This window comes from Meleagris gallopavo, chromosome 1 (assembly GCF_905368555.1).
Source record: "Meleagris gallopavo chromosome 1, MGAL_WU_HG_1.1, whole genome shotgun sequence".
Lineage (NCBI taxonomy): Eukaryota > Metazoa > Chordata > Aves > Galliformes > Phasianidae > Meleagris > Meleagris gallopavo.
In genome coordinates, this window is record NC_139404.1 from 152,107,611 (window position 1) to 152,178,807 (window position 71,197).

General features: G+C 41.4%; 4 protein-coding genes across 6 annotated transcripts; 3 read left to right on the top strand and 1 right to left on the bottom strand.

Annotated features, from left to right (window-relative positions):
- The first annotated feature begins 2,917 nt into the window (after positions 1–2,917).
- LOC100547098 (glutamine amidotransferase-like class 1 domain-containing protein 3, mitochondrial) lies at positions 2,918–7,680 on the top strand. 2 transcript variants are annotated; one of them, XM_003203265.4, is made up of 4 exons: positions 2,918–3,132; positions 4,111–4,282; positions 5,943–6,147; positions 7,387–7,680. In XM_003203265.4, exons 1-4 carry the CDS (start codon positions 3,025–3,027, stop codon positions 7,577–7,579), a joined length of 678 nt encoding a protein of 225 aa, XP_003203313.1. In that variant the 5' UTR covers positions 2,918–3,024; the 3' UTR covers positions 7,580–7,680. The 2 variants fall into 2 exon arrangements, with proteins under 2 accessions (XP_003203313.1, XP_085071842.1); XM_085215716.1 differs by lacking the exon at positions 2,918–3,132 and adding an exon at positions 3,178–3,651.
- Positions 7,681–8,148: 468 nt separating this feature from the next.
- On the bottom strand, positions 8,149–35,647 carry ACOD1 (aconitate decarboxylase 1). Of its 2 annotated transcripts, none has more exons than XM_085215713.1 (5): positions 33,916–35,647; positions 13,190–13,351; positions 12,074–12,163; positions 11,075–11,280; positions 8,149–10,261 (listed from the first exon to the last, which is right to left on the bottom strand). In XM_085215713.1, exons 1-5 carry the CDS (start codon positions 34,192–34,194, stop codon positions 9,295–9,297), a joined length of 1,704 nt encoding a protein of 567 aa, XP_085071839.1. In that variant the 5' UTR covers positions 34,195–35,647; the 3' UTR covers positions 8,149–9,294. The 2 variants fall into 2 exon arrangements, with proteins under 2 accessions (XP_085071839.1, XP_003203323.1); XM_003203275.5 differs by lacking the exon at positions 33,916–35,647 and adding an exon at positions 14,523–14,868.
- LOC109364069 (feather keratin 1) lies at positions 34,248–34,547 on the top strand. Its single transcript, XM_085215717.1, has one exon. The coding sequence runs from the start codon at positions 34,248–34,250 to the stop codon at positions 34,542–34,544; it is 297 nt and encodes a 98-aa protein (XP_085071843.1). The 3' UTR covers positions 34,545–34,547.
- Positions 35,648–41,273: 5,626 nt separating the features above from the next.
- On the top strand, positions 41,274–45,728 carry KCTD12 (potassium channel tetramerization domain containing 12). Its single transcript, XM_085215715.1, has one exon. The coding sequence runs from the start codon at positions 41,570–41,572 to the stop codon at positions 42,542–42,544; it is 975 nt and encodes a 324-aa protein (XP_085071841.1). The 5' UTR covers positions 41,274–41,569; the 3' UTR covers positions 42,545–45,728.
- The last annotated feature ends 25,469 nt before the right edge of the window (positions 45,729–71,197 follow it).

Here is a 71,197-nt window from a genome sequence, read left to right on the forward strand (position 1 = left end):
TCAATTTGGGTAATGCTGAAATTACTGAAAGTGTTCAGAAAATTGTAAGGCAGCAGGGCTACTAACATCTTTAGTTATCTGTATGTCTGCATCCTGCTTCATTTCTACCTGATTCTATATGGCTCGTCTTTTAAATATATGTAGTAAAGCACTCTGTATTAATTTAATACATACATACAAATTAACTGTACACACATGGATTTCTATATTTCATTTTCATCTCATGTATTTTGTCTGCCTTATAATGATGCTCTTTCTGTTGTTTATAAAATAAAATATGCAACTACTTGTTTTCTAGCTTCAGTGTCATTCAAGGTGCTAGTCCTGTTCAAAAACATGCATTAGTGTACAATAGAACAGTAGGTCATAGTTGTAGAGATTTTGATGCGCAACTCTTGCAGTGCTTCATGAAATAAGGGGAGCATGATTTATCCCTTCTGTAAAATCAGAATGCAGAGAAGCCAAGTGCCATAATGAAGGCGCCAGAACTGCTCATTAGCCAAACAAGAAATACAGTGAACCAGTTCTTAATTGTGAGCTCCACATGTTTGCTGTTCAGACTGGTAAGTATGCATTCAGGCACTGCAGTGGTTGCTGGAAGTTTTGGGTCAGATGACTAAGATGGCAAAGCCTACTGAATGTTGTGGTTTTTTTGTTTTTTTTTTTTTTTTTTTTTTTTTGTTTTTGTTTTTTTTTTCCCCATGTTTTAGCATTTTTGTATTTCACTTCATTGCATCCAACAGGAAACTTTCACATTACAGTACTGTTTTTTTCTTCTCATGTAAGCTAGGTTATGTTGTGAACCATGCTTTAAAACAGAAAGTAAATTATTAATGAATTTCAGAATAAATACACTTGAGCTTAAAAAGCTTATATGCCAGCACTTTGAGTCAGCAGCTGCCTAGTTAAATATTTAAAACGTATCAACGTGCCCTTTGTCAACTGACAGAGCTGATCTCCATCTTGGTCCACTAGCAGGCTCAAGGGAAAAACTGAGATTAGTGACAAATATCATCATCTGGACTTGATCGGATTCCTATGTTTTTCTAATTTACTAGATTGTTTCTTTGAACTATTGAAAGATAAATATTTTCCTGAAACAAGAAGACTCTATTTTCCTATTATAAAACAGTATTTTATTGTCTCTGCCTTTGAGAATCATGGTGTGGAGCAGTGAGAAAGGGGTAAGCAAACCCTGTTGCAGTTTGGAACAACTAGTTTAGTTCTAAACATCAACACTTGCCAGGCCCTGGCACCCTAAATCTGAACCTAACTGATGGCAGCAGAGCTGTGAATCCTCTTTTCCACTCCAAATAAATGTGTTTACTTAAAATCAGGCACCAAATGTCATTGCTTGTTCTTCATCTCAAAGTGTCAGGGAGCAGCGAAAGCAGTGCTGATTTGAAAGGGAGGACACCATCAGGACATCAGGAGATCAGACTAGACACACACAAACACACCTGCATAGCTCAGTTCACCTCTGGATGTCCATGGGGTATATGGCCAAGACCCGGCTGAGCCTGGGCAGTCATTAGGGCCGACAACTGCAGGCAGGGCAATACTAGCAGCCTTTTCCCCTATCATAGTGTTTTCACACCTTGGAGAGGTCTGGTTTAAGAGGTGAACCTGTTGTCAAGTGCTTTAATTGCTGTTTGCTGTTGTTGATCTAGGCCAGAGAAAACTCATGAATGTTGGACAATGAAGCTATGAAGGCTCTGGAGTACTAGTTTCTTGAGGAGAAACTAAGGGAACTGGGATTGTTCGGTCTGGAGGAGGCTCAAGGGGAGACCTTACTATGCTGTATAACTACCTGAAAGGAGGTTGTGGTGAGGTGAGGGTCAATCTCTTCTCCCATATAACTAATGATAGGATAGAGGGAATGGCCTCAAGTTTCACTGGGGAAAGTTTAGGTTGGATATAAGAGAAGATTTCTTCTAGGAAAGAATGGTCAAGCAATGGAAAAGGCATAGGGAGGAGGTGAGGTCACTGTTCCTTGAGGTGTTCAAGAAATGTACAGCTGTGGCACTGACGGGCACAGTCAGTAGGCATGGTGGTGGCAGGCTGAGGTTAAATTTTGTGATCTCAGAGATCTTTTCCAACCTTAATGATTGTATGATGCAAAGCTAGGGCCTCACTAAGCCTTTTCCAGGTCCTCCAGGGAGCAGAATTACTTTCAGGCAACCAGGGGAAATGCATCTTTAGGAACAACAGCTACAAAAATCCACAGGATGCATGTTCTCTGCTTCAGCTGGGTGGCTGCTGCTCCTCTGTGTAAGAGAAATGAAGCCTGAGAGCAGACAAGCCCGCTCCTTTGAAAACCAAAGAACACATTGACTTCCCACATATCCTACTGATATGTAAACCCTACCCCAGCTACATCTTGCAGGCAAAGGGGGTAGAATCGTATCACAGAATCATAGAATGGCCTGAGTTGAAAAGGACCACAATGATCATCGAGTTTCAACCCCCCTGCTATGTGCAGGGTCACCAACCACTAGACCAGGCTGCCCAGAGCCACATCCAGCCTGGCCTTGAATGCCTCCGGGATGGGGCATCCACAGCCTCCTTGGGCAACCTGTTCCAGTGCGTCACCACCTTCTGTGTGGAAAACTTCCTCCTAATATCTAACCTAAACCTCCCCTATCTCAGTTTGAAACCATTCTCCCTTGTCCTACCACTATCCACCCATGTAAACAGCCGTTTCCCCCCACCTGTTTATACGCTCCCTTCAAGTACTGGAAGAGTGAGTGTAACACACGTACAAGACGCACGGACCAGACCTCGGCCGCTGAGGGAGAATTTAAGCGGTACCACAAAATGGCGGTCGGGGCAGCACAGGCGCACTGGCGACGCGCTGTGAGGGGAACCCCTCTACGCCTCCACCCTGCCTCGGGGGCGGTGCTGCCCCGCCCCAGTCCCGCAGTGCCGCAGCCCTTCCCCCTCTCCCCAACCTCCCTGTGGGCTGCGGCGTTGGGCGCTGCTGCCGCCTTGCGGCTGGTGCCATCCTCTGTCTCGGACGCCACCATGGGCAAGCGGGTGGCTGTGGTGCTGGCCGGCTGTGGCGTCTTCGATGGCAGCGAGATTCATGAGGCCTCGGCTGTGCTGGTGCACCTCAGCCGCGGCGGTGCTGAGGTAGGAGCGCGGCCGTCACCCGGCGCAGCCCTTTCCGCCTCAAGCGGCTGCGGGCGAGCGGTGCCCGAGGAGGGCCCTCCCTGGCGGGGAGACGTGGGCACGGAGCTGGAGGTGGTCCGTAGCCGTGTCCGGGTCGGGGTTCGGCTTTCGAATGGCTTTTGGTACTTTTTAGGTAGCTCAGACCTCTCTGAGAAGTTGGGAGCAGGATGTAGCGAGGAGCAGCGGACCTGTCTGTGGCTTCTCGTGACAGCAAGGGGTGGCTGCCTGTCTGTGCGAGGAGCCACAGCCACTGGTCTGCCGCTGCGAGCGCACAAAGCCCCATGTTCAGCACGACTTCATCTCCCTGAAATTGACTACATCAGCAGCACTGAGATGTCTGCAAAGCAAGTATGAAGACGCATGTGAGAACAGCCCAGTTCAGTCGGCCTTCCTCTGTGTTTTTAATGAGGTTTTTCGATTTGGTACCTAACCAACATGTGTGCTTCCATGTTTTGTTTTTTACTTCCTGCTACTAGGAAGGTGAGTCATGTCTGTGTTAGAAATGCTTGTAAAGTTTGTATCTTTCTCTACTACACTTTTTTTCTATTTACATCTGCTTTAGCACTCTGAACCCATAAGAGCTAGGAGCAGCCTTCCTGTAGGCTCTGCTGTGCATCCAGGCTTGCGGTGGTACCAATCACAGTGCTCTCTTTGTCCTTTAGGTTACCTGCAATCCCCACCAAAATGAGTAGTGCTGGCCAAAGAGTGCACTCCCTATCAGAAAGCTTTAGGAGTAGGATGGGGAGAATAGCTTGGTTTATCCACACTGATACATCATGTGAGCCTTCATTTACTTATGCAACAGATCCACCCTGTGAAATCCACTCATCACGATAAGGGGCTTTTGAAATAAAAGATTGTTTCATTAAGTGACGTTTGTTGTCTCAATGTTAAGAGTTCTGTTTACACACAAAGAATTGCTTCATTTCTTTGTTCCAGGTGAAGATATTTGCCCCCAATATCGAGCAAAGGGATGTTGTCAATCATCTAAAAGGAAGCCCAGCAGATGAGAAGAGAAATGTGTTAGTTGAAAGTGCCAGGCTGGCAAGGGGAAACATCCAGGATTTGGCTGAGCTGAAAGTAGGTGAATTTGATGCAGTTATTTTCCCCGGTAAGTGCATTTATAATAAAATAATTTGTGATTCTTCAGTTGCAAAGAACTTAGCAAAGAGTTAATTAAATTCATGATTTAATAAATTATACTCTTGAATTTGAGAGGTATGTGGGTTTTGTCTTTGTATTTTTGACAATGAGAAAGTATGTTAGCAAGCTCTCATGGGCTGATACGTCATCTTGAAGATGGACTCGAAGATTCTTATGGGTCTTTTCCAACTCAGGATATTCTATGATTCTGTGATACAGTTCATCAATTTAAAATGTCACAGTGTTCTTATACATCACACTGTTCCTTACTTCTGAAGATTGTCAAGCCTTTGGGTACCTACTTGCAGATGAGAACTTGAGCTGGGAAGTAAGGAATGAAGCATAAGGAGGAAACTGACTTGCTCAAAATCACTTTCCAGAATATCCATAATTTTGTTAAATGTTGTCTTCACAACTGTGCCTAAGTTCTGACTGAAATCGTTACACTGCCTTCTGTAGTGAAGCCGGCAGAGGGAGCACATGAATAGTGCTGGGAAGTCACTTCCCCAGCTATAATGGATCAGTGACATCAGGAGTAGAGAGCTGGGAGTAGAGGCTAGCAAATATTTTCCACATTAATTTCATGCTGTATTATAACCTAGGCTCGGGGGAGTTGGGGAGTTGCAGCAATAACTGTTATAGGCAGATAAGCGCTATTAAGTTTGAAAATTAAAACCTCACTTCAGAGATTCCAGATAACATTCAGAAGAGGACAAGGGGGTTGGAGGGAAAGCACAAATATTAAAAATGCAAAACTTCTTCCTGTTGTCCCTTGAAATTCTCCTGGAAAACTGTGTTTGTTTATTGTAGCAAAGATGTTGCTGTGCGTGTTATGCACAGCATAACATAAGGATAGCATAAGGAACCAAATATAATGGATGGTTTCCCTTTGTGTGATTATTCTGATAGTTTTAAATCTAGCAAATTGTGCTGCAGTCTAGCAAGTTTGGGCTGCAAAATATAGTCTCTACAGTTAAATGATGGCTAAATGCAAGGAATGGTTTGTTATAACTAACTTTCAGAAACATTATTTTTAATAGGAAATTATTGTTCACAAGTATCATCTTTCAGACTATCACACATTAAAAATACTTTTTTATGAATGATCTGTTTTGTTCTTATTGTGTTAACTTTCTTTTATTTTCTTCTGAGATAATTGTAGAGATGGGAAGGTCTCCTGTAACTGTCTAAGTATTGAGCTAAACCTTGTGACTTAAATTACTGTGGAAGGGCAAACCACTGTTTGCATTAATTCTGCATTCTATGCTCGCCAACAACAAACCACTGTTGATCTTTTCTCTGATACCTCTCTTGGTCATTGAGGGGTGTGCATTGGATGGTGCAGTTTTTCCAGTGTCTAGCAAACAAATCTGTGACATGTGGTTTCTCTGTTTCTCACTGCAGAAATATGAAGCTTTCTGGCCTGTGGAAAGTACATGGTGTAAAATCTGCAGATAAACTTTTAAAATTATAAACCCGTTACATTTCATATACCCAAGAGCTTTTAGTATGGGAACTTGAACGTCCTATGTATGCTTTGATAACACTGTAAAAAGGAGAAATCCTTCTGGTGTTGAATTTAATGGCTTTTAGCAGTGCCTTGCATTTCAGTGTTTGTTTGTTTTAAGGTGGATTTGGTGTGGCAAAGAACCTGTGTTCCTGGGCTGTAGATGGCAAGAACTGCACCATCAATGAACATGTGAACTCCACTCTCCGAGCTTTCCACAGTGCTAAAAAGCCCATTGGGTTGTGCTGTATATCACCTGTCCTGGCAGCTAAAGTCTTTCCTGGTTGTGAGGTCACAGTCGGCCAAGATAAAAACGTAGATGGAAGGTAAGAAGGAAACGGATGGAATTAATTTGTGTGGAAGTTAAGATTAGAAAGTGGCCAGTCTTCTGTGCAAAGGGCTGAGGCTTCTGGAGTCAGGAACTCTTCAATAATTATTTCTTAGTGGCATTTTGCTCGTTTTAAACTTCCACTTGTGTAGCAATTGTTGATGCACCTCTTACAGCAGGTGCACTTCTTATGCACTACAGAGTTGGGACAGTTCATCCCTGAATTGAGAAATACGTTGGTTTGTGATTTTTCCCTATAATAGGAACACCCACACTACAGTTAAAGAAAATATGAAAAATAGAACCCTATCTTTTGCTTAAACCATCTGTCCGCGAGCCACCGAAGGCTCAGGTTCCTGCACAGACTTCACTGTTCAGTGCGGGTGCTAATGAGTTGCTCCAAGTATTGTTTGTCAGTTCTGAAAGTGGCTGAACAGAGGGATCTTTTTTCTTCCTCCTCCACCTTTTGCTGCATTCATGGTAACTGAGTGACAGATTGTAGTTCATATTAAGAAAGTAAATTCTGTATCTCACTTGAATACCTCCAAAGACTGTGATTCACTTTACAAATGTGCAAGCGAAGGATAGATATCTGTCCAGGTGGCATTCAAAAACTTGATAATTGAAGTGGCCACTTAAACTGTGCCAGTGAGATTTTGTCTGCTTGGAGATTTTCAGCGAAGTTTTTCTGGTGGCAGTTTAGGAGAAACAAGTGAGAACCATGGCAGAAGTTGGTGCTGCTTTAAAGACTGTTAACTCCTGATAAGAAATTCCACTCAGAAATTTTATCAGCAGTGATAGTTGGGGATTGCCTTTATCTCCCCTTTCCTGCCTTGTCTCCGGAAAATCAAACTCACTGCAGAATCCCAGAAGAGGACGTTATATGGAGGTGCTGGAAAAGGTCTAATGTGTCTGCAAGTTCATCAGTATCTCAGAAAAATATTGTGGATCAGTTATTGCTGCATTTGATATCACATTAGAAACACATTGAAAGATTGTTAAACAGAATTGTACCTTGTGGCATGCCGTGACTGCATCTCAGCTGTTTTCAGAGATATTGGATCAGTTGCAGTGGGGAATGGAGATGATCTGACAGTGGAAGTCTGTTTTAGTCCCTTGTTATAGTCAGCTGTAAAACCACTTAAATATTCTTGTTGTTCTTTCATTCAAGTTATTGGCACAACTTTATGGCTGTATCATCTCTTTTTATGGTTATTGCAATCTTTTTTATTTACAGATTTCCTGATGCTGAAACTGCATCTGCTATAGCAGAGCTTGGATGTAAGCACATTTGCAAAGATGTCAGTGAATCCCACGTGGATAAAGCCAATAAAATAGTTACTACCTGTGCTTTCATGTGCAAGGCTCCTCTGCATGAGATCTTTGATGGAATTGGAACAATGGTAGAGGAAGTCCTGCAGCTTGCCTGATGGGGAGCATACAGACTTCTGTGAGAAAATCCATTTAGCAAAGCATAAACATTTAGCTACTTTTGATGGTATTAATAAAATAATGCAGCTATCAAACTTCATAGTTCTTGGTGTTTTTGGTGTTTTTTTTGTTTTTTTTTTTTTCTTAACCTGTAATTCATTAAATAGTTAGTGCCAAATTTATCCTATTTGTTTTACCTATAACATAGAAAACATGCATTGGAACTGTGTTTATTATTTTATTTTTATGAATCCAAATTTACTCAGTTGTGGTAGGGTAATATAGGCACTTTCCTCATTCAGTGGGGTTTAATCACAATACTACTCATTGTCAGTAACTTATATTTGACATTACCAAGGTATAATTACATGGCTGGAAATGTCTGTGTCTCAGTGTATATCTTCAGCATAGACCAGTAATTATGCTTTCTAATCAAAAGGGATAAAGAAAAGAAAAACGTTGTTTTTTGATAAACTAACTTTATAAACGAAGAGTCAGAGGCTTAAGTACAGATTAATACTTTACATGTGGAAAATAATAAAATAATAACAAATGAAATAACTTAGGGTTCATTTACTAAAATTAGTTTTATTTTGTGATTTTAGTTTTTGTACATACATTTTATACATTTTAAGACAAATGGCAAGACTTGAGGGAATGGTTTTGGTTGTCAAGTTAAGGTGACTGTTCCTAAGGACATTTGGTGGTCTCAGCATGTGAAGTGTTTTGATACATACAGTTCTCAGTCTATAGTAACTAATGTACTGTACCCTATGCTTTGCAATGTCTGCAGTAATCTGAACATGGCATCCTGATCAGTGCGGAATGGTTATGAAAGCAAGAAAGACAGCACTGCCATAAACAGCATAAACTCAGCATGGTAGAAACAGTTTTTGTTTAACTTTCAACCATTCTCACAAGAGTGTGGTATATCTTTTAACAGGACTACACTTGCATTTATGCAATCAGAAAATATAGGACTGTCATAACCTAGCTCATCTTAAAATGTTTCTTGCCTACTAAATATAAATACCCCACAGCCTAAACACATATCTCCTCAAAAGTGTCTGGTCATCTCTTTGGCTGCTGTTGCGGAAAATGGGGCTGAATTTCTGCTTAAGCCAGTGCCTTGTAATTGAAGTGGGAACACGGCAGTAATAAACCCATACAATGAAGCAGCAAGAAGATGGGGCTGGGAAATAATGCTTTTAGGTCTAGGACCATAGGGTTGTTCCTCTTGCTCTGCAAGCTGGTTCCAGAATGCCAGTCTCCACAGTGAAGCCTGATGTCTTCTGCAATGTTAAGTGCTGTTACTGTGTTTGCTGTATTTCTTTTAGCGCACACACCAAAGCTCTGGCATAGCAGGTGGCCTCTTCAAGAAGGCTGTATAACTAAATGTACAGCAATACATATGTAAAGAGTTCTATTTTCTGTCCTCATAGTGGTATTTCTCACAGTAGCATTTCCATGAATTTGTATTTCCTTCATGAAGTGATTAAGTAGAAGCAGAACATGCAGACTTTTTTTGTCAGAAGAGGAAGGAATTTTTTTTGTGCAGCATGCTGGCATTTACCTTTATACCTTTAGCGGTATAAACATATAAAAATAGCTGAAGTAATCTTCAAGCCTTCTGACTGAACTGTGCGTGCTATCTCTAAATCATTTACTTGGTCTTTGGTCATTAAATAAGAGCTTTTCCTGAATTTTGTTTGCTTTATGAGTTGGAATGTGTGAAGTGCAGCTTCTCTGGAAATACTCTAGCTGACTGTCCTGACAAAAACATGTTTAATACAGAACAGTCCTCTACTTTTTCCAGATTGTACACAGTCTCTATAATGCCTTCTATGGCTTCTGCAGGAAGGACTTCAGAAGCGTTGAACTGAAATTTTTTCTCCAGGTCTTGCTTTGTCAGAGGTTTCCTCCAGTGTCCGTAGAACGTGTTGCAGCGGTCACTAATTGCATTGCCATCCCAAAGCACAACAGTCACTTCGCAATAAAGACTCTCAAAGCTGGGTTTGTTATCAGAAGGGTGCACAAGCTGTGTTTTGCAAAGGAGCTCCTGTAAGGCTGGCCGGTGAATGCTCTCACTGGCAAAGGACTGGATGGACATGCTGCCATCCAGCAAAGCAGAGCAGGCAACAAACTGAAAGGAGTGTCGAGCTTCGTGTTCTGAATTAGGGCTGGGTCTGTTCACGTATTTGACCTCTGGGACTTTTACAATAACTTTCTCAATTTTATCAAGGATAAGTGATATGTCACTGTTTTCAACAAGCTTCCTCCTTACAGAAGATGCTGCATCAGCCACCCAGTGCGTTCCAAGATGAGCAGGAAAGCGTTTGATAGCCACATCTTGCTGGTCCAACAGCCAGGGATAGGACTGCAAGTTTGGCAGAGTCTGTGGGTTGTAATCTGTATAAAAGGCACCTATCCCTGACTCCATGTCCAAGATCTGATTGTTTCCTTGAAGACCCTGTGATGCTAAGCAAGCCGCTTCCAGGCCATGTTTGGCAGCATTGCCAATGTGCAGGGGCTTTGTTTGAGTTGCTGCGTTAGCTAGTGGGGCACCTGCATAGGAAGCAGCAATAGCCAAGGTGTTTTTACATTTCATCTGGTTAAGAGCTAACAGTTTTGCGCAAGCTGCTGCACTCCCCATTGTACCAACTACTGTTGGTGGGTGAAACCTGAAAAAACAAAATCTCTTCATTACTATAGTTTAGAAAGTTACTCAGATTCATTATACACTCAAGCTTCAATTTCCCTTTACTGCTGTGGATTGGACTGTAAGAAACATGCATTCAAATTTCACCCGTAGTCCTAATGGGAGAAATTTTTGCTTTTCTCTAGGAACAAGTTAAACAGGAATAACACCTGTTTTAATAGAGGCCTCCCCAGAAAGCAACTGAAAAGCTAGAATTGCTCATCATTCAGGGCATATAGAACACAGTAATGGCAAAAGTGTTACAGTTTTTAGTTTCTGAAAATGATACATACTGAGGATGCATGTTTTGTTATTCTGAAAACCAGTTTTGCAAAACCAGTAGAAGGAAAATGCACAAGACAGCAAGAAGACATCTAGTCCATCCTGTGCTTCCTGAGTATTTCCTAAACACACTCTGTCTCCTTTGGCTCTGCTCTGAACTCAGTACAGTTGACTCCATTATGCTGAGAACAAGCAAGGGAGGTGTGGTTGTCCTTGTCCTCAAGAGCTAGAGACCTGTGCTGTTCAGCGTTTCCCTTTTGCTGTTGATCTAGTTAATAGAGAGATCATCAACACTTTCTTGTAAGATGATAGATGCTCTTAAAAAGAAATTTATTCACCAAGCAGTGAGGATTCATGTAAACATATTTATATTTAAGATTCACTTGAAGTTTTCCTAAATTGCTGGACAAAGAACAGAAAATACAATTACCCATGCCATTTATATTTTAACTGGCATTTAATTAAAAATATTAACATCTCCACTCAACTTACAACTAGAAGTATTTTTACATACCTTTTGGGAATATTCCTGGCTTCACTGGAAAAGCGTAACAACCTGCCTTGCACCTCAATTCCTACATTGAAAGCTAAGAGCAGGTCAAGACCTGAGATTTTTTTCTTCTGAGGAAAGGCCTCAGAGAGAGCCATCACAGCAGGGAGCACGGCCCCAGATGGATGCGTGGCAGGATGCCATGTGTCATCAAAATCCATTGAGTGCACCTAACAAAAAGAGAAGCTATGAATTGTCATCAGAATTAAACTGGGCAAGATTGGTTCAGTCAAATGAAAATACTGTAATGAATGCTGGTGTAAAAAAGGCTGAAGAACTAGATTTTCCTTAAAATCGAAGAAAGCAAAACTTAAAAGGTCTTTCTTCTGAGTCCTTTGCTCCCCCTATCACTCAACATGACATGTAAATACAATATAAAGCTTGTCTCAATGGTGTGTAATTGTAACTCTACTTGCACTGGTCTAAAATCAGTTTGGCAATGATTCTTCTTTTCTACAATGTGCTTTTTGCTACTTTAATTACATGGTATAATAAAAGCAGCAGTTCTAGGTCCAGTGGTGAGTTTTCACTTCCCTCATAACAGTATATGAACATGATTAAATGACTTCCCATGCTCTACAACTGATGCTGGTATTAGGGCTTACACCTTAAAACTATAGCAGTCTAAGTCCAAGAAATCTGGTGAAATCCATGAGAGCTAGAGCATCTCTTTGTTATGCAGTTGCCATCGCCAGCCTGCAAGAAGCTATAGAGTTCTGACCTACAAAATCAGTCCCAAGTCTCAGATTAAAGCTAAGGGATGCAGATATTTATTATACCTTGAGCCTGGTCTAAATTAGGAAGAAAGTTGAAGTGCATCAGGAGAACAGAGTAATGAAGTTTTGTAGGAGGCTTCAGGAACAAGAAAAAAAGTAAACTGAGTTTTTAGGAGCATTCTGTTCTTTAGAGTGAAAATGCAATCAATTAGTGTGATTTAAGAGCAAGTAAAAGAGCATCCCTTACAGCCACTCCATTCACAAAAGCTGCATACAGAGGAGGCAGTCGGAAATCGAAGTGGCCCCAGATGGTGCTGGATATATCTGAGCTGTAGATCTGGAACAAATTGACATCAATTAATTCCAAATACTGAACCCAAGGATAAATGTGCGCTGAGATCAAATCCTACCCACTTGAGACTCAACTGTTTCCTTTCATAGGAAAAATATGATTCTATTGGAAAGTGTGAAAAGAAAGTCTGTTTCCTACTGACTCTTGTCAGGGGGCAGGCCAACACGATGAACCTAACCATTCAGTACCTTCACAAAACCTCTGGCCGTTAGTGTTCCTCCTCACCACTCATTGGCATTTTTCTCAGAGTTGTCATCATTTTGTTGGGGAAGATCTCCAGGTAAAGGTTATGGTTTTCAATGTCTTAGTACACTGTGAGTAAATGAAATATGGCCTCCTGATGCTAGTACCCCATGCTTTGAATGGCACTGTTCCTTTCTTTTTGATGTGCAGATCTTTTAGCTAACAAAGAGCTCTTTATGAAATTAAATAAAAGAGCTAACTAGCATAGATTGGGAATGGGGATATCTGTCCAAGGAACCTTACTGACACAGAGTGTTCTGTAGCCCGAGTCCAGCTAGCTAGGTATTACCAGTAAAATAGAAAGTTAAACTCCCCCTCGCTGATGTGAGCCTATGTTGGATAGGTTCTCCTTGAGGTCAAGTATTCCTTTAATTTAAGCAGAACAGGACTGTAGGAGAAACATGACCAATGTACCTCAGATAGCAGTTATGTTTCATGGATTGGAAATAACCTGATACCAATTTTTCATCCATGTAACCATTCTTCATGCTGAAAAGTCCAATGCTAAGTAATGTTTCCTATGCTGATGCTTTTAATGAAATATCATAGGCGAAAGGAAGGGATTCATAATTAACTGTGTTCTGCTTGTGTCTGGCAGTCTTAGCATATTGTCTGTTACACAGACCTTTGCCCATCCAGAATTAATGTCTCTATTTCTATCTCCAAATGAATTTCACTGCCATTGCAAAGTGTTCCCTTACAGCCTATATTTTCCATTGCTTCTCATAGGTAAACCTTAGTGTATGCTATGAATACTAAACCTCTTACCTTGCTGTACTGTTTGACTTTCTGGCAGACCTCGGTGCTGGTACCCAGAAGTCCTACTCCAAAGGTATCCAGAATCATTCGCTTGCTTCTATGAATGACCATATCTGTCAGGTGGTTTTTATTCAAACCATGAATCACGTTGGCAAAGTTTCCTGTAATCGTCTGAGAGAGGAAAAAAATATTAAATGTCCTTTCTTTTTTCTTTCAGTCTAGGGTTAGCTGGCCAGTTTTGTCATCCTGTCCCTGCTTACATGAATTGCATCAGCAAAATCTGAATTCTTCCCTTTTTTATTCCCAGAAATGCTCTGTTGTTATTTATATGTTGGTTTCACTTTCTTTGGTGTCTTCATCTGTTCTCTATTTCTGCTGCTTGCTCCATAAGTCCCTGAGGCTGAGTACTGCAGGTGACGTAACTTTGCAAGATGCATGTATATACATATATCTATGTGTGTATACACACAAACACACACATAGATGCATTACATATAAAGAAACAAAACAAAAGCCACCTGGCTTTCCATAGCACCTGTTCATTGCAACTGAAATCAGCAGGAATGTGGCAGTTCAGGCCAGCACAGTCACTAGCACTTAAGGCAGCAAGATTTAACTTCCACGAGAAGCAGAATCCCTATCCCAAGTTTTGCTGAGCTTGGGGTTCAAGAGGAGATGGGACTTGGCAGTCCTATCTTGCACTTGCCTGCTTCCAGTGAACTCCAGATAAGCCACAGTTCTAGCTTTTCTCCAAAGCAAGATCACAGAATCAAATAATTGTTTGAGTTGAAAGGGACTTTTAAAGGTCATCTAGTCCAACTCTCCTGCAATGAACAGAGACACTTACAGCTCCATCAGGTTGCTCAGAACCCCGTCCAGCCTGACCTTGAATTTCTCCAGGGACAGGGCATCCACCCCTCTCTGGGCAACCTGTTCCAGTGCCCTTATTGTAAAAAAACCTTCTTATCTCCAGTCAAAATATCCCCTCTTTTAGTTTGAAACCATTTCCCCTTGTCCTATTGCCACAGACCCTGCTGAAGAGTCTGTCCCCATGGGACAACAACCTGATGGAGCTGTAGATTCCCTGTTCACTTCAGGAGAGTTGGACTGGGTGACCTTTAAGGGTCTCCTCCAATTCAAATGATTCTCTGATTATTTCAGCTGGGTTCTCAGTGAGCTCTGCACGAAAGCATTAAGACCACCTCAAGAAGCGCAGGACACTTAAAGCAGGTGAGCCATGTATCCCACTGCACAATGCACAGTCACCGATACATGTACAAGTGAGGATACAAATACTTAAACAGAAAAATTCATCTTACATCACAAAGAAACAAGACAGTACCTTTGCCCACATCTTGGAGGGATGCTATGTGGTCCCCAGGGAAAAGCAGAGAATGAATGACAGCCAGGAAGCAAGGGAAATTTCTCCTTCACTACTTATATATGCATGTTTTCAGTGGGGGGAGGCAGACTAAGCCTGTTCTCTTGTTCATCTTGTCCCACCCATTTCCTCCTCTGCCTGGAAATGTTCCTTTTTCTTCATTTTCAACTTTTCTCTGACTAATTGTGCTATAAACTGCTGGCACATGTGCAACAGGACTTTACCAGTCACATTCACGTATCATCTCTAAACAGACAGATGTGATATTTCATTACCATATATTGATTCAAGCGCCTTACATTTGGGAGCATAGAGATGAGGAAAAATCTGGGGCACCTCCTGGATTAGGGAAAAAAGTAGCAAATCTTTTCAGAGTTGCAGTCTTGCACTTCAGTACCTAAAACTTGCTTAGAGGAGCCTCAGTCTTTTGAGTTCAATCTCAAATCCTTTTGTAAAGCTTTTTCCAACTCCTGAGTGCTCTCAGATAGAGAAAAGCGTGGATCTATGGATGAAGTTTAACACTGATTTGAGTGGAAAGGAATAGCCCTGTTCTGGGTTGCACCCCATCCCTCCTCCTGTCCCTAGGTATGTAGTTCTCCCTGTGTCAGCTGTGAAGCTCAACAGACTCATTTTGGAATCCAGTCTCTCACCTAAGCCAGTCCAGGGATTCTCAGTTGTCAGGCAAAACTGTTTAATTACCTCAGAAGTGCAAAATGAAATCTAGCAGCACAAGCAGAAGGAGAGAGGAGTAGGGCTAGAAATATTTCATGAGATCTGGGAAGGGCACAGGCATGTAAGAAGAGATGGGAAGAGGTTGGTTGTTAGCCAGCTCCAGCTGATATCTGCCTATTCTGCCTGAGCCTGACCCTGGATATCATCTTCAGGTGCCTTACTTGAGGTTGAAAATTGCAGTGGGTGACAAAGTGCCAGAAGTGATAGAAACACCATTGTGTGTTTTCATGGATCTATCCAAAGAGCTTGGGGCCCAAGGCTCCAAAAACTCAGCCCTACAGACATTACTGGCTAATGTACATAATGTGTGAAAATATATCTGGCCTTGATATTGGACCATAAAAATCTACTGAGCTGATGAGATTGCTCATGTTGACAAGATTGGCAACAATCAGAAAGGTTAACAGGAATTTATGCTATGGGACAAGAAAGGAAAGATTTTCTTACTCTTCCCTGTTGTTCTCCCAGCTTACTTTTCCTTCTTGGAAAATAGAGAGAGCAAAATGGCACAGAATCACTTGGCAGGGACCTCTGGAGGCCATCTGCTCTAACACTTTCCTCAGGGTCAAACAGAGCAGAGTGCCCAGGGCTTTGACCACCATAAAATAATATACTAAATAAAAGATATTTAAATCCATCCTCTTTCAGTAATCTTTTCTTTTACTTTTTAGATACAATTTATAGTCCCATTTTGTTTCTCATATTCCTTCTCCTCCTTTGAGAAAGAGTGAGACTGAAGTGAATTTTCCGTATCTCCTTGGTCCATTGATGCTACTAATTATATTTGGGAATTTTCCTAACAACTTGGAACCTTTTGCACTTCTGCTGACAACTCCAGCAGAGGGAACTGTGAACACAGCTGAACAGATGAAAAATATGAGAAAACTGTGCCACAACATAACTCCTGAGCACACTGATTTATTACTCTGATCACTAAAGCCCACAATCAGAGTGGAGCATAATAGGCTCATAACCATCTCAATCTCTAGAAGGACAGTGCAGTGCCAGCGTGTAGGACTGCATCCTCTATTAACTCTCTGAGTCTCAACGTAAGGCATATGCAACAGCTTCCAGCTTCCACTATTTTACTGCCCCCCAGCACTTAGAAACACCTTTTATGGGAAAGAAGTGTAGAGGCCCAGCTGGATTTTGTCCCATGCCAAGGCACAAAAGTGAATTCACAGGGGCCAGAACTTGTGGTATGCTTCGCAATGCAATTTGCTGACACAAGCTGCTGGCTGATCTAGACACAGAGCCACTTTCTACTCTGATGTATGAATTGTTCAATACACTGCAATAGTAACATCAGTATTTTTAGGGACTGAACTGAGGTATAATAAGAAAGTGACTGGTTGTTTTGTTGTTGTTGTTGTTAGTTTTTGTTTGTTTGTTTGTTTGTTTTAAAGAGGAAGCGAAGATGTGAATGCACAGAATTAAATTGCTTGGGAGACTAATTTTAAAAAATGGAACCTCTAAGTTGAAAGTAGTAGACCTCTCAATCAGTAGCCTCAAAGGGAAAGGAAGCAGCATGGTTATCACTGCAGGGGGAAAAGGCATCTATACAAAGTCCTGTACCTCCATAGGAGAATTTGCAGGGGTTTAAATGAAAGAAGGTTGAAAATGACTGACTGAGAGCTTTGCTCCCGACAAAGGGAATCTGCTGCTTGGCTCTTCCTTATCACAGTGCTCATGGTTCAGCAATTTGGGCAAAGAAATTGTTAACTAGCAAGCATGATGGAAAGACAAAATGCATTCATCAAAATGCCATTTGTGACATTGTACACAGGTACAGTAATGAGCTATATTAATTACAGAATTCGGCTTTAGAAAACCAATGCCCCAGAGGCACATTATCTCCTGCTGACATCACACTTCTAAGCCCTTTTTTTTGTCCTTTTGCCTCCAGTTATTTTAGGCTAAACTCTGCTCACACTGCAAGCTGTATACTTGCAAACGAACACAGAATCTGACGTCAGTAATATGCTCTTTTTGTCCTAAAAAACATACATTAAAAAAAAATGACATTATACACAGGCCAGGCTTCCTGTCCTTTAGGCCAATTTTTAAGATGTGTCTTCATTCATAAGCTGCACAAACACAAGAAAATGGGAGACAGGTGCCAATGTGTTTGCTTACAGAGTCTCTGCTGTTCTTAACGATCTGCAGACACCTTGTAATTCCAGGACCTGGGCCTGAGTAGTGCCCCCTCTATAGAAATATTGTAAGTGCAGCAAAGAAGTGAGAATTTTGTTAGAGGCAGAATTTCACCTGGTATACATGGCTTGATCTAGAACCTGTTAACAGCCATACAGCGATAATTTTTGGGATCCTGTAATTCTGCCCCTCTATCATTACGCTCTCTGGGCCTTCTTTTGCCCAGCCCTATTTCCTGCACTCACTGGAGCAACAGGCAGTGCTCCAGGCAGTCTGCCAGCACAGCAACAACACAAAGTACAAGCAATGAGAAATGACTGCACAGGAAACATATAATTCTGGAAATTTCCAGTCTACAGTAGTTCTCTTACTTGCATACTTGCACAACTAGTGACAACTGCAATTAATTTCAGGCAAGTTACAACATCCTTGTTTCTGCATTTTTTTTTTCCAATCCCCCACAGCAAATCTTGAAAGTTCCTGTCCATATTCTGGTAAAGGTTGCTAGAAGTCAGCACCAGATCCACAATACATCATTCTCTCCTTCCTAAATTAGTGGTGTTACTTCTAAAGACAAGTCCACACAGTCCATCTAAGCTTTTCCACATTTTTCCTCAACCGTGTTTATATACAGTTTAAAAGTATGCATTTTCCACCACTGGAAGATTTCAAAAATCTAAAAATATTGCAAAACAGCTTAAATTACACATTAAATGTGTTAGTCTGTGATTTACGGCACAATTATAAGATATGACATGGTGGTTATTAGTTGTGAGATTAAGTATTACATGTTTCAGACCATAAAACATACTGGGGAAGTTCTAACTGTGCTTGTGTATTCATCTCTAAAAAGAAAATTGGCATGATTACATCCACATTTCTAAAAGGGAGAAATAGCTGGGGGGGGGGGAGTTTATATTTGAAGACAAGAGCTGTAAATACATAAGGCATTTATTTCACTTTTTAATTGAACATTTAAACAGAAGCTAACTATTCGATTTTAATCAGTCCTTTTTTACGTAAACACATTTGAATAATCTTGCTTTTTAGAATTTATAACACTACTTTTCCCACACATAAGTCATCTTTGGCATAGGAGATTAAGACTGATGCAGGAAGCATTAAAAATCAAAGAAAATAACTATAACTGTTTTTCAATTGGGCTGAAGAAATCCCAGGCATTTATACAGACTGGGAGGAGCAATCCTTGAGAGCAGCCCTGCAGAAAAGGACCTGGGGGTCCTAGTGGACAAAAAACTGAACATGAGCCATCAATGTGCTCTTGCAGCTCGGAAAGTAAATGGTATCCTGGGCTCCATCAGAAGAGGGGTGGCCAGCAAGGACAGGGAAGTGATTGTCTCTCTCTACCCTGCCCTCGTGAGGCCCCATCTAGAATACTGCATTCAGGTCTGGGGCCCCAAATAGAAGAAAGACAGGGAGCTGTTGGAGAGGGTCTAGAGGAGTGCCCCAAAGATGATCAGAGGGCTGGAGCACTTCCCCTATGAAGACAGGCTGAGGGAGCTGGGCTTCTTTCACTTGGAGAAGGCTTTGTGGTGACCTAATTGCAGCCTACCAGTACCTAAAGAGAGCCTACAAACAGGAGGGGACTCAACTCTTTACAAAAGTAGAAAATGGCAGGACAAGGGGAAATGGTTTTAAGTTGGGGGAGGGAAGATTTAGGTTGGATATCAGAGGGAAGTTCTTTACAGGGAGAGTGGTGAGGTGCTGGAACAGGCTGCCCAGAGAGGTTGTGGATGCCCCATCCCTGGAGATGTTCAAGGCCAGGTTCGATGGGGCCCTCGGCAACCTGGTCTAGTATTAAATGTGGAGATTGGTGGTCCTGCCTGCAGCAGGGGAGTTGAAGCTTGATGACCCTCGAGGTCCCTTCCAACCCAAGCCATTCTATGATTCTATGATGATGATTCCATGATTCTTCTGCGATACTTTTTCCTTTGATTTGCTTGGTTTGGTATTTTACTAAACGCTGAGGAAAAAAAAAGAGAAACTTATCAACTGAGTCACAAATGAAGCAATACTGAAATGCTGTGGTCCATCCTAAGACACCAACACAACTGCAGCGGGGCATGAGTCATACCATCCAACTAATGGCACACAGGGCAATGCAAGTCTGTTTTAGTTTTACGGTGAAAGAAAAGCAGGCAGCTGCCTTGGGTGGTGACTCTGAATGGGCAGCTTGCTGCCTAAGTAGCCTGTGAATTAATAGAGGTTTTTTTAAGCCTGATCTACCCAGCCCTGCCTTCTGTTTCCATGTTCCTCCTTTGCTGCGGCTGCTGCTGCTGAGAAAGGAAGGGCTCATTAAGAGGAACAGGGTGGCTGATGCTGTGAAGTTGTCTGCCTTCCTGCTTCCTGGTGTCTCATCTTACTACCTTAAGCAATAGGACTCTCCACCTTCCAAGTACAACATAGCCATGTTAATGCACTGTTTCTTCCTATGCTAACAAGGGCCAGGCATATTTCCCCACAGTCCCTGAAAATTTGGGATGCATATCTGTAGTCAAACTCAGTTAGGGAAAGTGGATGCTTGTTTGGGGGAGGGTGAAGGAGCAGAGGAAAGAAAAGAGATTTGACTATATGTAAATAAAACATCCCATCTCTTAGGATGGTGGAAGATCACATGTTTGTGGAGTAGGGAAAGAAAACTTACAGAAGGGGAAGAAAGAGACCCCAAGCCCTTACACGTTTCCATCCTCCAAGCTCCACTGATTCCTCCAATGCCACTTTTTCCCAGACAGCGGAAATGTGCTTTACATCGACACTGACTTTGCTTGTCCTATTGAGAAGTTGAATAAACCACTGCTGTTTGGGAAGGATGAACTTGTGTGAGCTTCTAATATCTGGCTGAGATGGGAGATGCTCCTCTACCCAACAGACCCTCCCTAACCTAAAGGGCAACTGCTCCAGAATCCCAGTTTTTTATAAGGAGCTGGTGCACTGAAGTATGAGGTAACAGTCTCAGTTCTTTGATGGAGGTGCAACCAGTTTGCCCAGTGAGCATCTGCAGCAGAACCAAAATTAATACCCAGTCCATTGCTGTAATTGAAACATGGTGGGACCACTTCCATGACTAGAGTGCTATGATGCATGGTTACCAGCTCTTCAGAAAGGATAGTGGTGGTGCTGTGGCCCTTTATATTAAAGAGTGTTTTGATGTTGAAGAGCTTGGGATTTGGAATGATAAAGTTGAGTGTCTATGGATGAGGATCAGGGGGAAGGCCTGTAGGAGCAACATCTTGGTGGAGGTCTGTTATAGATCACCTAATCAGGATGAAGAGAAGAACGACGCATTCTATGAGCAGCTTGCGGAAGTTGCACAATCGCCAGCACTCAATCTCACAGGAGACTTTGACTTCCCTGATGTATGTTGAAAATATAATACAACACAGAGGAAGCAGTCCAAGACGTTTCTGGAGCGTGTGGAAAGTAGCTTCCTCACACAGTTGGTACGAGAGCCTACCAGGGGTGGTGCCCTGCTAGACCTGCTCTTCACTAACAGAGAACAACTGGTGGGAAATATGAAGGCTGGGGACTGTCCTGGGCAGAGCGACCATGAAATTGTAAAATTCTCTACTCTTGGAGATGTCAGAAGGGTGACTAGCAAAACTGCTATCTTGAACTTCCAGAGGGCAAACTATGACCTGCTCAGGATGCTTGTTGCAGTGGTCCCTTGGGAGTCGCTCCTGAAGGGTAAAGGGGTCCAGGAAGCCTGGACGCTCCTCAAGATGGAAATCTTAAAGGCACAAGAACAGGGTGTTCCTGAATGCCATACAGCAAGCCGTAGGGGAAGAAGACTAGTGTGTATGAACTGGGAACTACTATTGAGACTCTGGAAGAAAAAGTCTATGTCCTCTGGAAGAAGGGACAGGCTACTTGGGAAGATTACAAGGAGGCTGCTAAGGTATGCAGGGAGGAAGTTAGAAAGGCAAAAGCCCAACTTGAACTGAGATTGGCCAGTGCAATACAAGAGAATAAGAAATTCTTTTACAAATATATCAACGGTATGAGAAGAACCAAGGAGAATTTCCATCCTTTACTTGATGCAGCAGGGAATGTGACCACTGAGGATAAGGAGAAGGCTGAGATCCTCAATGCCTTCTCTACACCTGCCTTTAATAAGCAGATCAGTTATCCTCAGGGCACTTTATGCCCTGATCTGGAAGTCTGGGATGCTATGCAGAATACACCCCATGTGATTCAGGTGGAGACAGAGAGCTCCTACTCCATCTGGACTGTCACAGGACAGTGGGACCAGATGGGCTCCACCCTAGGATATTGAGGGAGCCAGTTCAGATGATTGCAAAGCTGCTCTCCACCATCTACCAGTGCTCCTGGTTGTCTGGAGAGTTCCTAGAGGATTGGAGGCTTGTCAGTGTGACTCCCATCTACAAGAAAGGCCATAAGGAGGATCCGGGGAACTACAGGCCTGTCAAGCCTTGTGATTCTATAATTCTATGGTTCTGAGATTCCAGAGCAAAGCCCACACCCCCCACTGCAGTTTGCATGAAGTTTGTGGTTACTGTGCACATGGGCGTGGCTGGGTGCCCTACATATCTCTCAGAGCCAAAGTTAAATGGTTTTTTTGTCTACTAATGCTGGTGGCATTTGTTTTGCTTCTTTCTGATCCTCTAGAGCAACTCAAAATACAGGGCTGGATCAGAAGTCTGGCACATCTGGAGAAGGAACTGCTTGGCAATGGTGGCAACAGATCCCTCTTGTTGGAGACAGATTTGGCTGGAGCTGCTTCTTGCTTTCTCAGATGTGTGTGCAGTGACGTAGGACAAATGAGCTTTGTGCTATTTGTCCTCTGTCCTCCTTCATTCTGTCAGTGACATCATTTCTCGTCAGAAATGCTATTTGTCTCTTTCGGAAGCAGGAAGAAGCTGTGAGAGCTTCTCCTCCTGGGGCTTGATGCAACATGGGAACTGACTGTGTTAGTGAATGATCTTGAGATGTGGCTGAGAAGAAAAACCCCAAGCCAAACAAAAAATCCCAAGCAAAATTCTTTCATGGAATCACAGAATTGTTTGAGAAGGAAGGGACTCTTAAAGGTCATCAAGTCCAACTCTCCTGCAATGAACAGGGCCACCTACAGCTTCATCAGGTTGCTCAGAGCTCCGTCCAGCCTGACCTTGAATGTCTTCAGAGACGGGGTATCCACCACCTCTCTGGGCAACCTGTTTCAATGCCTCACCAGCCTTATTGTAAAAAACTTCCTCATTATATCCAGTCTAAGTCTCTCCTCTTTTAGTTTGAAACCATTTTTCCTTGTCTAACACCGCAAACCCTGCCAAAGAGTCTGTCCCTTTCTCTCTTGTTGTCCCCCTTTAGATACTGAAAGACTGCTCTCAGTTCTTCCTGGAGCCTTCCCTTCCCCAGGCTGAACAGCCCCAGCTCACTCAGTCTGTCCTTGCAGGGACAGAAGTTTTCCATCCCTGGGATCATTTTTGTGGCCCTCATCTAGATCTACTCTAACAGGTCTATGTCTCTCTTATACTGAGAATTCCACATCTGGATACAGTCCTCCAAGGGAGGCCTCAACAGCACAGAGTAGAGGGGCAGGATCACCTCCCCACCTGGGCTTTGGATGCACCATTGTGTGTACCGTTTGCTTCTGGGTCATGAGGGCACATTGCTGGTGCGTGTCCATCTTCTCTCAACTCCTTCTCTCACAGGACAGATGAGGAGTGGAGTTTCTGGGACATTTGGGGGAAAAAAATGGTGTAGGAATGAAGGTGGAAATGGAGTTGGAAAACTTGCTTCTGGACTGCGCCAAAGATATGTCCAGATCTCAAGAAATCTCTGTAAGGACTTGGAAAGATGGGCTTCAAAAATTTGCTGTATTCTCACAAGCAGGTTGACAGTATATAAAGGTAAGCGTGGTTCCTTCCTTGGTGTCAGGACATTACCAAGTAGCTTGCTGTGAAAGACCAGCATGAAGAACCCATTATCCACATAATCTCTGAGCCTGATGGGCAGTGAATCCAGATTCTGCCCACAAGTCTCTGCTGCTCTTGTACTCTGAGAGGCCTCTCATAACAGACTGCACAGGAAGGACAGGAAAGCCCAGCAGCTCTTTCCTTCAGAACAGGCACTTTTGACCTTCTTTACCAGCTGGCTGCTCTGGTAGTGCTGACTTCATCTGGGTAGCACAAGGTTTTTACCCAGTATGACTTGTTGAAACAGCTGACCTCCCTGCAGCAAACTGCTTCATCATGCTCATTAGAGCAGATCTGTGGGCTGCAGGTTGTCCCCCCCTTAAGTTGCCAGAAAAGGATCCCACAGAGATGAAAAGACTGCTTTGCAGCCTGCTCTATTAGCACTGCAACAGCAAGGCACCAGTGTTCTGCCACGGAAAAGTACAAAAATGTGTCAGGGCTGTGGGCTGAAGTACACTGGGTTTCTCTTGGAGGACTGGAACAAGCTGGCACATCCCAGACAGAATCCTGAACAGGACAGAGTAACTCACAGGTTAAGGAGTCTGCACATGAGATCAGCTACACCATCAGGAAGGAATCACTAGGGGTGCAGCCTTCTTTGCTGTGGGTTTCATCCACAGCAGACACCCTAGCACAGACTCCAACCTCAAAACTGTTTAAAGCAGCAGTGAGATTAAAAAAAAAAAACTTGGAACCCTTATTGTTTTAACTTTATTGTTTCTGTATCCTCAGGCTTCACATTTGCTTCCTTTTTACAATGATAATATAAACAATTATAGTAAAGCCTTCTCAATTGACTATATGACTTAAGATGGTGACAACTTTAAAAGTAAAAAAAATTCTTCAAGACTCTGGATAGTATTGAGATAACTATATGAATATAAATCAAGAGTGAACTCATCCTGGGAAGTCTAAATTATTTACAATTATCTAAAAGACATAATACTGCAAATCTTAACATCTCACTCCTACAGATTGCTAAAGGAATGTGTGCATGAAGCCTTTAACTCTCAGAGTTTATGTTATATTGAAGACTGAAATGTGAATCTGTCACTTATCTGTTCTCAGTTTAGCTCTGTGTCTGCACATGGCAAGGGCTCCTACAGGAAATGATGCTCTCTAGCTAGAGAAATACTTGATTGAGCTTCCGCTGGAATGCCCTAAATTAAAATTAAACATGATGAAAAGGCCACACGAGCAGTGACTAAACAGAGGAGGGTGGAGATCAGAAGGACCTTCCTTAAACTGAAAAAGCATGGCACAGGATGACACATTTGTTTTTATCCATTTGTCTTGTAAACTCAATTATTATACATGTAGGCAAAGTCACAGTAATGACACTCACAAATTAGGCACAGAAAACCAAGAAGAGGAACATATGAGTAACCACAAGTCTTCCTAACCTTCTTGATGAATTCTTGTTTGTTGTGGGGGAAAAAAAAGAAAGAAAAAAAAGTTTTAGAACAGGAAGCATATCAGGTACTCAAACATTAAAATAGCAAACACAAGAATAGTGTTGAATTCCCCTCATTGTAATCAACTATGCTGATGTCTGCCAGAATTAGTCCAAAGTTTCTTGTCTTGCCTTTGTGAAGAGGTGGGTTGGAAGTTAACCTCTTGAGATTCATTCTGTCCTTTCATTTTTCTGACTTCAAGATTTATAGAGTTCACCCATCTTCTACTGCTGGTATTTGACTAATATTTTCTTGAAGACTAGAGGAACATCTGTGAGCATAATTTCTACAGACACTACTCATGATCTGCTTTGTATTCTGAAAATCCTCCTGGATTAGCATAGCTAGTCTCTAAGTACTCCATGAAAATAAGGCCATGAGAGTAAGTCATACTTTAGAGATGATTCTCAAGCTAATGACTGTGACTGCAAAGGGATTGCAACACTCACAAGTAGTTGCTCAAGCATGATGGAAATTCAGCTGCTAATACTGAAAATAGAGTCATGACCTGAGAAAGTCGTACACCGAGATAAACAAATTCATTAATATATCAAAAGAAAAGTGTTATGAATAGATATTTTGTTGAATCATAGAAGCATAGAATGGGCTGGATTGAAAAGGACCACAACGATCATCGAGTTTCAATCCCCCTGCTACATGCAGTGTTGCCAACCACTAGACCAGGCTGCCCAGAGCCACATCCAGCCTGGCCTTGAATGCCTCCAGGGATGGGACATCCACAAACTCTCTGGGCAACCTATTCAGTGCGTCACCACCCTCTGTGTGAAGAACTTCCTCCTACTATCTAACCTAAGCCTCGCCTGTCTCAGTTTAAAACCATTCTCCCTTGTCCTATCATATCTACTCTCATAAACAGCCTCTCTCCCTTCTGTTTATACACTCCCTTCAAGTACAGGAAAGCCACAATGAGTCTCCTCAGAGCCTTTGCTTCTCCAAACTAAACAATCCCAGTTCCCTCAACCTTTCTTCATAGGAGAGGTGCTCCAGCCCTCTTATCATCTTAGTGGCCCACCTCTGGACCTGCTCCAAGAGCTCCACGTCCTTCCTGTACTGGGGGACCAGACCTGGATGCAGTACTCCAGATGGGGCCTCATAAGAGCCAAGTAGAGAGGGACAATCACCTCCCACTCCCTGCTGGCCACCCCTTTTTTAATTCAGCCCAGAACACAGTTGGCCTTCCCCACTTACCCAGCCTTTCCAGGTCCCTCTGGATGGCTTCCTTTCCTTCCAATGTATTGACCACACCGCTCAGCTTGGCGTCATCCGCAAATTTGCTGTGGGTGCACTCAATGCCATCATCTATGTCACTGATGACAATGTTGAAGAGCACCAGTCACCATATAAATGATATTCATTTTCAATTTACAGAAGTATAAAACTGGTGTTAAAAATGAAGGAACATGCTGTATTCAGGCCTTTTTTCTGGCTTTTTTCTTTTTGCAAATTTTTAGAAATTATAGGTTGCAAAGTCAATGAATTGGCTTTGCAAAAATACTGAAATTTACCTGACCTTCTGTTTCCTCAGAGCAATAAATGTCATTATTAATAATGCTATCTAATGAGGTGAGCAAACTAAATATCTCACCTATATCTTTAATGAACTGAAGTTCTGGGAAAAGGTTTATAGGAAGAACCTAACAATAACAAAATTGTACAGGCTTTTAATATGAAAATATTCCAGTTACTTTATGTATATTCAGCTAAAGAACTAGAGAAAACAGTTCAAATGCAACAGGTCTGTGGATTCATCTAGACTTTACAGGTGAGGGATCAAGCTAAGAAGTATGCTCTACTGAGCACCTTTTCAACTCTTTGAAAGTCCTGTCAAGTGGAAAGGATCAATAATTAGGGAGCATGCATAAGCCCTTCAAAGAGATCTGAGTGCAGCACTTGCTGTATAATCATGCCCACCGTGTCGATGCCATGGCCTCACGTGGGAGATCCCACCCTGGGACACAAAGCTGCCATTCTCGGTTTGAGGAGCAGGCAGATTTTTTCTTTGACAAGCCCTGCTACCTTTGAAGCTCAGATCTACTTGTTCTAATGGGACTGATTAGAGAGGGAAAGGAAACTTCAAAAGACTTCACTGCCTCTGTGAACTAATTCAGCAGAAGGCTGTGCTGACAACCTCTTGTGACATGTACCATCATTTATTTTTTCCCTTGTCCCTCATTCTGTCCTTTAACATTAGCATCTTCTTTCTGTTTGTGTGTGAGAATGCTGCAGTTTGCATATACATCACAGAATAATCAGTTCCTCCACCTGATGAGGGATCCTCATATGTTTCTCCCTGTTGGGCTTCAAGCTTTTTGCTCTGAGATTCTGCTGTCAGTCACACGTTAAAGCCATTGTGATCCTGATTCAGCAGTGATACATGGTTGTGACTGCCCGACTGACAAGAGGTGTATGGCTAATTCCATGGGAAAGATGAGGAAGCCTGATACATAGCATAGGAATGAACAAAGTGCCAACAGAAAACCCTCAGCAGGGGTCTGCAACTCCTCTAAGTGTATGTGCAGAGGGATGTGGAGGGCGTTAATTAATTTCTTGTCATTCAATTAACACTGATCTGTGCTGATCCTTTCTCTTTCCGCATTGCTGGACAAAGAACATGAACGTTCCATCTTCTTTGTGTGTCCAAAGCAGGACCATGCACCAGCACTCTATCTTCTGTCTTGATGCTAACACTATAGTTTTCTATTTCCTTTCTGTACTTCTGCCTGCCTTACGAGAGGAACCACTTCCTCCGCTGATTTACCAAAATACCATTTCACATCCAAACTTCTTCTGAAAAATGCAACTCAGCAGGTACCCTTACTTACATGAATAAATTTTAAAATTAGTCTTACAGGTAAATGCCAAGTGTTTCTCATTTACAGTCATGCCTTCTCAGAGTGTAATGTTAAAAGGCCAGGGATTTTCTTTATTTTGGTGACACAGTGTCAAATAAAATACCCATCAGGAGCTCAGATGTCCTACTTAAGGAGTCCAAACTAAAGACAAAACCAAATGCATATTTAAATAATAAAGAAGATTATAGAAATGCTTTAGTGACTGTGTAGGCATCTAGGTTTAGCTGGTCTTGTGTCAACGGTTTACGGGCTGGTTCGGCCCGGTTCCGTGACTAGAAGGGCGGAGGGATCCGCGGATCCGCGCCCCCGGAAAAAAAGAAAATAAGGGACCCCGAAATAATTGAAAACAGTGGCAACAATCTGAGGTAAAACAAAGTAATTTACTAAATATGGTATCAACAGAATTTTGTAAGGAGAGAGAATGTGAAATTGATAGTGGATCGGCCTTACCACAACGCTGAGATGAGAAGCGCAGGCAGAGAAGCGCAGGCGAGAAGCGCAGGCAGAGAAGCGCAAGCGAAGCAGCGCAGGCAGAGAAGCGCAAGCGAAGCAGCGCAGGCAAAGAAGAGAGCATCAGGTGACCTTGCCGGGAGTTATATCTCCTCGCTGACCGCAAAGCCCCCTGGGGAAACGTAGCTGCTCTTCTCCGCTGGACAGGCACCCGGAACTTGAGCATCAGCAGTCAAACCCCCAGTGCATTGCATGATGTTATGATGTGGAATACCGATAATGAAAAATCATGAAACCATGACATCTTGGAATAGTTGACCTCAGTGATTCACATCTCATCCTTTCAAAGATAAAAATATTTTACTTATTCTCCTAGTTTCTAGATGGGCCCTCTGTTTCACTTCCCTTGAACTTCAGAAGCCTATTTCAACCTTTATGCGAGGCCCCTGAGGATAACAGAGTTACAGCCCAGGCTACTCAGACACTTCTTGTTTTTACTGCATTTGCATTTGTTTTGGTTATTCAAAATATGGCATAAAAATCAGAAGAAAAAAAAAGCACCTGCTTGATTGATGAACCTCATCACAATCATCATAGAGACTTGGTATTGTCGTTCCCTCCCACCACGTTTGCAATAAACTGGATCCTTTCCCCAGAGTTCTAGAACAAGCTAAGGTAGGTACTGTCATCACGTCCCTACTCCCTCCCTCCTCTATCTCACACTTTGCTGGTAGCAAAATAGAAAAGGGTAAGAGGGGGAGGAGCTCTGGATTTGAACCCACGATTATCTACACTGCTTAATTTTCCTCTTGTTTTGGCATTGTGTTGAAGCACTTCTTGCTCTCTCTGCAAGACAGCTGACCTTCAAAATGTAAGCAGAGTGGATATGAGGTAGCCACTGCCACTTGGCCTCAAAGCCACAGGCTGCAAGCAGAGCTTGTGGAGCTGGAGAAGGCAAGGCAAGGCAAGCATCCGGACTGCTGCCTTCCTGGCAGCCTTCTAGTCACTCTGTGAGACATTACTGCATTCAGAGTTTTTGTTCTTGTCCACAACACTGCTGCTGTACAGAATGCTGAGAGATGAAATAAAGGTGACTGCTAATTAACCAAGTGATTCTGGAACAATTTCCAGAACAAGTTTATACTTGCATAACAGTGATAACATTTTTTTAAGCTCTAGAAACAGATGGTGATTTCTCCTCTCAGTGAGGGCTGCTAATAGCATCAGTAAGTATACACAGTTCATCAGTCTGATAAATCTTGGGTTAAAAATTCAAGTAATCAAGAGTCACATTCCTTGCTACAAATGCTGGAGCAAACACTATAAATAAGACTGGAGGAATTTCACACAGAGAATGATGCTATTCAGAATCTGGAGAGTAATTTCCCAGCACCCTGATGAGTTGGCACTGTCTGTAAACAAAAGCGCCTCTGCTTGAAGAACGCTCACGAAATGGCTTCCTTCAGCTGCAGCACTGCAGCGCCCGAAAGCTGCGAGCAGAGACAGCACTGCCACCTGCTGCTCCCCAGGGCACGGGCCTCACTTCCATCAAGGGAACTGCAGTATGGGTAGTTAAAGTTGGCATTTCCCACGATAATGCATTTACTGTAAATTAATTAAAAACTGAAAATTAATAATTAAAAAGAAATAAAGGCAACTGTCAACTTTGCAAAACAGAAGGGAATAAAATAAGCTGTAATTAATGTGCTGTCACGGTTTTGAAAAAATAAACAAGCCATCTTGCCACTTGTTTCACAGCTTAATCACATCCTTTGATGCTGTTATCTTTGGCTGGTTCAACTGAAGAAGTTTCATTAGCAATTTAGTGAAAATGCAGGCAATCAGCATCTCATCAGATTAAGGCTTTACATTAACAATGCTGTCCTTAATTAAAGGTATTATGGGCAATGGCAGGCTGATAATAGCTGGAATCTTGGAAATCTTGTCCTTGATGAACATTAGAAACGTGCCCACAGAGTTAATGTTTTAAGGTGATAATAGAAACCATTGCAATATTCATAGTTTTACAACAGTATGCCACTGGCATAAACTAATAGTGACTAATGAGATGGCAGATGAGGCTAGCAAGAGACACCATTCATCAGTATTAAACTGGTCACTACAGATAGGACTAGTAAAGGACAGTTCTATGATCACTGTAAAGTCAGTGCTGAAGACACTATGCAAGGGTTTTATGAACAAAACCAGGTGACCCCGGAGCTTTAGATGAGACACAATTAGATAATTTCACTAGAGTTTGTGTTTTAATGAGTTAGTTGTGAAAGTTTTCAGGAAGCACAAAAGTGACGGTGATTTTCTGTGACAACGATGCACAAGTACAATCTGAAGGAAAGCCAACATACTGTTTGAGAAAATTGATTTTTCACACCTTCACCTCAGAAATGCTTTGATGAAATAAATATATATGAAAAGGCATGCATAGGATGCATGTGGTCAGGCAGTACAGGTGAAATCACAGAATCACATAATTGCAACTGCTGGAAGGGACCTCAAGTGATCATCGAGTCCAACCCTGCTGCTAGAGCAAGTGTCCTACAGTAGGTCTCACAGGTAGGTGTCCAGACAGGTCTTGAAGATCTCCATAGAAGGGGACTCCACAACCTCTCTGTTCAACCTGTTCCAGTGCTCTGTCACCTTTATCATAAAGAAGTTCTTCTGCACATTCTTATGGAACTTCCTATGCTATCCTTCAGTCTTCAAGTACCTCTCCCATTCACCAAGACCTTATAAAGATGAGAGTGGTTCAGCAATCCCCTCTGCCAGCTCCCTCAGCACTCATGGGTACATCCCACTGAGGCCCATGGATTTGCATGTTGATTTTGGCTATGCAATCTGATCATCTCTTCCTGAACCCTAGGGAAGCTTTCCATTCCTCAGACTCTTCCTCTTATCTCCAGGGTCTAGGATTCCCGAGGGGCAAATCCTGGCTGAAACCTCAGGAAATTTTGCCTCTGAGTTGAAAGGGGCCAAAATGTCAACTTTCGTGTTTATATTTGCACATGGATTCCACCAGGAAGGATTTTCTTTCTGAATTTCAGAACAACTCTTCTTTGTGCTAGATTCTAAAGAAAACAGCTTTTCCCATTAGTCAGAACACTTGATACGCAGTGTGGCATTACAACCTGTTCATACTTTCTCTTCCAATGCTTTGAATCAGGATCATCCTTGCTTGGCAAGTCAAGCTACCTATGGCTTATCTACTCAATGTGTGTTAATGCTGCTCTGTAAGCCCATTTATCTGTTCCCTATAGGGTCTGTGATTGTAAGTCATTCAAGCGCATGAACTTGAGCCCTGCTCTACCATTACCTTCTGTCGTTCTTTTTTTAATGCTTGGAAACTCTTCAGAATGTCAGAGAAATGCTGACTGACCCAAGTGGCTGGTGATATGCTCCCTCCCTCTTCTGTTGCAAATTCAAACAGTTTAGCTTATAATAAGCACACAGTGCAACTTATAGAATGGGAGAGAAGCAGAAAAGAGTTTTGGCATACAGACATGACTTTCAGACATACGATGCTCAGTGGATAGAAAAAGGGAAGTTATGCAAAAGAAAAGAATTCTGGTAAGCAGTAAAAAAATAGGCTGTGACTATCCAGTCAGTTTTACAGCATATCCATCACTATAGCAGGTATATATGAAATTACCTTGAAGCTTCCCAACCTGTACACTAAAGGTATCACTTGAATGTATCCAGTTCACTTCTGAAGAGCTGCTATGGGTTATGGTTACTAAGGCTAAATGCAGTTACTGGTATTTTTCCTTTGTATAGCTAACACAAGACTATTCTCACTCCAATCCTCTGCTCCTCCAGCTCTGACCCCTCTTTTGGATGTGTGATGCATACTTAATTTAGCAACGTTCATAATCTGTCCTCTTGTACTTACAGAGTACTTAGGGCTGTATGTAAGCACCTCTTGTGGCTTCTGAAACATTTTTTTCCATTGCAAAGTGAAAAAAAATAAAAACAAAATACACAACAAATATATTTGCTTTGGCTGATGGAAAAAAATGCACCAGTACAGTAAAAACAAGAAGATAAAATATGTGGAAAAAGTAAACAAAACATAACTTATGAGTAAATCTACTGTTGTCAAAAGGCAATGACCTGAACATCACCATTTTTTTATTACAAGTTGAGGGGACAGCCACATCAGCCTTAACCTGAGGATACAGACTGAGAGATCAAGAAGAGAGATCACGTGCATAGGTTACTGGTGAATACTTTACCCTTTAAAGTCATTCCAATATAAAACAGGTCTGAATAACCACAGTTATAATCTATACACAGTATTAAAGACAAGGCTATGTAACTACTATAACTCTAGAACACTGACAATATGCAGTTGAAGACTCATAAAATCCAGAAAGAACTGCCATCCGTCCCCTCTGTATTTATTTTGCTTTTTCTTAGCTATATTTAATTTTTTCCTTTTTCCTTTTCCCCTATAACAAGCTTTATGCTTGGCAATTTACATGTTTTCTTTTTACTTTTTGGACTGCCAGTCACAGAGAGTTTTGACTTACAAAGGGATCTTTTCTTATTCTGGAAGCTTCTTTGTCACTTTGACTGCAGGATTTATGCTTCTGCCTCTCAGATAAGCTTCTGCTTCACCGAGATCCATTCCACAATCCCAGCCTCTTTCTATGTGATTTAACCTCTCAGAGACGAATAGAGGTTTGTTTTTTTTTTCCCTCATTTTATTTGAAAAGATTATATTTAAGGGAATTGGTTCTCACACAATCAAGACTTTCTATTAAAAAATATAAACAATAACAATGAAAGCGTTCAATTATTTCAGGATGGCAATTTGGCAAAAGGCACATATATGCAACACACATGAAAAGTTATAAGGTGAAAACAAACAGGTCCCTTTAATGGCTGCAACCCTTTTCAAGCTAGAAAAAATGTGTAGCATATACTTCTGCAGTTGTCTCATAACAGATATGGGAAAGACAATTTCTGAGTTGTACTACCTGAGCCCCCAGATCTGTATTCAAAAGTCAGAGTGATCTTTATTTTGCCAACAGTTTGCAGGTAAGCAAAAGGGATCTGAAGAAGATTCCTTTGTAAGACACTAGAACAAGTTGTGCAGAGTTGTGGATGCCCCAGCATTGAGAATGTTCAAAGTTAGGTTAGACGGCTTATGAATAACCAATATGTCCCAGCTCATGGCAGGGGGTTGGACTAGATGATCTTTAAAGGTGCCTTCCAAATTAAGTCATTCTATAATCTAAGATTTTATTATAGTGTTAGGGAAAATAATTGATGGTACCGCCCCTCCCATGTGGAAGTACAGGTGAAGCTTCAGGGTTAGGAGGAGACCTGTCCCAACCATAAAGACAAATGTTGAAGTAAGGCCCCAGCGGGTAGGAGGCTGCTGTTCTCTCCTGAGGTTACACAGTGCTCATCACTGGCTGCATCATCTGCTCATACTGACGTGTCATGTCTCCAGGAAATGTTTTGGCCTCTAATCCTGTCACTTGAAAGGAGACTTAGTGGCAGACTGGGCATGTCCTATACACAGAAATGAAAAGGGAGCATTGCATGGGAACAGAAAAAAAAAAGACACAAATTTCTTTAATTGTGGTGTTTTGCATGCAAGATGAGCTTGTTGTTACATATAATGTATGTGCAAAGGGTGCCTCAGGGCCTATGAGCAGTTCTGAGCAGTATAAAAGCCTGTCCAACACCATGCTCCCTCATCCACTTCTCTTACCTTCTCCTTCTTGGTGAACAAGGTAAGCAGCAGTGCTCTTCTCGTCACTGTCCTCTTTCTCTGTTTCTCCTCTTTCTCTTCTGATCTCCACTTAGTCTTTGACTCTGCTCCAACCTTGGTGTGAGTCTTACTCCTTGGTGGCGCTCCCATCAGCTCTGTTCTGCTTGCTGGGGTCAGGGGAGGTGGAAGAAGGCCTTGGGCTGTCACTGCAGGGGCCTTTCCCTGCTCCCCAGCCTGTACCTCCTCTCTTGGTGAGCAGGCCACCAGGCTGCTGCTCATGCTGCCTGTGCTTTGCCTGCCCTTTCTCCTAGGTACACCTCCATCCCACAGCCATGTCCTGCTTCGATCTGTGCCGTCCCTGTGGCCCGACCCCGCTGGCCAACAGCTGCAACGAGCCTTGTGTGCGGCAGTGCCAGGACTCCCGTGTGGTGATCCAGCCCTCTCCTGTGGTGGTGACCCTGCCCGGTCCCATTCTCAGCTCCTTCCCCCAGAACACTGCTGTGGGATCCAGCACCTCTGCTGCTGTTGGCAGCATCCTTAGCCAGGAGGGAGTGCCTATCTCTTCTGGAGGCTTTGGCTTCTCTGGCCTAGGTGGCCGGTTCTCTGGCAGGAGGTGCCTGCCCTGCTAAAACGGGTGGACATCCTCAGAACACATCCCAGTGATGTTTGAAGCCAGGTGCCAGACTGAGGATGTAGCTGCTGGCCAGGGTTTCCAAATGGGCTGAGCACCCTCCTGCCCTCCTGCAAAGTAGAGAGGGAAGCCAGGGTGCCAGCCTGTGCTGTCTGGAAACACAGCAAGCAGATGTCTTCTTCTGCTTTCTTCTCATCATCACAAGTCTTTGTTGTCTCATGCTGTCCTTTGCCATGGATTCATCCTGAAGCAAGCTGAGAGGGCCCTACTTCTTCCTCTCTCCACGTGAGGGAGGAAGACATGCATTCTATTGTGGCAAAGTTTGCCAGCTGACTGCCAATCTGTTTACCAGCTGCCTTTGTAGCAGCTTTAAACTATGCACTGCTTTGACTCCTTCTTTAGATTCAATAAAATTTATGCTGCATTGTAATCTCAGTATCCTCGTGTTCCTTTCCTGTTAAGACTCATGGCAAAGTCATTCAGGGAAAAATATTTTGACTTGGAGTCAAAATGTTATATAACACCATAAAGTTTACCTTTGTAAACTTTATGTTGTATTGTCCAGGTCTTATCAGTGTCCAGGACATCCCTCTAATGGGCATGTCAGCAATGAATGATGTTGGATATTGTTTTTCATTTGATAAGACAGGATAATTTGATAAGTCGGATACAGGAGTAGGACTTGATGGTCTTTCTGAGTCTCTTCCAACTCAGGATATTCCAGGATTCTACAATACAAAGAGAGGAGAGCTTCTTAAAAATTGAGTTCCTGTATTCCTCAAGGGCTTAAAGAGTCTGCAAACTGCTAGAATTAAGTGTATGTGATTTGCTTGAGAATTTAGATACTTGCTTATTTAAAACTTCATTAAATTCAAACACTGATTTTTCATTCCATATATTTCTGAAATGTCCTAACCATCTGACACTTGCTCTATCAAATATGTTAATTTTTAGCAATAAGATGTTAGTTAAATTTACTTACATGACTGAAAATCACAGATATTGTAGACAGATATCTTACAAGAAATCCCTACAAAGCAGAGTGATAATTCCTCTATGTAAACTTGGAACAGGAAAGCATGTTCAGAATTTCCTAGACACAGTAACTGAATCCCATTTTAGTGTCTCCAACTACAGAGCAAAATACATAAAGTTCCCTCAGAAGGAAGACAGCATTGTCAGTCCTATTTCCAAATGAACTGCAGTTTTAATTTACAGGTAAGAAACAGCTGTTTTTCATTACTTTGTGCAGTAACATTATCATGGGCCATCAGGAAGCTAGGAAACAGTCAACTGTGCCTGATGAAGTTGATTCCAACCTTCTAGCTCAGCTTCAAGAAACAAAACTCAGCCTAAGCTGAAAATCAGGTTGGGTTCTGCAGTGCATAAGGAGTTAAGAGCACAAGTGGTAGAGGAAGCTCGGAAATACTGCTGAGGATGAGGGCTGGCACTTCATGAATGAAATGTTCTGGCAAGCTCAACTTTAGTTCTAGCAGATGCTGACCTGCTAATTCACTTGCTAGGCTGAGATGTTCAGCAGTTAGGCAGCAAACCATCTTCCTTCTCAAATGAAATGTTCTCACTACAACATTAGTTTACATGTGGGTCAGAGGTATGAGCAAGCAGGAGGCCCAGCAGTTCCTCCTGGCATGGCCACACAACTGAGACACACTGCCTGCAAGAGCTAAGAGAGGGTCTTCTCACAGCCTTCACTCACAGATGTTCCCACTGACATGAATGCTGGTTATGGCCCTAAGTGATGTGTATTTGGTGAGATCCTGAGTGAATGGCTATTTTCCAGGACATTTTGAGCAGTGAAAACATTTTGGAGCTGCATACCAAGCAGGAGGGACTGTACTCTGAGGCCTAAGAAGCAGAAACCAGTCTGGGCATCCTAACAATAAAGGGTCTTTTTTTTTTTTTTTTTTTTTTTTTTAATGCATTTAAATTCTGACTTTCATCTTCCAGGTAGGAAGGTGAACACCGAGTCTCTAATGAGGCTTCATTAATTTCATTTCAGTCTGTGTCAGAGGAGATGAAGTCTGGTGGACAGATGCTTAATCACAGAGCCTAGGAAAAAGCTGGACCCACCTCTGCCACATTCAAAGCATCCTTCAGGACTGACACCCTGAATGAACATTAGCATGCTAAATAAGCTTTGTCAAGCCATTCCCTCCTTGCCAGTTAGTCCTTGCTCATTAGTTTAGATGGGCTGTGAAACTAGCAGGGTGTGACATCAACACACTCAGTTCCGCATTCGAAGACACAAGCTTAGGTAGAGCAAAAAATAGCACGCATATTTGTCAGTCACCGACCCACAGAGTACCTGCTGTGGTTTCCCATCTAGGGGCTTTCTTTCCCTCCTTTTTTAATGGATGCGGTAAGCATCCCTAGTGAGGATAACAGCATTTCTTCCATTAAATGTAATAGGAATTTTACATCAATTTCAACAGGAAAAGATGAGAACAAAGAAAAACATTCATTTTCCTGAGTCTGTTCAAGTGAACCATTCTAGTTTACATTTGGTACATAGTGGCAAAAAGCCAAAGCAAATGAATTCCTTATTATGCACTGACCACAAGTATAATTTTGAAAACTTAAATTACCAAAAAACACACCAACAACCACAGCCAAACAGAACAGGTAAGTCCGAAACACAGTCACCACTATCTTTATTAATAATTACTTATTTTTCAAGAACACATCTTGAATTCCTCTGTTAAAATACAGTTTCATAGATAAGAAAGGGATTTAAGCCAAACCTCCAACTTTCGAAAAGTTTCTTAAAAAGTATTTTCTCTTGGATAGATTTCATGCTCGGGAGTGACACTCCCCTTGTGATTAGCTTCTCAGAGGAATAGACTTAGGGTCAGTTCTTAACTGGTTCCTTTGCAAATCAACACTTCTGTCTTTTGATTATATCTTCCTCCGAGATTTGTCTTCTGGGTGTGAAGCACACCCAGCCTTATCTGAGCCTTGACTCTTGACTTCAGTTCCTACCCTGGGGCCTTCAGTAATGAGAAGGACTGCCAGCACCCTGTTCTCTTGCATTTACCACTTGCAAGTTCTTTTTCTCACTAAAAGCTATTCTGAAGTCTGACAGAACCTACAGAAAGGCAGGCAAGTGGGAGTAGAGGTTCTTTTTGATATCCTAATTAGTCATGTTAAAAAAAAACAGATAATGAGTTACATTTTCCCTACTAAAAGAAACTCTTCTATTGAATCTTCATGCTGTCAGATTCTAGGACAGAGTGTAAGGCTGCTGATCCATGCTGATGGATGAAGTAGGTAGCTTCCACTTGTGTTTGCAAAGGTCTGATGTCTTTCTGTCAGTACTGTGGTAGAAGCTGGGTCAGAATTCTATGTATTCACAGAAAGTAAAATTGCCAAGGGAAGACTTGTATATGTGAATGAAATATTTCACCGAGATCTCGAAAATTAATTTCTGAGAGCCAAGTCTCACAGAAAGAACACTGACTTAGAACTGCTCCACAGGGACCATGAGTAATTTGGCACAGGAGAAAACTTGCACATGTTGTGCATGTAAAATATCACACTGCAACACATTATAAAATGACATAACTGTCCTATATCCCTCTGGCAGGAGCTGAGTGTTTTGACACTTGATCATCTCCTGAGGTCTCTTCCAACCTGAATTATTCTGATTCTTCCTTCAATGTCACTCACACTTGAACATTTTCATAGCAGATGGACTTCCTAGGATATGCAGTTGCAGCTAAGTAACATATTCTTTTTCTTGCATCCTCAAAGCAAGATTGTGAGGCTTAAATGAGCATAGCTGAACCGTACGTTCAGATCAGTAGTCCTTTTGTTATTTTTATGCAGGAGGTTAAATATTTTACTGAATTCAGTAATGAACTCTAAAACAATTCAATCATATCTTATTAGACATAACTGCAAACCATAACTTTTAGTTGTGAAGAGGGATAAAATGTGTTCTTGCTTTGTCAAGTGTCCTAGGAAGAATGTGAATACAGTAATGTTTACTTCTACTTTCTGTGACTAAAAGGCTCTGAGCAACATGATCTAGCTGCACATGTCCCTGTTCATTGCAGGGGAGCTGGACTACTATCCTTGAAGGTCCCTTCCAGCTCAAACGGATTCTATGATTTCTCTAAATCAGGTATTTGGGTCGTGTAAGCAAGACTTCGGAGCCCTTTCCATTTATTAACTGCAATATGGTTCACTCCCGCTAGGTGCTGCCCTTCCTCTACGGTTTGAGAAGGAAGTTTTACACTTCCTGCTCGAGGGCATCTGAACCAGATTACCGCTGTGGCTGTTGTACCCACACTGCAAAAACCAGGCTCGTTCTTCATCCCAGCATGGTGCCGCTGGCAGCCGTGATGGAAACCTTCTTTTAAGCACTGACTCAACAAAAGCACCCACCCAAAAAAGAACAATAACAGTCTAAACTCAAAAATGCCAAAAGAAAACCGGATCCCACCGTTAGGACAGAAGGCATCCAAAGCACAACTAGTCCCAGTTGACAGCTAACAGCAAATGCTGTGAGTGCCTTATCTGAAGCAACTCATTCTCAGAATTGTCATGGTACCAACAGAGTTAAGGAAATTCGCATTTCCCATCATAAAGCGTAGCGTGTCCACCAGATCTCAAAAGCTCCCTTTACCAGGGTCATATGTCTGCCACGGTGCTCTGTGGCACCCCTGAATGTTACATGTACCAGTACCTCATAGAGTCTTCCACACAAAACGAGAATAAAACACAGAGGTTATGGCTGCGTTATGCAACCTAGTGACTGACAAGCACATGAAAATAGTTGATACATTCATCCATTTTAATACTCCTGGATGAAGTCCAGTTCTCCTCGTTGGAGATAAATATAGCCAAGTATAAAGAGATGGGAAATGGAGAAAAAACTATTTTAAAATTTGGTGAAATTAGAAAAGAAACAAGTGTTGGATGTTACAGTAACGACAGCCTTGCAGCCAGGCAAAACATCCTTGCTTGCATAAAGCCACAGGAGATGCCCAGAGAGGACAGCAGATCTGAGAAGTAGTTGCTTCAAAACTGGTATTTCAGTGCTGGGTTCATCCTTCAGCCCAAAGAATGACAGCTATCTCAGAGACAACCGTGGCAGCCTGGGACTCCTGGGCAACCTGACCTGCTGGGTGGCAACCCTGCCCATGGCCGGGGGATGGAACTGGATCGGCTTTGAGGTTCCATCCAACTCAAGCCATTCTGTGATTCTATGATTTTATGGTCAGCTTGCTTAATTAACAGATGAATCCTATGGACCATCCTATTTTTTACACAGAAGCATCTGCAAGACGTGCTGCTGGCATATACAGAATCTTTCACTGCAAATTGTGCAGTGAATAATTGCCCTCACGACCATCACATGATCTTATCTCCTGGGTGCACAGGCTGATCACAGTGCTTTCAGCAGAGCCCACATGAGGGAAGCTGAGTTTAAAATATGCATCTGGGGGAGGCTCCTGAAGCGGCTTCCTACTAAGGATGGCCGGGACCAGGGTGATGCTGGGGGGAAACATCACATGAAGGAACTGAGGCAAAAGTAACCCCATGAACCTGCTACCAGCAAACCACAGTGTGATATTTTCATGTGTTTTAGTCTAGTGAGTTGACTCTAAAATAGCATAAGACAAAACAAAGATTCCCTCTAGGCTAGTGGGTAAGTGACTTTTTTTTTTTTTGTCTGTAGTAATACAAAAGTATTCAAATGGATAGTAAACCAAGCTCTTTCAAGCTTCTTGTACTTCCCCTGATCTTTACTACAGTTTTAACCCCAATCCCACTCCTCTCTCAAAAAAGAATAAAAAATAAAAACGAAGAATGGACCAAGTTACAGCACATCAGCAAAATACCAGTTTAACCTACTGCGCCATTTTGCTCCCACAAATGAAAACACATGGTGGTCTGTGTGCTGGCAGCCTGTTTTTCCATTTGGAAAATCCAGTGTTCTCTGCTGCCTTATCCTTAGTCCTTTCCAACTGAACTCTTGAGGTTTCTGAGTGACTCAAGCTCACCCCATGCCCTGCCTCACCTCCCTGTTCTTGTCATCCACTCCCTCTGCAAAACTCTTATTTCTCAACTCCCTCCTTTCTTCCTCTTCTCTGTGGCAAACTTACCTCGCTTTTTGAGAACTAGCTTGCCTTTCCTTCCTCCTCCATTTCTCCATTTTTAAAGTAATTTTAACGCTGTCTCTGCATCTCTGCACCATCTGATTTCTCGTTCAGTGAATTTGTTTGTAGCACAACAGACCGGAAAGTGCTCCTTGGAAAGCACTCTCTCCTGTCCCTCCAGCTGCTCTTGGACAAGTGGGCACGAGTGGACACCCCAGGCAGAGAAACCGAATATACCACAGCGGCAGCTCAATGCTGTCGCTCGTAAAGAGAAAGGTGGATGAAATTCAAGCAAAGCCCTGAAGAATAATTTAAATGCTCCCTGTCGCTACATTCTAAATAGGCGCTTATGTTTCCTAACATACCCAGTAACTCCCAATCAAACCTCAGCTGTAAGGCCACTCGGTGACACCCGTGCCCCCCCGGACACACACAAGGATGCCACGGTAGGGTCCCCGCACAGCCGCTCCCGGTGCTACGTTCCTCACGAACAACGGCCGAGAGCGGAACGAGCGGAACCGCGCTCTCGCCGCCTCCGCAGCGCCCGGCGCACGGCCCCAGGGAGAGGCAGGGCAGGGCAGGACGGGGCGGGGGCCGGGGACCCTGCGTCAGTGCCGAGCCGCAGCCGTCCCCTCCCCGCGCGCTCGGCTCTGCCTCCCGCCGGCCTCCCCCGCCTCCCGCCGGCTGCGGCCGCGTACATAAACGCGGCCCCGACACTGCCGGGGCGCTCCGCTCTTAGCCCGACGAAGGCGCCCGGTCTGTAGTGCGGCCGCCCGGCTCCACGCACCGACGGGGCGGGGGCTCCGGCGGGCAGCGGCCCCGCGGCACCTGCCGGCGGCAGCAGAAGGAGGAGGAGGAAGAAGGCGGCGTCTCCCCGCCCGCGGCGGACTCCCTCGGCATGGCCCTGGCGGACAGCGCCCGCGGGTTACCCAACGGCGGTGGCGTGTCGCCGGCGGCGGGGAGCGGGGCGACGGCGGCGGGCGGCTGGTCGGCCTTCCCCGAGATCGTGGAGCTGAACGTGGGCGGGCAGGTGTACGTGACGCGGCGCTGCACCGTGGTCTCGGTGCGGGACTCGCTGCTCTGGCGCATGTTTTCGCAGCAGCAGCCCAGCGAATTGCCCCGGGACAGCAAGGGCCGTTTCTTCCTCGACCGCGACGGCTTCCTCTTCCGCTACATCCTGGACTACCTGCGGGACCTGCAGCTGGTGCTGCCCGAGCACTTCCCCGAGCGCAGCCGTCTGCAGCGCGAAGCCGAGTACTTCCAGCTGCCCGACCTGGCGCGTCGCCTGGCGCAGGCTCGCGCCGCCACCGCCGCCGCCCGCCCCGCCGCGCTGCACCGCGACGGCTCGCTGTGCGCCGACGAACCGCCGTTGCTCGGCTGCTTGGAGGCAGAGCCCGCGGAAGGAGGCGCCGCGGTGGCGTCCGCGCCGTCGCCCACCGCCAGCCGCAGCCCCTCGGGCGGGCCGCTGCTGACGCCCTCGCAGTCGCTGGACGGGGCGGGCGGGCGGCGCTCCGGCTACATCACCATCGGCTACCGCGGCTCCTACACCATCGGGCGGGAGGCGCAGGCCGACGCCAAGTTCCGACGGGTGGCGCGCATCACCGTGTGCGGCAAGACAGCGCTGGCCAAGGAGGTCTTCGGGGAAACGCTGAACGAGAGCCGCGACCCCGACCGCCCCCCCGAGCGCTACACCGCCCGCTACTACCTCAAGTTCAACTTCCTCGAGCAAGCCTTCGACCGCCTCTCCGAGGCCGGCTTCCGCATGGCCGCCTGCTCCTCCACCGGCACCTGCGCCTTCGGCCCCGAGCAGGGCGGTCCCGCCGACGACAAGATCTGGACCAGCTACACCGAGTACGTCTTCTGCCGGGACTGAGCCCCGCCCGGCGGCGCGGGGCTGCGCGGCCCTCGCACCCGCGGGTCTCCCCCGCCGGCCCCCGCCTCGCCTTACCGCAGAACGCAGCCCCGAGGGCGGGAGACGCCGTGCTGCAGTCCGCTTTGGCTGCCGCGGCGTGGCCCGGCTGCCCTGCCCCCCCTCCCCATGCCCCCCGGTAGCTGTGTTGGGAGCGGGGAGGGATGAGGTCACGGGTGTGGATAAACATCCTAGCCAGGAAGGCGAGTGTGTGCCCAACCCCTGCTTCTCCACGCAGTGCCGTCAGGTTGGGGTGTAGGGGCCAAAGAACTCTTTTCCAGTTGCTTTTCAGTGATTTCTGTTGAACTAGTAGGTGTCTTCTCCCATCCCCATACAAAGACTGAGATTTTACCTCTGAGCAGGTTATGGCAGTCCGTTTTCTGGCCCCTCCCATGAAGGCGATGCCAACCTGTGAAGGACAGTCATGTGGCGGTGATGGCTGCCTGTCACGCTGGCATTGCTGCTTGTACTTAACCTGTAGAGATGAATAATTTTGCAGGAAACGAGCGTCTTTGTGACCAGATCAATCTGTGTCCCTCCGCCCTCCCTCAGTCTCTAAACTTCCCAGGCTGTGGAGCTGTGCTGAGGCCTGTGAAGCAGGAGAGCAAGGCTGCAGTGGAGCACTGTTCTTGGGATAACCAACCATTGAACTGTAGTGTCTGCAGAATCAAGGGGCAGCCTTTGGGAACTTAAAATGCAGTTGCGTAAAACTTAAAAGTTACATAGTAACTTTCATGGGTGGCATGAAGTAATTCTCTTGAAGTCTGCAATATGCATAGAAAATACAGTGCATATTTCCTTAGCATCCTCCAAATGACCGGGGTGGGGTAACAGCCGGGCTGCCATGGTGAAGGTGGGGCCTGCTTCCTGTCATAGTGAAATTGTGTGTGTATGTTGAATGGAAGCAGATGGATTTTTTAATGTAATCAAGAGTACTTGCTTATTACTTTGAGTTTTGTCATTTTAGTGGTGTAAAATTTTGAAGCCAATGGAACTGATGCTGAAGCTACATTTTTAAGAAACAGTTTCTTGTTTTTTATGTCAGTATTACCTGGGAAGTGACTGCTGAGAGTTAAGAACCTCTCCTGCCACACAGCTCATTCTTAGAAAGGATTAAGCCCCATCCTTATGAGAGCTAGGGCGGTGACAGTATTCTTCAGGAGAAACTGCCCTTTAAGGAAGTAAAGTTTTGTAGTGTTCATGCTATTTGGTAGTCTCTCTTGTAGAAGACAGCCACAGCTTGCTTTGCAACATCCAGCCCGAGAGCGGTTTGCACAGTAGGGAAAGTCAAGTAGTTCTTTCCAATAAATTCCTGAAGGTTTGAGTACAAAAGCACTTTAACACCTGATTTTGAAGCCTGTGTTGTCTGTTCAGATGGTGACAGAAAAATATCTTAAATGTAGTGTTGAAAGAATTCAACATTTAAAGCCTGAAGTTGCATTTTTTTAAACTATTGATTAACAAATTGATCATTCTAACCCCAAATTTAGAAATACTGCTAGCACTTGTGTCTAACCAAAGAATAGTAAGGTTTTATTTTTAAAACCTTAGTTCCTTTGAAAAGAGCTATAGCCACTTACGTACTGAGTTCCAGCGCTCAGTCTCCATGTGCATCACTTGGTCATTCACTAAGTACATCTGCAGTTGCGTAAAACTGAAAATAACTTCCATAGCCATGAGTTTTTTAATTGGCAAGATTGTTTATCAGTGTGACTAAAGTGATGATGCACATGCGAAAGCTCTGAATATTGTCCAGCTGTAGATAGATGTATAATGGAGTATTTTTAAGTGGAGAGTAATGTCCGTGTCTTGTTAGATGAGCAATAAGTTAGAGTGAGAGGCCAATACACCTGAAGACAGATTGAAACCTGTTTGTCCTATGCCTTACTCTGAGATAATTTCTTTATACTGCAAGTGAAAGGAGCTTGATCACAGCTACTAGGTCTGTACAATGTCATTCTCAAGAATAATGACTGTCTTTTTCTAGTTTCTGTTAAGTAACTCTGAAGTATGTTTTTTTAAAATTTTGTATAAAATTTCAGTAAAAGTGTTCGGATTCGCTTTAGATAGCTTTCTTTTTTTTAAGAATCTGGTAGCTTATGAAATCCATCATAGAAGCTATAAATAGGGGCAGTTTTGAATTGAACTTGTGATTTAGTATATATATATATACACACTATATAAACATTTTACACGAATCATTTAGTTTTTTAATCACTTTAGTGCTACAAAATTTCATATCTAGCTGAGCAGTTACATATTACGCTGTGTACATAATATGGTAATGTTTTATTGATTTCTTATACCTGTTTCTATGGCAGAAAACTGAATACGAATATCAGCATCAGTGTAGAACTGAAATTGATTACATATTTGCTTGAATGTGAATCATATCTTAACTTCCAGGTGGTTGAATGCATCTCTCTAACAAAGAATGCATGTAGTTTGATCAGTGCTGAGCCCAGTTGAGTGCTGGCCCAGTTGATGGCAGATGACCCAGGAACTCTCAGAATTTTAAGTAAAAGTTGATATAATAAAAATGTAAATAGATCATTTAAAAAAAAAATCTTTGTGTTTGTGCTAAAAACTCTTTTAAGTGTGATTAGTATTAGATAATGAAGCTGTTCATTTTATATTTAAAATCTTGGTTTGAAATGACAGTGCCACAAATTCAACAATCATTTGATGGCTTGCTGCAGAAAACTGTATTTCTTAAAAGTTAATTGGCAATTTCAGTCAAATTTTCAAAAGGTAAAATGCCTCAGTTTGGATGCTCTCCTGTGCTGAGCACTCAGAGAGTGAATGGACACAATAGCTCCTCTAACCCATTATTCTTCAGCAGGACAACATCTAAAGGCACACTGCTAGAGCCCCACACATGGTTTGCAGCTGTTCATTGTAGATTTACTTAGAGATAAACGCAGTAGCGTTTACAAGAGCTGTTAAACTCAGTAGTAATTAGAATTTAAGGTTTTCAGTGATGCATATTGTGAAGGGTGACTGCGGATGTTTGATAGGATGTTTATATTTTTATACATGTAGATAACAAACCACTTGCTCATTCTTATTTTCACATGTATAGCATTGAAAATAAAGATCCTCCTAGGAAAATGTTGCATACCAAATTAAATTGTTCTTTAAATATTAACTTGATTGTGTGATTCATGCTGTCCTTTTTATTCTGGTAAAGATGTTGTTGGCTTTGCACTCTGTTCACAGTGTCATAACCATTCAACAAATACTTGTAGCTAATAAATAAAACAGGAATATTGAACCAAGAATGGGGATTTCTAGTAACAGCCGTAGCACGATAAACAGAAATGTATAATGCTCAGACAGAGCATTTTAAGTGTCAAAGAGAATTTTTGTGGTACTAGTCAGTATAAATCCATCCTCAGGGAACCATAGTGAATAAATAGTTTAATTTGAAAAGCACAAAATGTTAATGTAAAATGCCCATGTTTTTTAAGAAACTAATTAAACTTAATTAAGTGTAATTAACTTGGATATAATAATCATTTGATGAAGGAAGCTTTAATACTCAAGGAAAGATCTGAGAGAAATGCACTTGGAAACAGCTATGGAATAGAAGGGTGATGGTGTTGGCTACCCTGTGAACTCCACTAAACTGTTACAAACCCAGTGTAGCGTGCTGTGGTCAGATTCATTGCAGGTTAGTAATGCCAGTCAAAACCACTTGTGTGAAGCATCTGTATTTAATGGAGCTTTTCTTGGGTAGAATGGTTACAATGCAATGGAATTAACTGAAGGCCCCTAGCACACGAAAGACAACTCCTGAACCGGTCCAGAGGAAAGCCACTAAGATCAGAGGGCTGGAGCACCTCCTATGAAAAAAGGTTTAGAGAACTGGGCATATTTAGCTTGTAGAAGAGAAGACTCCAGGGAGACTTCATTGCAGCCTTCCAGTACTTGAAGGGAGCCTATAAACAGGAGGGGGAACGGCTGTTTACAAGGGTGGATAGTGATAGGATGAAGGGGAATGGTTTTAAACTGAGACAGGGGAGGTTTAGGTTAGATATTAGGAGGAAGTTTTTCACATGGAGGGTGGTGATGCACTGGATCAGGTTGTCCAAGGAGGTTGTGGATGCCCCATCCCTGGAGGCATTCAAGGCCAAGCTGGATGTAGCTCTGGGAACATCTAGTGGTTGGCAACCCTGCACACAGCAGAGGGGTTGAAACTAGGTGATCTTTTTGATCCTTTTCAACCCAGGCCATTCTATGGTTCTGTGATTCTATGAAGGAAGTTTGATCAAGTCATCTGATGACTTGATAGTATTTGAGAACTTTGTTGTCACATAATAGTACAAGAAAGGAGGTTGTTTCATTATTTAACAGAACTTCGTGCCTGTCTTTCTACAAAGTTAGTTCTCATTTCATTTGCGTCACCACTTCAAATATTTAGCCACACTACTTTTATTTTACTTCTATGGGTAAAAGATGATGCCTTCTTTGATATCTGCTATACTGAGGGTTATGGCTAAATTCTATCTTTCTCCCTCAGTGAACAAGTGCATTTTTCCCTTTCCTCTATCTAGCCATCAGTATTTATGGATTTTGTAAGAATGCAACATCTGTGAGGTTTCTTAGTTCTTTCAATTTTCTTTAAAATTACCCATGAGCTCAGAAGTTATTAAGGAGGGCAGATGTTCAACCAAACAGACAATGTGTGAGCCTTTTTCCATTGGGAAAATAGGCTAACAACAAATTATTATAATTAATGCTTGGCACTGTCTATATTAAATCTTTTGTCAAAGGGAGACACAGTAGTTCAAGTGTAGATTGAGGAGGTGAAAGTCCGTGCTTACTTTTGTGACACTGGCCAGTCAACCAAATGAAGGGGTGCATTAGAACAGCTTAGAACTTTATCCATCCTCTAGATTTCTGCAGTGCTTTCAAGTGTGCTTCTGACAGCTGTGAGTCTTGTTAGAACAGCCTTTCCTGGCTGGCTGTCTGGAACCCATCTGTTGGTACCTTCACTGGAGACAATTTGTTATGAACACAGAGCTCTTAGGGCTCCCACTGCCCTTTTGGTGTGCAGAGAAGGATCACAGTGTACAGCGAAATGTTTTGCAAAGCCTGGATTTTGACTTGGTTCTTTTATTCTGAGAAATCTTCAGTGTATTTGTTAAAGAAAGAAAAAAAAGAAGAAACGCTTTATTTATTTAAAAAGCACTGGCATTTAGCTTCACAAACCTGATTGCTAATTTTGTTTTTCATAAAGCTGAGCTGCATGTGCTTTTCCCTTTGCAGTGAACTGTGCTTTATGTAAGGCTTTGCTGGTAAACAAAACTCTTGTTTATGATTGCTGAAGTACTAATGCGACCATTGCAGCAGTCTGTCAGAAATACGCAGCCTGACTGCTGAGACAGTCCAAACAGTCAGTCAAATTACATTTCTTCCCTGTTTCACTCTCTGCTGTGTTGAAACTGGAATAAATTAAGCTCTGTTAAACATTTCTTGCTCCCAAGAGTTATTTAGCACATAGTATTGAATATTCGGTACCTCCATCAAAGCTGCTAGCAACAGTGAGTCAGGTTTCTAACACAGATCTATGTCTTTGCCAGGAATAAGAGATGGGAAATATCCTTGAACAAAGCACTTGCAGCCTCGTGGCATTTTTAAGAAGTTTCCTGATATCACAAGGAGCTCAAGACATTTGTATGTAGTCCAAACAATACATTTACTTTGATAAAGAGCATTTGATCTATTCTTTTCCTTGGTAATTTTGAGGTGAAGCCACAAAATAGTTTGTTGTGGAGCAGACTGAGACTTGATTTGAAAAACTAAAGGAAAAGCCACTTGCTCCAGTCCTCTCCTTGTGCAAACTCATTCCAAAGGGAGTGGGAACGCAGTGCTGCTGTGATGAGAATCACCTTTCCTTTCCTTTATTTGGTTGACTGGCCAGTGTCACAAAAGTAAACATGGACATTCACCTCCTCAATCTACACTTGGACTACTGTGTCTCCCTTTGACAAAAGATTTAATATAGACAGTGCCAAGCATTAATTATAGTAATTTGTTGGTTAACCTATTTTCCCTAAAGAAATAGGCTCACACATTGTCTGTTTGGTTGAACATCTGCCCTCCTTAATAACTTCTGAGCTCATGGGTAACTTCAAAGAAAATTGAAAGAACTAAGAAAGAATCAGAGCTAACTGCAGCAACCCACCATGCTGCACCTCAGTTGGGACTGTTTTTCAGTTAGTGACTAAAATTCAGGGTCACAATAGCAATTAATAATCAGTCCTTTAGCAGGGCATATCATCATAACTACATTGACTTCCCTAAACTTGGATGTAGTTTGGTTTTGACTTAGATTTTCCAAATAGCATGGTGACAGTCTCTCCTCTCATAATACAGCAATGTTTGTGAATATTAGGAACATAGTGGTTTTTCCTTTAAAAGGGCAGAAACTCTTCCAGGAATGTGAATCTTTTTTTTTTTTTTTTTCCTTTATTTATTTTAGAAAGGGATCCCAATTACGGAATTGATTCAACCCCTCCAAAATCTGTAGCGTTTTACAAGCACTCCTAATTTCCATCACCTTGTAAAACCCCAATATCTTCATAGGGCTGGGAGCTTGAGAAGTCATCCTTTCAGAAAGCTGCACAGAGATGGTTTTGTGGTCCCTGTGCTGGCATGGCCCTGCTATTTGGCACCTAGACTGGTTAAAGGGCACATTGGTATTCTGGTAAGCTCTGTGCAGACCAGCCGCCACAACTTGGCACTTCTCCTCTGTTAAAATTCTGCACCACATATTTCTGGGGTTTGCTATCAAGGTCGGTACATTATCAGATGTTTCAGGGTATGTTTGGAACATGGGAAAAATTTAGCAGTTTAGAGTAGGCTAATAGCTTATCTGCTGTGGTGATAAATGGATGATAAAGACACTGAGTTAAAAATAGCTTTACAGTTGCTTAAAATTTTGTGATCTGAATAACCCATGAAATGCACTGTATTAACTATAATAAGACTGTATGAATGCTCCTTTTCTTTTGTAGGTGAGAAAAATAGCTTTATTAGGAAAACTGCTTTGCTGGAACCACTGGCATGTTTATCCATTTGGGCTGTTTTCTACCATGCTAAAGACTGGTGACACTCAAATAACTGGGCCAAACAGTCACATTTCCTTAGAAGTGGTAGAGGAAGAGTATAAGTATACAAATGCACTAATATTTTGTTTGTAAAGGAAAATTTTACAGCTTGTTTCAAGAATAAAAATTGGAGGAATTTCAAACCATTATCTCCTAGGGTTTGAAGGCAGAAGGAAACATTCAGATCATCTTGTCTGCTTTTTGATATAGCACACACTGCAGAACTTTCCTAAAGAAAGTCTAGAGTCTTTAAATCAGTGACAATGCTGAGACTGCCATCTGATCTTAGGCAAGACAGTGCTGGTGGAAAAGAAGAGACCACAGTTCTTGAGAAATTGTTCTACTCTGTGCATTGTAGAGTCACAGAATCTTTGGAGTTGGAAGGGACTTTTAAAGATCATCTGATCCAACTCTCCTGCAATGAACAGGAATATCTACAGTTCCATCAGGTTTCTCAGAGCCCAGTCCAGCCTGACCTTGAATGTCTCCAGGGACAGGACATCCACCACCTCTCTGGGAAATCTGTTCCAGTGCCGTTATTGTAAAAAATGTCTTCATTATATCCAGTCTAAATCTCCCCTTTTAGTTTGAAAGCATTTCCCCTTGTCCTATTGCCACAGACCCTGCTGAAGAGTCTGTCACCTTCTTTCTTGTAGCCCCCCTTTAGATACTGAAAGGCTGCTCTCAAGTCTTCCTGGAGCCTTCTTTTTTCTTTGAGGCTGAACAGCCCCAGATCTTTCAGCCTAAACTCATAACAGAGGTGTTCCATCCCTGAGATCGTTTCTGTGGCCCTCCTCTGGACGTATTCCAGCAGATTTATGTCTCTCCTGTACCAAGGACTCTGCATATGAACACAGATCTCCAGGTGAGGCCTCACCAGCTCAGAGCAAAGGGACAGGATCACCTCCCTTGACCTGCTGACACTGGGTGCAGCCCAGTGTACATTTGGCTTTCTGGGCTGTGAGGGCACATTCACTCAGAGGGTGGTGACACATTGGAATAGGTTGCCCAGAGAGGTTGTGGATGCCCCATCCTTGGAGGCATTCAAGGCCAGGCTGGATGTGGCTTCGGGCAGCCTGGTCTAGTGGTTGGTGACCCTGCACTTAGCAGGGGGGTTGAAACTAGATGATCTTTTTGGTCTTTTTCAACCCAGGCCATTCTATGCTTCTATGATTGCTGACATATGTCCAAAGAACCATCCACCAGTGCCCTCAAGTTATTTTTGGCATGGCTATGACCAATAATATCACTAACTTTGGTAGAAAGGTCTATCATATCTCCTCTACTGACACTATGAGACTGGAGATATTTTATGCTGTAGATGGGTATGTATGGAAACAGCAACTTTCTGTGATCTAAATATGGGTTTTTACTGTCCTGTCTTTTCCTTTGGTTCTCAGGCAAATGTCCCTATAAGCAGTTTTCATGTGGCCGTCTGGTCTGTTTCAGGATCTTGTGCAACTGAAAACCTTAAACAAGCAAATAGAAAAGGGCAGATTAATTTTTTAACCAAGGCAGCTCTGTGAACTAGGTCTCAGCGTAGTAAACTGCTAGAGCCAGAAAAACTGGTCTGATGGCCAACTTCTTCTGTCTGTCCATAGGAGGGTTGGTTTTTAGTCCTTTAGAAATTTCATATCTCTTCCCAAATTACCTGATTTGCCTCTCTTCAATTACAAACAGATGATGGGTTTTTCCAGTCCTTTGGAAATTTCTGAGGGCTCTTAGAATTTCTGAGAGGTCTGTGTCAAGCTCATAACAACATCAGCTATAAATTGTAAGACCTGATTAAAAAAACGAGTTGCTCATCTTTTTTGATTAGTGTCAGAAGGGAAGTTGTTCATTTTTTTCCATAGAAAAAAATATTTATATTTTTCCTGAACTAAGAAACCTCTAATTTCCATCTAATAATGAACCAGTATGATTTTTCATTGTTCCTAATAAACGTATAATTTTGTTCTTGTGTATGCTGACTACTACTTTCTTCTTGTTATTTTTTTCTTCTCTTATTGAGTTTACCCAATACAATTAGCATAGCATTTGGAATTTATGGCTTTTGATTTATACAGACTGGGACAGCTTTCTCTTTCTCCATTACAACTTATATTTAAGACATTTTAATAGCAGCTGTCTGGATCCTGAAACCATGACATGGGATGTACTGGATATCTGTAATTCCTGTTATCTCAATAAAACACTGTTTTTTTTTCGGATGTATTTGAAAACTTGTACTTGAAATATATTTTCTCTGTTTAAGATTTTACATTTACATTCATTTGCTATAACTTGAAATTTAAAAATGCAAATCTGCACTATTTTAAAAAGTTTGTTTATTGTTGTGCTGTTAGTGGAAATTTATCATTCATCCACTAGTAAATAATGATTAGTAATCTCAGTCTCTATATAATTATATAACTAGAGAGAAAGCATTTGACAATCTTTTTCATTTTCCTAGAGGAGAAAATTTGGCTGACAAGCCAAGTTATGACCATCCACTGAGATTTTTATTACTTCTTAGTATTCGTAATATTTTACTCAAGTAATCTTGCAGGAAACTTTAGGAAACAGAAAAGGATTGCAAACTTAAAAACTTACTCAGCTTTTTAAGGGAACGATGTTCAAATTTGCCCTGCTTCGTGAATGTAAGATCAGAGGAATTGTAGAAGTGTTGTCCTTGAGGCTGTGTTTGAAGTTTCACCAGACTTATTAAGAGAGAGAAAGCTTTGATTTTCCAAGTCACCATTTCATTTTCTAAACCAAAGTTATGTGGGGCGATGACTCTACAGCAGCAACCTTCTGTCCTGATGCTCATCTCACATATCTGAAAGCACTACACTTAGCTTTACCTGAAGCCATTTCTAGCTGGGTATTTTTATCACATGCCAACTCACCATCCTTTTATAATGTATCCCCAAAGTTGGAAAATGTTACATAATATAAATGATAATTTTCATAATTATTTTCATAGCCAGAAGCCTCTTTAATCAAGGATACAGACTTGCAGAAGGCCACATGTAAATATTGGTGTTGCTGTTGTTACCTTTAAAACTTAAAGGAGTTAATTTTTTTGAAGGTTTACAAAATGTATTAACAGGAAGCTATCACCATAGGAGTATGATACAAGTTCAGGACTCAGTACCATAATGTTACTTTGTGTTCTGACAATTTGAGCTCAACTTAGAATATTGTTTTGAACATCCAAGGAATGTCTGCGAGGTATACCAGAAGGGTATTTTCTCAGGTCTTTGCTAGCAGTGTTTTGACACATCTAAAAGTTGCTGATTTGTTATATTCAGTTATGTATGTCTTTGCCTGTACCCTCTGTTTAGAGTCACCTGTAAAAATTGCTTGGGTGCTAATATGAGGCATGCAGCTCACTATACATGGCTCTTACTCATGGCTTCCACTCCATGAACTAGTGGAAACTGGGATCAATGTAGAAATTCAGTGTTGGTAAAAGCATGATGCCAAGGGTGACTTTGTGGAGGGTTCTTAGGGTTAGGGTAGTATGGTTAGGTTGCAGTTGGACTTGATAATCTTTAAAGTCTTTTCCAACTTGAGCAATTATATGATTCTCTGATTAAGAGAAGGCTCTACTGTCGTTTTTAAACACAGTTTTGGCTATAATTCCTTCAATATAAGCAGTAGTGTTGTCCTCACAACTTTTCCCCTGATACTTTCCTAAATGCTTTGATTTTCCTCCACATTTTTGATTGCAAGATTAGACTAGAGAAAATGAAAGGAAGAAATGCTGCTTTAAATTAACATCCTTAGAGAATGTGAGATTACTTTTAAGCTTAATTTCTATAGCAGCAATGAGAATAAAAGAGTCCCTGACTGATATCAGAAAGTCATTGGCTTTATAACAGAATATCGAGTTCTGGATAACTTCATTTAAGTTAAGCAAGAAAGTCGTCCTAAGGTCAGAGTGACTCTCTTCTCTTATTTCTTTGGCTGCCCACATTTACTAAATCCTTTAAGCTGTGAAGGTAATAAAAGCAATAGCAATATTCACATGCTGCCCTTTGCACTTGCCTAACACCAAAGGTTTTCCCCAGAGTGAAGTAGCTATCATGCAGACTTTGCACACAGAAACAGGCCAAACACAGGACAATTGTTCCAAATTTATAAAATCCTCCACCCCCCCCAACATTTTTAGAAGACTCTGTGTCCCCATGAAACTCTGGTGTTTTCTTTGTGACACATTTCCTCATTGCTCTTTACAGAGAAGCTCTCATCTACAGCAATCTTCATCTTTTTTAAGATGATATATTGGCCCACAGTCCATCTCTTTCATCTATTATCAACCATGTCTTTACCTGCAACAGCTTGTGTGTGTATACTTCTAACAAGCCTGATTCTGGATTCAGAAATTTTCCTATTGTGTTACCTCTTCTAGCTCTTATTTTTTTTCCTTTGTTTTAAAAGACTTTTGGCTGAGGCATATAGTTTTGCACACAGTACCCATATGATATTTCTGAATCTTCAGTACAGTTTAAGGAACATAGGAACTTCCATACTATCTCAGCTAGCTGATTTGCCAACTCTGTGATTATGACTGTCACTGTGGACATCACAGGAGGCTGTAAGAATCTCTTTAAAGACCATAGAGAATCTGAGTATTGTGCTATAAAACTAAGTATGCAGAAATTATTTTGCTTATGTGTTTAATCAGGAATTGTGTGATATAGAATCATAGAATACCTAAGGTTGGAAGGGACCTCAAAAGTCACCTAGTTCCAACCCCCCTGCCATGGGCAGGGCTACCATCCACCAGTTCAAGCTGCCCAGAGTACCATTCAACCTGGCCTTGAGCACCTCCAGGGATGGGGCCTCCTCCAGGACAGCTACTTTGGGCCCCCTGTGCCAGGGCCTCAATACCCTCTCAGTGAAAAACATCTCCGTGACATTAAATCTCCCCTCTTTTAGTTGAAAACTGTTTCCCTTTTTCCTATCTCTGCTCATGTAAAAAGTTGATTACCCTTCTGTTTATAGGGTCCCTTCAAGAACTGGAAGGCCACAATGAAGTTTCTCTGGAGTTTTCTCTTCTCCAGGCTGAACAAGCTCAGTTCCCTCAGCTTGTCTTTGTAGGAGAGGTGCCCTAGCCTTCTGATCATTTTTGTGTCCCTCTTTTGCACCCACTCCAACAGCTCCATGTCTTTCTTGTGTTGTGGGCCCCAGACCTGGACACTGTACTCCAGATGGGGCCACACACAGTAGAGGGGGACAATCACCTCCTTCTCTCTGCTGGCCACCCTTCTGGTTGCACTCTTCGTTTGATGCTGGCCTTCCGGGCTGTAAGTGCATTATGTAAAATTATTGTACTTTGCTGATTTCCTTTCCTTAAGGAAAGATAACTAGTACAAATGTATTCTGAATGTTCTTTTGGCTTACATGCATGGAGAAACCTACCTCAATACCTGGGCTATGTAAACGGAGTCATAGAATCATAAAATATCCCATGCTGGGAGGGACACAGCATGGATTATCGAGTCCAACCTCAAAAGTGGCCTTCTGTGATGGGGCAAAAAATGAGTAATTTTCTTTCCAAGATCAGAAGAAGCAGTAACATAATTTGTTCTTTTCTTGTCAAGGCCTTTCATTGGATGCAGGTGGTTACTCAGGTTTGTTATGGAAAAAAATCAAAGTTCCTGGGAGAAAGATAAAGCAAGTTCTGGAAGTTTAACTTGGTATGACATTTTTGTCTTCTCAGAAGCTAAATACCAGAGAGGGAAGTGAAACTCAGAGATGGAGAGAGGAAGAAAAAGAGAAGACAAAGGAAAGGGAATGAGGAAGGAGAAGGAGTAGGAGAAGGGGAAGGGAAGAAGATAAAAGGTATGAGCTGAAATGCAGGAGCAGGGGAGGAACAAGAACAATCCATGATTACAAAGCTCAAAGTCCTTGTCCAACACAATCAGAGTCAGAGAGAAGAACCCACAAATCTGGCACCATATCCCTTCAGAAGAACACACTTCCACTGATGGAAGTCACACAGTGAAGGTAGCCTGAGATGTCTTTAATCTTTTCTCTTCAATATGATGATGATTACTATAAGTTTTTACTCATTCAAATGTTGACACTAGCCAGATATGCCTTTGTTGCTTTACTTCTGTAGAGAAATACTAAGAAAGTTTAGAAAGAAAGGCATTTTAAGAAATATTAAGAACAACAGATGATCCATTAAATGTATTTCACCAAAGGCAAGGAGAATAGGCTCACGTCTGTCATTCAGTCTTGTCACAAACAATTCACTGTCAGTAGTTGCTGAGGTTTGAGAAAGCACTGTTTGTTTGCAGACAGCTGGGATGCCTGCAATCTTTTCCTAAGGACATTTAAATAATTCTTTATTTATTAAGAGCTTTGCTTGCAGTATACATTAGGGCAGCAGAGCTATGGAAAAGGGAAAGGGGCACAACTTTGTATTCAAATATTTTAATAAAGACTATATGCCTGCATAAAGACAGCTGTGTGCACAATAGCAGTACTGACTATCATGTCTGCAAGGCTGAGTGATATGAGTGTGCTCAGCATCCTTGATTTTCCTCCCTTGCATTTTTTTACACAGCAGCTCAAAGCAGCTGAAGATTTAGTTACTTAGGGTTGCGAGTACTTGGTTTAAGACATGAGCATTTGTATATGACAAAAAGATGACCTTGCCCCTGCAACATTTCAGATGCCAGCTAGGCATAATCAGCTGTGCAGTGCCTTTCCCCTCTTGTAGCTGACACTTGTACTTTTCCTACTGAAAGGAGCTTCACCCCATTAGACATCATTCAGGGCTCAAGCATCAAAACGATAGAGGCTATTTAAGTGTTTGGATCTTTTGGAAAATCAGGTTTCCAAGCTCCTCTTACAGCTGTATTCTTGTCCTAAGCAAGTAGGAGCAGCATCTGGCTGCAAAGAGTGAATATTTGCAAATAAACATGCAGTAGAGTAATTCAGTCCTCCTGTCTGCTGCCCATCTTATTTTCTTTCAGTAACGATCTTCTTCTTACTTCCTGATCTTAACAGGCATATAAGATATGTAGCTGAACCCCAATAGAAGGACAGTGCTTTTCTAAAGTTTGTTTGAATTTTTTTTAAAGGTGCGCTATTTTGCTCCTGTACAAAGAACGCAGCGCAACTCTGCTGGCATTACCCACCTTCTTGACACCCACACAGAGGTGTCAAATAAGATGTGTGACAAACTAGCATTCTTCTTTTGCATTCATAATTATGTTTCCGTCATTTCTTTTCTGAGCCGTGGACTCAGTATACTTTCTTTTCAATTTTGCACACTGCAGCAAACAAGCTGGTAGGATAAGATTTTTGTCATCTTTTCTCCCCTTTTTTAATAACAGAGCTGAGAAGTCCCTCTAATACAACTCTCGTGGAATAAAATGAAATTACTGGAAGTGTGTGCTCAGGGAATATGAAATGACTGCTTTTAAATTGCAAAACCACTAGTCCAGAACTCCCAGCATTGTGTCTAATTGGCTGAAGGTGAAGGAAACGAGCTCAGACACAATGTTTGCAGGTTATACTTTAAAATACATCAGAAAAGTATAACGCATATCCAAAGAATTGTCTTTTAAAAGCAGTAGTACAAGACTGTTAGAATGTTACAAAATCCAAGGCTATAGGCCTATCAAAAGAAAAAAATCTCTAGGGGAGATTTAGACATGAGATGAGAAAGTTGTTTTTTACAACTTTTTTTTTTTTTTTTAAGTTGTTTTTTACTCTGGAACAGGTTGACCAGAGAGGTGGTGGATGCCCCATCCTTGGAGATACTCAGGATCAGAGTGGACGGAGCTTGGAGCAACCTGATGGAGCTATAGGTGTCTCTGTTCATCACAAGGGAGTTGGACTAGATGACCTTTAAGGGTCACTTCCAACTCAAACAGTTCTGTGATTCTAAATATCTGGGAAATGCAAACTCATCTCCCTCTTTGGTTCTAAAAATGCATGTCTTTTGTTATAAGACACGCTTACTGGATAGATTACACAAATTATTTTATAGGTATGTAATGTCTCTGCAGTCAAACCAAGGGCAGCTTTAAAAGATCAAGAAGATCTCTTGTGTTGTAGTTCAGGAGTCAGCCTCAGCGGTTGCTGGAAGTGCTGTGGAATGTGGGTGCCCTTTTCTGTGGTGTAAGCAGTCCCTCAGCTAGCCTACAGAATGGCCACATCGGATTATTTATGATCTTTCCAGAACTTTATTCTATGGTAAGTGGAAACTTTCAGGCAGGCTGTTTGTTTAGAGTTAGTATTCAACAAATGATGAAAATCTAGATCTATAAACACAGTAAAAAACTGATCCAGCAAGCATTTGAACAAATTTAACTTCTGAAGAGAACTTAAAATATTCAGGTTTTGACCATCACTGGGTATCACCTAGACTAATTTCAGTGTATCTGAAGGCAAATTACAATAAGGAGCTCTTCTAAGTATCTAACATTCAAGTCTTCATATGGTAATGGTGCTTTATCCCATGAATTACTGCTTTGAAATTGCTTAAGCACTTCAACTTCTAATCCAGTTTAGGGCTGAGAGACTGGCAAATCTCAGAGGATTTATATACCATCATTGTAACAATCCTACGTAGGTGCATTTTAAGCTGTACTATGTTTTACCACTCTTTGACTTAACCTGAAGGGTTTCTTAGTATGGGACATGATGTTTATCATAAATGCCCCTTATATCCTTCACAGATGATGTACAGGGCCATGCATAGCATAATTCAAATAATTGCATTCACATCCAGATACAATTCTTACTTGTAGCACAGCATGAAAAAGATTTTATCGCTCAATTTTCACGTGGCTGTACCGTATTTATGGCTCCATTTTTTTTTCTTTAGATTAATCCATGGGCGGTTTCCCATCATGCTGTAGTAAAGACTTTGAAAGTATCCTCAATGCAATTATAGACTTCTTGTTTTTTTTTCCCACACTGCCAAATTCTGTGCTGTTTTTCTGCCTTAATATGAAATAATTACTTACTACATAAAACACACTTGTATGAAACTGCATTGTATGTGGTAGCCTATAGAGATAGATTAGGCAAGACACACAAAGAAAGCACTGTATCGTAATAATTATACATTATATTTTTAAATATCATATTTAATAATAGTCAGAAGACAATAAACGTTCAATATTCATTTAGTTTAGGGCTGTTTTTACAAACCTGTATAGCTACAAAGCTTCATGTTAACAAGAAATTTTGTTAATAGTGCTAACAATTTGTTTGCAGTAGAAAACAGGCTATTTGTCTAAATTAGGGAATTTGAATGCAAAGTCATACTTAGGCCGTCATAGTCTTATAATTTAAATTTACTGTAATAAGAAGCATATGTAACTTACTTATCTTCAGAATAATGTTAAATTAAACATGTTTCAAATGCACATACACCACAGTATTCAGAGGAAATAGCCAAAAAAAAAGTAAATACTGACTAAATAAAATCTATTAATTTTGAAATATCAAAACAATGAACAGAATAGTCTCATCCTTTTCTGAAAAATTCATCATTTTGTTGTCTCATTGGTTCACAAACTTTTGGTTAGTCAGTTTGCTTCCTCCATCAAAAAAGGACAGATAACAGAGCTTATATTTCGAGCAACTTCCTGCATTCAATCAACACTGCTATGCCCAAATGGAAAAAAAAAAAAAAAAAAAAAATCATCTTCCAAATAGTGGAATGAAATAACATTTTCATTTATGGTAGATGCTAGGTGACAAGTGAATGACAGGCCAATGTGATTGCTGGGGAGGGAGTTTTTATAAGAGCATGTAGCTACAGAACAAAGGGAAATCGCTTTAAACTTTAAGAGGGTAGATATAGACTAGAAAAAAGGAAGAAATTATTTACTGTGATGGTGGTGAGGCATGGGAACAGGTTGTCCAGAGGGGCTGTGGATGCACCCTCCCTGGAAGCATTTATGGCCAGGCTGGATGGGACTGTGAGCAACCTGGTCCAGAAGGAGGTGTCCCTGGCTCTAGCCGGGGGTTGGAACAGGGTGATCTTAAGGGTCTCTTTCAACCCACATCATTCTATGATACTGTGATTCTATGATTTGTCTGTAAAACCTTTCTTCACATCAGAATATTACATGGAGATGCAAATCTAAAGATCTGGGGATTCCCTAAGGATGATGCCTTGAATGTGCTGCATCTCATCACCGCTTCGAAGACAGGATGGGACAGAACCAATCTTCTCTGTTCATGGAATGGATTTTATCTTCCAACCATTTCTCTCCATTGTGAGAAGAACTGATGGATACTTTGCAGCCTGACTCACCTCCCACTAAAACTTGCATTGGTTTCACATCCACTAGAGTTCATACTAAATAGTATATTTTTAATTACCAAAACATTTAGTAACTAATAGTAATTAGCAGTGCTATTTACATATGGTGAAATTGTTCTATACAGCAGCAGAATTTACATTTCCTTGTACATTATACATTAACAATAACGGGACTCTGATCTTCTAAAGCCTGTGTCATATACATGTGAAACAACATTAAATCTAACAATGTAGAAGATCCTGAATCACTCAAAATATTGCTCATTTCCAAATATAGCTTCTTGAAGTGAAAGTATTATCCTTGCTGCGCAAACACTATTTTTTTTCCCGGTGACATTCTGACATTGTTTACTGACACTGTTTGTCTAGTTAAGATGAACTGACACAGTTTTCCATGTTTTCTGTCAAGCTGGATTTCCATATTCTCTTAAACAAATGAACTTAGAAATGACCATTTTCTAGCTAGGAAAGATACTAATCATCTTAAAAAGATGAATACAGGCTACCTTGCAAGAAACAAATATCTGGGCCGTTGCATAAGAAGATACCTAGATGAAAATAAGAACTGAAACACTTATTAGCTATTTGCATTTTAGCTAAACTTAGAAAAAATAATTTGCACCATTCCTTGAAAGTCCAAAAGATAGCACAACAATTCTCTGGTTTTTATCACTGGAAGTTTATTTTGTGGAACTAGTTTTCCCTTGTTCCTTAACTCCATTTCATTCTGTCTAGGCATTTCTGCCTATGGATAGCTGTATGGTGGTGAAATCTGCAGTACCATCAGATCTGTGTGCAGTGGTTTGGACTGGAATCATTTGAGTGGCAGATGACTGAATCCCAGGACAAACTGCAGCAGAGCTTGTATGGCATTGATAACTCATTTATTATATCATGTATCTCAGACAGTTAGTGTACTAACTTCCTCATTTTCTTCTTTGTCAGAAATTCCATATTATTAAAATACGCAAATTCCTAGACACAAGATGTTATACTAATTTGATTAAGCTGAGGTACATTAGATGTTTATTAACTGGAAAAAATAGATGACTGATTCTAAGTATGTTTCCATATTAAAAAGCAAACAAATAACTCAGTTGTTCCTGACATTGGCTGTCTATGACAATATGACAATAACATTTCTCAGTTACATCAAAAACAAATAACTTCCTTAGAAATAAACACAGAAAAATATATCAGATCTGTACAAAGTACCTTAAAACTTTGTTTATTTTGAGGAATACTTGTTATATTTTATACAAAAATAAATTTAATTATGGAATGGTAAAATGCAGTGGACTAAGTATCCCTATGTGTGCACAGTTTTCAAATATAGAATTCTGGTTCAGGACAGCTTAATGTCTGTTTTGGAAATATGAATACACATGTTTACTTTGAAGCATAGATTTGAAATCAGCTGCAGTGGAAGTTAAGTTGAGTTTAAATAAGGGTGCTTTTGTGAATTAGTTATCAATGGTGTCCTTGAGCTCCATATGTTTGGGAAGAACTAAGGTACTCAAGACTGTAAGAATGGATAATCACTGAGGTATGCTGGTGCTGCAAGGCTTAGCATGGACTGAACTGAACTGTATGTCAGACAAGTTTTTATATCATCTGTTAGTTCTGCCTGTTGCTGTTGAAAATGTTCTACCAGAACATGGAGAACAAGCTGACATTAACCTAATATGGCTATAATGTAATAGTTAAACACTCTACATGTGAAGCAAATTAAAAATATGCATGACTACTGTCATGACTGATGACTGATGTTCCCTATGACAGTAAAGATATGCAGAAAGATTAAGAAATCTCAAATGCATTAAGAATATGAAGAGGATGATGCTGGGTCAGACAGGAGAGCTGTGCTTTCTCTGGTGTACTCTTTACCACTGCTAAGTGCTGAGCAGGTGTAGCAGTGGGCATACCCACAGCCAGTCCCACCCCTGTTTTCCAAGGAACTGATCACTGCTTCTGTGAGAGAGGCAGCTGGAAAAGTAATTTGCATTTCCTTTCTGTTGTCCTACTGGAGAATCTGAATTGGTATATTTCTTTCTGTGTTTATATTTACACTGGCACTTCATTGGGAAGTGCACACTCAAAAGCTCAGCCCTACCTGAATGAAGAAAGTCGGGCTGGTCCCTTCGCTAGCGAGGAGCCATTAGTTTATCTTTGCTTTTGAGGAAGAGAGCAATGGGAAATGGATCCAGTTGGTGACATTCCTGGAAGAAGATGGGAATTTTTCAAAGGGAAGAACTGTAATAGTATTAGCCTGAAAGTTGTAAGGGTGGCACATGAGAGCCAAGTATCTTTGTGAGCTGCAGCCATGGAGAATGTACAGTGTTTGTTGCTAAGTTAGAGTGATAGCAGCTGCTGCTCCAGGCAAGTGGCTTTGTAGAATTAGAAACCATTAGTGTCTGAAGTGACACATTCAGAAAATGTCTCTACATGAATAATTAGCTCATACAGCAAAGCTGCAGCTTGCTGATAGCACAACATTTTCCCCACTTTCGAGGGTGTTTGTTTGTTTGTTTTGTTTTTTTTGTTGTTTGTTTTTTGTCTCAAACATTCTGGTGGTTGTCTTTGCTAGTTTATTCTCTGGATGACAAATTGGTGGTAAATGAAGGTGTTTTCATATATTAGAACAACATGCATGTTTATATTTGTAAAGCTGTTTCAAAGATGTAATTGAAACCCTGAAGAGCTTTTGCTGTTTATGCTTCTGAGAGCCACACTGAAGAGCCTCTTGCAAGTTTCCAGTTTGAAGAACTGCGGAGTAATTATTCAAGTGTTTATGTGGAAGGAAAAAAATCTTTTAGAGACAATATGTTGCTGAAGATTTCAGTTCTCCCTTTTCTGTTTCAGCTGCCTTTTTTCCAGTTCAAAATACTCTACATTCTTAGAAACTGTTCTTGTTTCTTTTCATAGAATATCTTTGTGTAGTAGCTGAAAATGAATTTGTAAATCACGCACAATCCAATATTTTTATTTCCATAATACACACAATTTTCATTTAGTTATTAATCAAAATTGCCATATTTTCTTTATTGTACTAATCTGGCTGTTGTCCCAGCATTGCTTTTTGAAACTATTGTAAAATCTGTGTCACACTGTGTCGTAAGACAAGAATGAAAATAATAGGAGTGTCTTTCTTTAAGTCACCTTTAAGTATATTCTCTGCAGATTACTATGGCCAAGCACAAGTAAATGAGGAAAAAAAAACAACCTAGTGAATATTTCTGATTTAGATCTTTGAAATGTTACTGAGTCATAAATCAATAGGTCATAATATTACAATTGTTCTTACTAAGTGCACAAAAGACCAAAATAATGTATGTTTTTAATAGAATTTATGCAGGAAAGCACTGACAAAAAATACTAGAGTACTTTTAATGTTTGCTCCTACATCAAACATGTTGAGAAGAGACTTAACAGCCCACCAGAGAATTCACATTTGCCTCAGTGCTGTTAGTAAAAAGCTGTAATTATCTGTATCTTTTGAAAATGCTTAAAAGAAAAAACAACCTAGTTCTCACTTATAGAACAATACAGTACAGCAAAAACATTATCATCCATTTTTTCATTGTAAGATGCAGGTGCATAACCAAGAAGAATACTAACATGATTATTTCTTAGTAAACCTCTGCAGAGTATAACCATCCAGCGGAAAAGTGAAATGAGAACTTCTCTTTATCTCAGCAGAACATTACTGCTCTATGTGTTGGAAAAGAATTTGACTTTCTGGGACATTTTCATTCTCATAGTCCTGCTTCCTCTCCTTTAGTTGTCTATATCCATACTACCTAGTGATTTTGGGAGAGGTTTAGAGTTAGCCTAATTGCTTTCCTCTTCACTCTTGACAGCATTAGTGAGGCTGGCATCTTCAGCAAAGTCCTCTGGGCCTTCCTGCTGCTGAATAATGCAGGTTATAGCTCTGTACCCCAGAGCAACTTTTACCCACTCATTCTGGAGGGCTCAGTATGATCCCAACAGAAGCTGAGCACAATCTGAGGCAGGAATAAGCAAAGCTGGCAGTGACCTAATTAGGAGTTATGGGACTGAGAGGGACTGTGACCATGCCTAGCCCCTGGTCAAAGTTGTAAAGGATTGTGCTTGGATTTGCTTTATTGAAACACTAAAGCAGCCTCTGAAACCTTTGAATTTTTCATCTGACTCTACTTTTTTTATAGCTGAAACCTACTAGTTGAGAGGAAACTTCCAAATATTTTGTGACAGGGAAAAGCCTACTGCCCTTTTTACCCCTGAAATTTTAAATGCTAACTGTTCTATTGTGTATGCAGTTCAGAGGAAAAGCAGTGAAGGGAAAAGTCAGAGTAGTGAGGGACTTCTAGAAGCGAACAAGTATCTCAGGTCAGTTGAAAGATTCATCTAAGCCAATATTGACTTTTTTTTCCAGTAGTGTCTTTGTATGTAATAACACCTGGTGGATTTCTAGTCTGTGACATCATGTAATTACTTTCTGAACATCTGAGAGCTTTTGACACTTCCAACATCTAGCATCATGAATGAAGAGGTTCTTTTTTTTTTTTTTCAACCTGCAGCAGGATTTTGTTTGAAGACTCCTAGTTCTTGTAACTAGGAAATGTATAACCATTTATTATTCATCTTCTCACTTCTGTGAGAAGATTTTTTTCTTTGCCCTTGTCAAACTGTTTCCTTAGTCGTCGCTTTTCCAGGATAAAGAGCCCTTGTCTAGTTGGTCATTCCTTGTCATTCCCTGCCTCTAGTCAGTCTTCTGTTATTTTCATCTCCATCATGGTTCCTTCTGGTAGAGCTCACAATATAGTTACACTGAGTTCTTCATATATTGTCCTGAAACTTGGAGCTTGGAATTGGGAAGCTGAACTGGATCAAATCAAAAGTATATTTACTATCCTGACTCAGGATGTCCATTAGCACATGCCTGGAGAAGCACAGAAAAGTAGGCTGTTCCTCAAGTTTTGCACTTTCAGCCTCAGATTCATGCATTGCAAGTTGGTTTTATCTCCTGATTTAAATTACACAAGTCTAAGACTTCTCCAAAAAGCATCCTCCATCTCAGCTTTGTTCTGTATTGAACTCCAGCAATGAGGTGAAAAGAGCTCTCTGTCCTGCTGATTGTATGTTTTATTTCTTGGGTTGCTTAAAAATAGGAAGAGATTTCCCTTTCAAGAGAGATTGCCTCATCTCTCTTGACAACTGACTGATAAAATGTGCTGAAAAGCAAACAAGCCCTGAAAAAACAGAAATAACCAGAAAACAACAATAATTTTTTATATTCATCCTGAAAAGTTATTTTCTGGAGAAAAGTAAAAGCTAAAACCTATCGACTTTAAAATCAGAATCTAGCCTGTAGGAACAAATAAATAGACAATACTGTAACTGTACCAGATCTTGAGTTGATTACTCTGTTAAAAATGGACTGAAATCTTGTTTTGGGGGATATGAATGCTCTGGACAAACTGACATCCATCCATCCCTACAAGCCTTTTATTACATCTATAAACCTGCACTGAATAACATTTTAGTGGACCTACGAAACTGATCATATGCACATTTAAAGACTGTGTAAAAAAAAAAAGAATCTCTTGAAATGCAATTATGAACTGCTACTTCAGCACAGTTCTTTTAAATCACTTGGAAATAATTAACTTCAGATATTACAGAGATTAATCTTTCAGTTAGATTCTGAAGTATGTTACTTGCTACAATTTTAATGGATACAGAGTGATAGCATTATATGTCTTCGTTGTCACCCAATAGATGTACTGCCTCAGTTTCTCTATGCATATGACATTTATTTTCGCTACACATATCTAATTAGATGTTATTGTATTTTGAACACTATCTTTTCCTGATGCAAGGATTTTATAAAAGTCAAGCCCCGAAGAGTCCCACAGATTAGATCTTTCAGTTTTTCACAGTAGACATCATCACCATGCTGAACCATAAATTGGTTGTCAGCCAATCCATTGAAGTCATAAGAGCCATGAGAGCTTAATCATGCATGCAAAGTCCTATTGATTTTTTATTAACAAAGACAGTGTATACAGTTTGTGGACATTGTAGGCATAATGTTCTCATTCTCTGAGAAACGGCTATTTGTGGAGTTAATTGAATGTCTATGTCATAATAAATTTGAATGTAAGTAACACAAAGGATGCATTTGGTATTAGTTTTTGAATTCACGTTTTTTTGGTACGCTAATAGGCCTAACTTCTCTGGCACTCTGGAGAAAACAGCTTCTTTTCTGTATATAAAAAATTCAAGAAATTCTGTAGACATTTTTACTCTCTGTGAAATCTCCCAGCTTTGCTGAGAAAAGCAGACTGCCTTGCACAGTTCAAGATCTCTGACTTTTTGTGTGTTTCAGACAGTCTGAGCATAATCCTTAACCTGCTGAAAGTATATTCATCACTTGTTCTTCCTGGAACCAGCTTTTAGCCTCATAAACAATAAGCTGTGTCACACCGGAAGGAACCAACCATTATATTTCCTTCATAATTCTTTTGAGGATCCAAATTGTTTTGTATTGTTTGATTTCATGATCCCTTTATCAGCCTCCTTACATTTCATTCCCGGTGTACAGAGAGGACATCAAACTAAGGAAGAGAAGCTAGCTGAAAGAACATGCCAGAAGTTACACATGACAGTCCCTTTCTGAGAAAACATTTGAGCTTGAGTAAACCTCTGTTTCCTTTCCAGATCACGCATATGTCTCACATAATACATTTCAGATAAATACCTTATCTACAACAGATATCTTTACTCAAGCTAATAAAAGGGAATTCCTGAAACATCTGCTACCATGATCCCTTCTTAAAGAGTCCATTTTTTTGTTGTATTTATTTTCAGTATCTTTTGTCAGAGTTGAAAAAGTAAAAATAACTTGAGCCTTTCGGTTATTACAAGTTGGCATGAAAAAGTAATAGCAAAATGATTGCATGAATTAACCAGAACAGCTTTCTGCTGGAATGAATCTTTCTACACACCCCAATGCATTTGTTAAAAAGCTTCTTTTGCTTGCTACAGCTACAGCTTTATCTGTACCAGCCCACAGCTTCCTCTTGCTCACAATACATTTCATCACCTACTGTGTCTGATCTATTAGCCAAAAAAGTCAGAGCAATCGGCACATACAGAGCAGATGGCAGAGCAGTAGCTGGGGAGCTTGTAGTTCATATGCTAAACTGGGGCTTCCAGTCTGCTTAGAAGCAACTTCAAGTTTAATAACCCTGCTTTTCCTTAAAACTTGTCTTCTCTATCAACCAGTAAGGCCTGGCTGTCACAGGAAGGAGTAATCTTGCGGTAATTAGATTTCAAAAGAAGAGTTAAGTTTGTTTCTTTAAAAAAGGAAGGACATGAGATGTATGAAGTGCTGAGAATGGCAAATAGGATTATGAGAAGTTTACAGGATTTTACAGTTTCTAACACCAGAAGAGCCCCCTTTATGTAACCTTCAAGTCTAGATGCACACAGCCAACCAGCATGTGAGCATCCCCATGTGTGCCTGCATTTTGCCCCAGCAGTTTTCCTCAGATGGTCTAAAAGCCTGGATAGAAAATTTCCACCCTACATGAAGACCCTTTCAATGTACTCTCAGAGTTCATTATCACTTTTACTTATGGCAAATCCAGATGTTTCAGTTCTATAACTGTGAGATCCAAAGAAGAACAAGGGTTTTACTCTCAGTACCACCAATGGCTTTTGTGTTAGCAATGTCTCTATAGCTGTAGCAGTTTCCCCTCTTTTCCTTATTACTTCCAGAAACTGATTTTCTCAGAATCTCAGAATAGTTGAGGTCAGCAGGGACCTCTAAAAGCCCTCTGTCCAACCACCTTATCAAGAAGGGCTGCCCAGGACCACGTCCAGTTGGGTTCTGAATACTTACAAGGATGGAGACTCGCCTTTCAACTTACTGCAGCGTTCACCAGTCTTCACAGTAAAAAAAAGTGGGCTTGTTTTGTTCAGATGGAATTTCACGTGTTCCAGTTTGTGTCTACGTGTTTCAATAAATTTGTGTCCGTATTTGTGGGTATACTTATAGTGTGGGATTAATCTCAGCTACAGATTCAACCCACTCAAAGTAGGTTTCTAAGGCAATAAGTCTATACAACTAAGTAAAAATGTGCCAGGTACAGACTGAGGTGCATGTACCCATTGTGGCACAAGTGCCCTCTTTGGCTGGTTTGTCAGAGTTGGAGCAGTCCTAAGAGCTAGGAGAATGGATTAAGTACTGTGGGTGACAAAGGGTTGACAGTTTAAGCTTGCTCTTTAGCAATCCCTTCCTGTCACACCTGTAAGCAGCTGCATTAATTCACTTCTAAACACGTCTGAGAAAAGAGTTATAATTATAGGATTTAACTTCTTTATCACACAGAGAACTTGTGCCATGGATGTAGCATTCCCTTGATGTGCAAATGTGTAGTCTTTAAAGAGAACATAGGAAGGGAGAGATTTAAAACAAGTACTGACCATATAAGGGATAAATATTGAGACTGTCATTTCATCTGTTCACTTATAAAACAAACAGCATAGTAATAACATCTAAAAATGACTTTATGTTGTCTTTTTCACAAACTTCTGAGGTTGGATAAGATGCAACAGAAACAAATCCACATAGCTTCAAATCTAGAAGAAACATCTATTAACTGGTCCAGTGTTCTATGTATCAGATAATTCCAGCATCAAATCCCTAATTTAAAGGTGCAGAATATAGTTTTTAAACTCTCACAGAACATCTAGATAAGTTTTTCCAATGAATAACCGTTTACAGATAGGATAGCTAAAAATATATACCATTCCTTTATTTATATACCAAGTCCTAAATTTGGCCACTCTGTTGTTTTTATTTTCTACTTGGTAGATACTTTCAAACAGAAATCAGGTTGTCGTCGTTGTTTCTTGATCTCATAGGTTGTTCAAGAGCTTCAAAGAATTTTTGTGGTCTGGAAAAATTTAAAAAATTATTTTCACAACTCAGCTGTCACAGAATTTCAGGGATTGGAAAGGACCTCAAGAGATCACTGAATCCAACCCCCCTGCTAAAGCAGGTACCTTACAATAGGTTGCACAGTAGGTGTCCAGATGGGTCTTGAATATCTCCATAGAAAGAGACTCGACAGCCTCTCTGGGCATCCTGTAACTGTCACTAATTCATGCACATCCTTTTTGTATCACAGATGTCCGACTTCCAGTTATTACCTTTCCACTGTCAACCCTTAAAAGTGATTCCATTGCTATCCTCCATGGTAATATTCTAGTATTAGTATGTATGTACTCAAAGGAATCATTTTATATTTTACAGTATTGCACTGTGACTGATCCTGGGTTTTGTAGCTAATTCGTGTAAGGAACAGGAAACCAAATCCATTTCCTAAATGTCAGTTCAGCGATTTACTTTCTGCAGAATCACTGGAAAATAGATTAGAATATAAGCCAAAGCTCATGGAAGTTTTCTGGTTAGTCTCAGCAGGTTTGGAGCCAGGAGTTACTTCATCTTTGGCATTACCTCTACATAGCTCAGTTTAGATCAAGATTTTCTGTTACAGAAACTACTTCAAGGAACAGTGGTTGTTTGTCAGCTCTTTGATTGTGCACATTAGCACTACCACATGATAGAAAACTTCCTTTTCTATGCAACACTAAGCAAAAATGTTGGAAACTTGTTAGGAAATTTTAGGGAGCTTTTTTACATGGAGACAGAGAAAGGGAGGAGAAGGTTTGCAACCTTCACATAAAAAATGTGTAAATGACATTGTCTTCAACAAGGACCTCATTTATCAGTCTTCAACACCGAAAGGTATTTATTGGTGTTCTTATGTGGGAGAGGCTGGGGAGAAGTCTGTCCATCTACAGTTGTCCAGGGCTTCATTTGGTTTCTTGCTCATCAAACAACTATGCCTTTTAAGCCTTTTATTTGTAACATACATTGATTCTGCATATAGAAGGCTTAATTAGTTCCTTGTTTCTTGGCATATCTGTTGAAGGGACAGATTGCCACTGCATTTCATCTGGTCACTTGTATTCTTTGTTTCTTGTGTTTAGCTGATGACCCTGTGGATTACTGTTTATTGCTGTGCATTCTTCTTTCATCTTTCCAGACAGAACTGCTTGCTATTTATCTAGTAGATAAATAGCCATGCGTTGCTCATGTCTTCTTACTTTTGCCATAAAACATACATATTTATATGTTAATAAGTCCAAAAAGAAAGTTTAATGATGTGCTTAGGACTCTTGGTGGAGATATGACATTTTCTTACCAGTGCAGGAAAACTACAGCAGATGAGAGAATCTAATCTTGGGAACTAGGGTGAAATTACAGAAACAGCAAGGAACTGGATAAGCTACAGATTTCTCAAATCATAAACTGTGCTGATAACACCGCTTTTCATCATTTTTGGAGCCCTTTAATAATAGTGCAAAATAAAGGAGTACTCTGTGCTCATGATTAAAATTGCTTCCAAGAGAGAGACTAAAATGTCTAAGCAGTAGCTATTCTGTGTCACAAAAGGGAAAGAGGGGGCTCATAAACAAGAATGAAGGACTTCTTAACCATTTGAGGTAAGGACAACAATTTTACATCCATTTCTTCCTCTGATAGTAGCACAAGTGGGTACTCTGAAAGGACAGAAAAGCCTTACTCACTCCAGTAACATGTAACTAGGTAAGTAAGTCCTGTTGCATTCTTCTCCTCTCATACATGCAGTAAAAAGTCTTCATAAATATTCCATCCCCCAGTAACCGTTCTGATAAACCCTAATCTTGTGCAGAGAGACCTTTAGAGTACCAGAAATTCATGTCAGACAACAAGTGTCCACAACCCCAGCACTTCAGAATTTGCAGTACCTACACCACAATGCAAGATGCGACTGAATAATAATGCACCAAGTAAGCAATTAGTGCAATTAAGAGAAGGAGAGCCTTACTGATGGAAAACATCTTTACGTAAGTTAGTTATACCTAGGCTAACAACTGAAGTTCTTATTAATTCCTTGTGGCACCTCAAAGGAAAGATTTCTCTATGGTCATTACAGAACGGAGCCATTTTAGTCTGGAGGTTTCTATTATTTTTGCACTAAACTAATACATCATCACTAAGGCAGGTGTCTATATCTATTAGCACTGAGTTGCTTTTGGTAACTTCTGGAAAATACTAGCTCATCTATTGCATCTTTACCATTGCTCTGTTTCCTGTCCCAGCCTTGTTTACTCAAG

Bases quoted from the DNA above. Each gene is read 5' to 3' on its own strand.
- LOC100547098 (XM_003203265.4), top strand. From the start codon at position 3,025: ATGGGCAAGCGGGTGGCTGTGGTGCTGGCCGGCTGTGGCGTCTTCGAT. The intron at 3,133-4,110 runs GTAGGAGCGCGG...TCTTTGTTCCAG, and splicing joins TCAGCCGCGGCGGTGCTGAG to GTGAAGATATTTGCCCCCAA. The intron at 6,148-7,386 runs GTAAGAAGGAAA...TTTTATTTACAG, and splicing joins GATAAAAACGTAGATGGAAG to ATTTCCTGATGCTGAAACTG.
- ACOD1 (XM_085215713.1), bottom strand. From the start codon at position 34,194: ATGAGCAGCAGCCTGGTGGCCTGCTCACCAAGAGAGGAGGTACAGGCT. The intron at 13,352-33,915 runs GTAAGAGAAGTG...TTCCTCTCTCAG, and splicing joins TGTTCACCAAGAAGGAGAAG to ACGATTACAGGAAACTTTGC. The intron at 11,281-12,073 runs GTAAGGGATGCT...TCTTTTTGTTAG, and splicing joins CTTTTGTGAATGGAGTGGCT to GTGCACTCAATGGATTTTGA.
- LOC109364069 (XM_085215717.1), top strand. From the start codon at position 34,248: ATGTCCTGCTTCGATCTGTGCCGTCCCTGTGGCCCGACCCCGCTGGCC.
- KCTD12 (XM_085215715.1), top strand. From the start codon at position 41,570: ATGGCCCTGGCGGACAGCGCCCGCGGGTTACCCAACGGCGGTGGCGTG.